This window comes from Rhinolophus sinicus, chromosome X (genome assembly GCF_036562045.2).
Source record: "Rhinolophus sinicus isolate RSC01 chromosome X, ASM3656204v1, whole genome shotgun sequence".
Classification (NCBI taxonomy): Eukaryota; Metazoa; Chordata; class Mammalia; order Chiroptera; family Rhinolophidae; genus Rhinolophus; species Rhinolophus sinicus.
The window spans coordinates 76,580,969-76,653,057 of NC_133768.1; the positions used below are offsets into that span (position 1 = coordinate 76,580,969).

Consider the following 72,089-nt stretch of genomic DNA (forward strand, 5'->3'; position numbering starts at 1 on the left):
CTTCTATGCGTTTTATTGTTTCAAGTCTTATGTTTAGGTCTTTGATCCATTTTGAGTTAGTTTTGGTACACGGTGACAGATAGCAGTCCAGTTTCATTCTTTTGCACGTGGCTTTCCAATTCTCCCAGCACCATTTATTGAAGAGGCTGTCTTTTCTCCATTGTATGTTTTTTTGCTTATTTATAAAAAATTATCTGTCCATATTTATGGGGGTTTATATCTGGGTTCTCAATTCTATTCCATTGGTCTGTGTGTCTGTTTTTCTGCCAATACCATGCTGCTTTGATGACTGTTTTTTTTTTTTTTAAAGATTTTATTGGGGAAGGGGAACAGGACTTTATTGGGGAACAGTGTGTACTTCCAGGACCCCCTTCCAAGTTAAGTTGTTGTCCCCCCAATCCCAGCCATGGAGGGTGCCATTCAGCCTCAAGTTGTTGTCCTTCAGTCTTAGTTGTGGAGGTCGCAGCTAAGTTCCATGTCCAGTTGCCTTTGCTAGTTGCAGGGGGCACAGCCCACCACCCTTGTGGGAGTCGAAACCGGCAACCTTGTGGTTGAAAGGACGCTCTCCAACCAACTGAGCCGTCCGGGAGCTCAGCGGCAGCCCAGCTCAAGGTGCCGTGTTCAATTTTAGTTGCAGGGGGCGCTGCCCACCATCCCTTGCAGGACTCGAGGAATTGAACTGGCAACCTTGTGGTTGAGAGCCCACTGGCCCATGTGGAAATCGAACCGGCAGCCTTCGGAGTTACCAGCATGGATCTCTAACCGCCTGAGCCATCGGGCCGGCCCCTGCTTTGATTATTGTTGCCCTGTAGTACCAGCTGAAGTCAGGCAGTATGATACCTCCAGCATTGTTCTTTTTTCTTAGGATTGTTTGAGCTATTCAGGGTCTTTTTTGGTTCCATACAAATATGACGATTTTTGGTTCTATTTTTTGCAAAAATGCCATTGGGATTTTGATAAGGATTGCATTAAATCTGTATATTGCTTTGGGTAATATCGCCATTTTAACTATGTTGATTCTTCCAATCCATGAGCACGGAATGTCTTTCCATTTCTTTGTGTCTTCTTCAATTTCTTTCAAAAATGTCTTATAGTTTTCAGTATATAAGTCTTTCATATCCTTGGTTAAGTTTATTCCTAGGTATTTTACCCTCCTTATCTTGATCAATTACTGTGAAAGCCTGCTGAACAGTTGCCCTGTTACCTAGCTCATGTCCTGCCATCTACTCTCCAAACTGCTGCTGGGGCAATCTTCTTAAAATGTATCATGCTACTACCCTGCTTAAAATTCTTCTGAAGCTCCCCTACAGTCTTCAGAATGAAATTGAGAGCTTTAGTCTTAATACCTTACCCCCTCCTTTGTTTCTTACTGCAGCCACTGCCATCTACCTATGATCCAGCTATTCTGAACTATTTTTGGCTATCTGATGACACCTTGCTTTCCTCTAACTTCATGCCTATGTGTATGTTCTGCCTGGTCTCCTGTGTCCCCTGCAACTCTTTCCCGTCTACCTTTAATGTCTCTCTTCTGTGCATTCCTAGCATTTATGCACTGATCACAATGTGCTGTAATTTCCTGCTGACTTGTCTGTTTCCCCTATTAAACTGGGAGCTGCTTGAGGGTGGGACTGTGACTTAGTCATCTCCATCTCTGTACTCCCCAGGGCGTAGTACCAGAGCCTGGTTAAATCCATGTTTGTCGAATGACTGACTGACTGACTGACTGACTGACTGACTGACTGACTGGAGTGAATGAAGGAAGAAAAAGTCCTCGCTTGGAAAGTTTAGTGACATGAGCTGTATGGTATCTGGTTCTTAGCTTAAGCCACTGCAGTTTTTCCCTATGACTCCAGTGCTGTAAAAATATGTCTGCACGTGAATAAAGACTGGAAGAGAACTTTCCACACAAAATTAAGAGTTGTATTAGAGTGGTGAATTGATGGATGCTTTTTTCCCCGTTTTCAAAATGTTCTTCAGTGCTGCTTTCCGAGTGTATTGGCAATATAGCAGCCATTGTAGAAATGGAGTCCAGTACTCCCATGGAGGAATCGACAACCCATGTATATTGATGCCCAGTGCACCATGATGGGTTCTGAATGCTGTGGGGCAGGTGGAAGGCAGAGGCTACTCCTACTGCCTCAGGTTCACATGGCCAAGAGTCTTACCAATTCAGTTGGATTTGCTGGGATAAAATGAAAACTTTCAAGAATTTTCCAAGCTCCTGGGTCAAAGTATTTTTTCTCCCAAAGCTGGGTAGCAAACAAAGATGGCTTTTGATCACAGTAAAATACTTATTGCTGTGACTTTGTCCTACAAAGTGACTTCTGCAGCTGAGTGGAAAAACTGATAACTGATGCTGGTATGGTTTAAAAATGACCAAAAATGTTTCCATCTTCAGGCTCTCAAATAAAATGTTTAGGAATTTCATTGGCAAAATGACGAAATTGATCTTCACTGCAGCAGGATTTCCAAAAGTACACATTGTGTGTGAACCTAGAAGAGGCAAAACGTGGGAAGTAGCACTCTCTAAGATTCAGATGATGAGTGCTGGGTGCTTACTCACCCTGCCGTGTCAGGCACTGCGCTCAGGACTTTGGAGCTATGTAGATATCTCATTTAAAAGTCTCAACAGCCTTCAGGGTAGTATCCCCACGTTAGAGATGGGAAAACTGAAATCATGAGACTCAGGGGCTCTGCAGGCAAGCACTAACCATTGGGATACCCTGTCTCTAGGCTAGTCTTGCTACAGGGGGAGAGAGGTATGCATTTATTTTATTTAACAAAAGGTCATGGCGTATTTACCAGGCACCAGGTACATGGTAAGTGCTTTACAAATATTGGGTCATTTAATTAACAGATTGGTACTCCTCAGAGTATTTTTCCCCAATAAGCCTTGTATTCTGCTCCCAGAGGTCTTGAGGGGGTGGGGGGGATAAGTACATACCTCTGTTCCTCTGTAGCAAGACTAATCTAGAGGCAGGGTGCTAAGTGGTTAGAACTTCCCTGTGGTGCCAGCTGAACTCTGCTTTGAAGCCCCATCTCTTGATTTCAGAGCTGAACCTTTCTGAACCTCAGTTTCACCATCTCTCCTAAAGGGAAAGGGAGCTTTCTCCTGATACCTTCATTTACTTCCATTTTTGGGTGTTTTGGGGAGAGGCGGGTTTCCTCTCCAGCTGGGCACTGGATGGGTGAGCGCCTTTGGTATGTCACTTCAGGTGTCAAACCCACCTCTTTTCATGCAGCAGAGACTTTAGGGTGGCATCCTTAAAAGGCAGTTTGCTAGGAGTCACCAGGAACAGACAGTGCTCTTCCCTACCCAGCTTGTCCTGCTTGTTCTTCCCAGCTTCCTACCCCTCCCCACCACCCTGCCTCAATCCCTATAGACCAGGAGACAATGGTAGCCTCTTAGCTTGGAGGGAGGTAGCATCAAAGGGACAGCAGGCCCAACCTACCAGATTGCAAGCTTCACTTGACAGGGGAGGAGGCACATCTGGCTTGGGTTTTCAATTCAATTCAACAATGATTTATTGTGGGCCCGCCAGCTGCAGAGGTTCTGGACTAGGCTAGACAGGCAAAGATGCAAAGATAAGTAAATACTGTCTGTGCCCTTAAAGGAGTTTTATAGGTTCTAGGGGAGCATTGTCCTGAATGAGCAATTTTTAGGTGACAAGCCCTGTGCTCAGTGGTTTACCTTGTGTACATTACCTTTGAACCTTCCCAACAGGTTCTGGTATGGGGGCAGGGAAACTATTATTACTTCATTTTACACATGAGGAAACTGGGCCTCAGAGAGGAAGTGACTGGCCCAAGGTCACACAGTTAGGTAGTGACAGAACCAGGCCTGGAACCCAGATGTGTCTGGTTCCCAAGCCCACACTCTTAACCATGACTTCACCCTGCTTCACAGAGACGATGACAACTAGTAACACTTACTGAGCCAAGTGTTGTACTGAATGGGCTTCAGATATTATTACTTCTTTTGCAACTTTCAGTATGTCATTGAGGCAGATTGTTATCCCCTTTTCCAGAAGAGAAAAATGAGGTTGCCTTGGGAAGTGATGGAGTCAAGATTTGAACCTAGGTTATTCTAGCTCACCAGCGTATAGCATGAAAGATGTAGACACAGAGTGCCTTGAGACTTCTGGGACAAAGTAATGAATTGTGCCTGGGAAGGTTCCATGGCAGAGACAGCATTTGGATTTAACCTTCAAAAGTGAGTTGGTGTTTTGATAGGTAGAGTTGGCAGAGAGGACCACCAGTCAGAAGGGATATTATGAGCAAAGGGATACATTGTGGGGCATTTTGATTGAGAAGACTGCAGGTTCATTCAGCTTGTAGGCAGGATACCCTGGATATAGGGGAGCAGTGGGAAGGAAACTGGATACCCCTGAGGGCTTTCACATTTTTGCCAAGTTGAAGTTCTTGTTTTTCAGTGAAGAGCAGGTACTCCACCCAAAAGGCTTTTCAAGTGATACTATCATCTAATCCATGAGCAAATGCACATGGAACTCTCACTGTGTACATACTACTGTGCTGTGAGCTGTGGGGAATAGAAGAGGTAGCAACTCAGTTCCTCCAATGTGTGCCGAGGGCCCCCGTGTGGTTGGGGAGACAAGATACACACACCGGAAAAAGCAGCTGCCAGCCCAGACAGTTTGTGAGTTGGGCCAGATGAGTTTTCCCAACTGTCAGCTTTCCAGGAACATGAAGATGGAGGGAGTTGGGAGGGGCTGCAAAAGGAGGCTTCACCAGGAGAGTGGGTTTGGACTTAGAGGACTATTCTAATAGGCATGGATGGAGAGGTATTGGCATGTCACTTCAGGAAGACAGGAAAGCTTAAGACCAGGTAGAAACCACTAGGGTGGCTGGTAGGAAGGGCTCTGCAGAGGACTCCCTTCCCCCAACTGCTGCTGCCACCATCCATGTCCTGACCTCTGGGAGTTTATTAGGGAAGATGGGACTGTGTGGGGTCAGAGACAGCCTGTGAGAGCTGGGAAATGGCCAGCTACCTGATATTTCTGCTCCTCCAATTTTCTACACTTAGTTTCAATTCCTGGCAGCAACTCCAGCTGTTGAATTGTATGTGTATGTGTGAGCAGTATTTTAAATTAAGTAGTGAGCGCTTTCAGCTCATCATAAACATGCTAAAAAGCTTCAGCCACGGCCTGAGCCCACCCCCACCCCTTACACTCAGGCGGCAGCTGGGGCCACTGGACCCCACACTCTAATGCGCCTTGCGTATGACTCACCAACAAAAAAGACTATATTTCAGTCTTCCTGGGTAGCTGATTCCTAGTTGTGTGGGATCACAGTTTGAATTTGGAAAGCAGAGGGCCTCATCCCCGCCCTACTGACTGAGAATTCTACAATATATGCAGCACCTACTATGTACAAGGCATTGTGGGTAAGTCCATTAAATTATCTGGGTCTTTTATTTTCTCATCTTCAAAATGCATATAATAATCCTGCCTGCTTTACCTCCCTACCAGGGCTGTATGTCTGAGCCACGCTGTTCTTTTGCTTTCTGGAACATTCTCAAAGTCTCCCCCTGCCCCAGGGCCTTTGTGCCTGCTGGGCCTTCTGCCTGGACTGTGGGTGGAGGCTTCTTAACCCTTCAGTCTCAGCTTAAATGCTACCTCCTGAGATGAGCCTTCTCTGACCACCTACAGTTAGTTCCCTCCTGCCCCTCCCTAATATTCTTTTATCAGCAATAGTTTCTTAATCACACTTACCTCTTCGGGTAATTAACTCTGCTTATATTTATCTGTTTATAATCTCTCCCACTGGAATGTAAACTTCAAGAGGACAGGGAGTTTTTATAGCTTAGCAATGTGTCTGTCTCACCCAGAGGGGTGCTTGGCACATAGTAGGCTGACAAACAAAACCATCTGGAAAACATTTTCTCCCCGAGGTTCTTGCCAGACATATGGTTGCTAAAGGAAAAGTCAGGACAGAACCGTGTCGTTCCAAACAAACAAAAAAAAAAATATCAGGCTAAAGTGAGGAGTTTGTTAAAAGCAGTTCTGTTTTAGAAACCAGTCCTTGGAGTCTCACCATCAGACACGGAGTCTTACAAAAATCAATCAAAAAGGATAGAAAGGATAAAAAGCTGACTTTTTACTGGGTGATTACTATGTGCCAAGAACTATTCTAAGTGTTCTACACAGATTATCTCATTTAATCCTCATAATGTCCCAATGACGTCAATTCAATTTAGCCCCATTTTATAGATGAGGGACTTGAGGCTGCAAGATGTTAAAGCAAAGTGCCTAAGGACACACAGCTAGTGAGAGGCAGAAGGACAAGTCGAACCCAAGACAGTTAGAGTCTGAGTCCGCAGATGAAATCATCTCTGTGCCTTGCAGTCTCTGCACATTCGTCTCCTACAGCACGGATCATGCGGCAGTGTGGGGGCTTGTGTACTTGTCTAACCTTCCCACCAGACTGGGAGCTTTTCAAGTGCAAGGGCTGGGTCTTTATTCTTGCTTCCCCTGTGCCTAGAATAGAGCTTGCTCCAGAATAGGCACCAGTTAATATTTGTTGAGTGAGTGAATGAGCGTGGGAGCGAGTGAATCCATGTTCCTTTATTTTTTCAGACTTTGGGCTCATAGGCTCATGTTTATTTCCCTAGTTTGTATTAAAACATATCACTGGGGACGAGGACGTTCTGGTGCAAGAGGTCCCTCTCACCATGGGCTACAAGGGGGACCAGCTCTGACTGGGAAAACCAAGGCAGTATCTGTAGAGCGAGGCACTTGATTCAAACGGTTTCATTTTGCCATCAATCTAAAAAGTAGCTGGACCTGTTTAGGACTTAAACAAACTTTAAATTCAAATGTTCAAATCCCATCTTAAATCCTTTGCAGAATGAGGCAGGGTGTGGGGGAGTAGGAGGAGGGAGTTATAAATAAACAAATACCTACATACCCGCTGGTTTTTTAAACAGAATTTGCTTCAATCAGTGCTGCGCCACATTTTCCCAACTGGCCTCCGTCATGAGAACAAGTGGGAACTTTCATACTGAATGGCTTTATTTTTTTTTCCAACTGGATGAATAGCAGGAGTTTTGGCTTGGGAGGCAGGTTTCAAATCCTCGGCACACAGTTTGCTGCCCTACTGTGCCCCGTCCATCACACACAGTATCCTGCACAGCATACCCAGTCATCACATCTGCTGCTTCAGCCCTCCAAAATAATTGGGTCATTGTTTTATTACTCCAGTGAGAGAGCTGCCAGCCTGTTAGGATTATGTCATTGACATTTGTGTGAAAAGGCAATCATGATATGCTGGTCATTTAACACAGCTGGGAATGCAACTGTGTTGTCATTGTTTGAGGTTGTCATCCAACCCCTCTGACTGCATTTCAGAGCCCAACCAGTGTAAATGGATCGCTCTGATGTATGTCAACTTTGAAATATTTTCTAGCCCTTCAAAGGACTAAGCAGGATCTAACTCTTTTCATGAACTTGGACTTTTCAGTTTGTAGGCACAGTGGTCTGAAGGTGAGAGATGCTTGCTTGTCATGCGTGTAGGAGTTGTACACTCTAGTGGCAGAATGCTGTAATGCACTGCCATTTGTTCACTTACGGCTGATCAGAGCCAAGGGCAGTTTGGCTCAAGAACAAATGAAAGCTAATGTTGTCTGTGGGGGAAGACTATTTCGACAATTTATGAATCAGAGTTCTCTTGCAACTTCTATTGTGTGTTAGTTTCAGTAGGACCCATGCTTTGATTGCACTTGTCAGTATGCTTACACACAGGTCTCAGCTAATGAGATTCAAGCGTATTTGCATTTTTCAACAGGTATTAATAATGGCAAAATATCTTAGTTCCAAACAGGGAAATGATTAGCATTGATTATAGAAGTACAAACAGAGTTCAAATTAATGTGTCAAATTTTCTATTGCAACTGATTTATCCTCTTTTCCTACTTAACATCCTAGCTGGAGTTTTATGGCATATGGCCATCAATGTACTCTTCAAAGGAATCTATTGCAGACACCTATCCATCTCTCTTCTGGTTCCAGTCCTTGCCAAACCATCCCTTACCAGCCACCTCCAGGTGTGACAGACCGAGCTGGCCCAGTAAGGGAATCAGTCAGCAGAATAGGCAGAGATGCAAATCCCCTAGTCCCAATCCCAATCCCATGACTATAAAGAACTCAGGTTCCTGAATTTTGCTTTGCATCTGATTCCAAGTCCTTTGTCTTCTGGGCACTTTGGAATTTGTGCTTTTCCTGGTTCCTGCTTTTGATCTGTCTTTTCCTTATGGTAGCAGTTCCCTTTCTATAAAGTCGGGGCTCTTGCTGGGATCAAATGAGAGAACATACCAAGACCTAGCATAGTGCCTGGCAGAGAGGACATGCCCAACAAATGTCACCTCCTTTTTCCTGTCCATGTTTTCTGGTTCTGTTCTTTGCACCTCCAATATTGGCCCTGGAGCAGGGCCTGTTCCCTCCCCTGACTGGCAAGCCAGGGTAACTGTCTCTCAGACAAGCTGGGCTCCCTTCGCTGGCAGCCTTCTGCTGTCCTTACCTGTTGCCATGTGGCAATTGTAACCATAGGCGAATCTCTGCCAGCTGCTGATATTACCCTATTGGGTTCTGGCAGGGAAGAGTAAGTTTACAGACAGAAATTTGCATGTCTGAGCCAGATACAAGACCAGGAGGAAAAGCCATATTTACCTGCCCTCCCCAATTGTGAGCAAATCACCCATTCTGGTTAAAACCAGATGTTTTACACCCGTGACTGCAATACCACACATCACTTGCTTAGAAGAAACAGAGTGGTTTTCATAACAGAAATGTAACCTGCGTGCCACTTCTCAAATTTCTTAAAAGCAGCTACCACACCTGGGTAATGTTCTCTTGAAAATGACCACCTTGTTGGGTATCTTGTAGAGATTTTAATTAGGAAGCCCTACGAGCACTTATATGCTCTTTCCAACGGGGTTTCTGCCTGCTTTAATTTGCAGGGAGTTAAAATATTGGAGAAGATAAGAGATCTTCCCCAAACTCACCTGCTCTTTGAAAATGCTCTTCAATTGCCTTGGTGAACAGCCAATCCAAACACTAAAAAAAGAGTCAGAGAATGCAGGAATCCTGAATAATGCTATTCTCAGGTGCATGCTCAAACAAGAATGGGGAAGGGGGTGGGCAACAGAAAAAGGAGAAAAGGCAGTTTTTACATCCTAGGCTGGGAGCTGATCTCACCCCATCATGACCAGTCTTCCCTCCACTCATACAGAGGAGAGAGGACATGTGGTGACATAGTGACAGCAGACTTCCCTGTCAGGATCAACTGCTCAGCCTGAGAGGTTCTCCAATCTGGTAGGCCACTCCAGAGCCAAGAGCAAAGGCTCAGTCCAGTGAGGTCACTACCATGATCAGTTCTCAACTGCTTTGACTTGGTTTTTTGGTTTGGGGTTCTTTGGTTATTAGTATATTTGTTTCTACGCATTTGGGAGGAGGTGACATGGTTGACTATTCCATATGATTTGTCCTTATGAATACTTAACCACATTCTGAGGCACTCTCTGAACTCTAGCAACTGTGTGGTTATGCTGTGAAACAGTGGCTTCTTTCTATGCATTCACTGAAAATGATTTGTTCTGATAACGTTAGTTTTCTAGTGTTTCTAACATTAGGTATTACATGGTGTGGGGACAGAGTCCCAGAGAGCAGTTTCCAGGCTCTCGGCCTAAAGGGGAAAGGTGCTGGCTCAGGTAGTAGATGGCCGTCAGCTGTGGCTAATTGGCCATCAGCTGTAGCCAGTTAGCCAATTAGCCACAGATATAACTGCCTCGGCTGTGCTGGTTGGTCAGTCGGTTGGGTGGCAGGCAGAGAAGCGGACAGCAGGCTGCAGGTCGTGTGGATCCAGCCTCCATTGAGACTATAGTGGTGTGACTCCCCTACCTATGGCTCTGTGGGTGTTCCGTTTTGGCCTAGCCATATCCTGCATTCTCATGTGGGGAGCCAGGCTAGAGACACCGCAGGCCACCTCACGCGACAAATGGTGCAGCGAGCAGGGTCTCCCGCACGACACATGGTAAAAGATAGGTGGTTTAACCGGCTCTTATTGTGAGTTATCTCTTCTTCCTTCAAATCTCATGCAAATGCTAAAGAGTGTCTGAAGCTTCTTTCATGCCATTTTATTGATAATACACATTCATTAATTCATAAAATAGTTTTTTTGAGTCCTTATTATATGCTATGGTGTGCTTTACATACTACATCTTATTTCATTCTCAACAAGAAGTTGTGAGGCCGGTACTGTCATTTTCTTAATTTTACGTTTGAAGAGACTGAGGTTCAGGGAGCTTAATGCAAGATTACACCATCAATATGTGGGGAGCTGGGATTCAAACCCAGGCTTATCTGATTCAACTACACTACTTCCTCCACATAGCTTGTTTTGGACCCCTCATAGCCCTCAAGTACAGAATTAATCCTTAGGGAAATTTTCCTACTCCATTTTTTGCTAACACAGTAGCCCCCCCCCCTCCATTCGTGGTTTTGCTTTTCACAGTTTCAGTTACCCGTGGTCAACCAAGGTCTGAAAATATTACACGGAAAATTCCAGAAATAAACAATTCATAAGTTTTAAATTACATGCCATTCTGAGTAGTGTGATGAAATCTTGTGACATCCTGCTTTGTCCAGGATGTGAATCATCCCTTGTCCCACTTATTTACACTGTATATGCTACCCACCCCTTAGTCACTTAATAGCCCCTGGGGTAATCAGATTGACTGTAGGAGTATCACAGTGCTTGTGTTCAGGTAACCCTTATTTTACTTAATAATGGCTACAAAGCTCAAGAGTAGTGATGCTGGCAGTTCAGATGAGCCAAAGAGAAACCATGAAGTGTATGTACATATAGGAAAAAACATAGTATGTGTATAGGGTTCGGTACTATCCTTGGATTCAGTCATCCATTGGGGATCTTGGAACGTATCCCCCATGGATAAGGAGGGACTACTGTAGTTACTATTACTACTGCTGTGGCTGCTGCTACTAGTACTATTACTAATACTATTACCATTTATCCAGCAATGCATTTTTTCAGCATTGGTAGGTGCTTTACACCCAGGTACCAGTTGTAGAGTTCAAATCCAGGCCTGTATTAGTCCAATGCACCCATTACACTTTTCTGTACTGCTTGTAGTTAAACATAGGAGATGTAAGACATACACAACTTGAGTAGATGGTTAACTGCTAGTTCAAATGCCGACATTCACTAAGGAGATATTAGATGATCAATCTATAGCTCCTGCCCTCAAGTTGCTCATAAGACGCAGTTAGACAGATATGGGAAGCATAAATTTAAATTTGTTAAGTTTGCCTGATGTAAAAAACAAGCATGACCTGTAATTAGTATAGCAGAGTATGTATAAACGGGAGACTATAAAGGGCTTGAAAGAGGCAGGCCTAGTTTTGTAGTGAGAATAAGAAGCATAAGGCTCTGTACTAAGTAGTTACATGGGTGTTGTCCCCTTAACTCTCTGGGCTTCTGTTTCCACATGAGGGATCCCAGAATAATAGTCACAGCCACCATTTATTTAGCACTTTACTGTGCAGTACTCTTGGTACTAGGTAGTTTCCTCTTAGTCTTGAAAACCATTATTCTCCCTTTCCCTTTTCTATAGCTGAGGCTCAGATACATTAGGCAATGTGCTCGAGGTCACACAGCTCTTCGATAACCAGAATCCTCTCATAGCCACTAACTTGTATGACCTCCCTTACCTCCTGACTGAACTTCAAGTGTTCTCCACTGTTTCCTTAAAATTAAAATCAAAATCAAAATCAAGGACAATCGTATTCAACTGAGCCGAGAGGATAAACATTAGAACTAGCAATTAATAGGTAGAATGCTGCCAGAAAGAGCTATACAAAAGCACAGAAAGACACCCAAGGGAATTAACAATGAGGGGGGTGCAGTGAGAGTTGCATGTTGATGGTTAACTGCATTCCTGTCAGCCCTTACTTTCCTCCTTTACCTTCCTGCTCTGCAATTTCTCAAGCTTCTCTAGAGAGCACCACCTACATGGAGACAGCCTGAGCTGCCACGGGAGGGCACCAGGCCAGAAATGGCAGGCCTAGGGCATGAGGGTTCTGGGCTGGGAACCATAAATAACCACTTTAATGAAAACCAGCTTTGGCCAAAAGACTTGTCGTGTCTTAAGAGAGTGCCTCTCATATGGACCTTGTTTCTTGAGAAAGGCCTAGCCATGTGTATATAGCAATGATAATAATTACAGTCGCCGTTTAGTGAGCACTTTGATGGGCCAGGCCATGTACCAAACACTTAACATACTCTAACTCATTTAGCCCTCACACAGTCCTATGAGAGCAAGTGCTATTGTTTCCCCATTTCACACAGGAGGCGTCAGGCTCAGAGAAGTTAAGTAACTTGCCCAAGTGCATACAGCTGGTTGGGGCTGCAATTGAAGTCTGGTGCATATGGTTCCTGGGCCAGAGCTCTTAATTCCTGTATTTAATGAATGTCTCTTGAAGGAATACATAGATGAACGAATGGACAAATGTATTAGTTGATTTTATTTTACTCTAACAAACATTTATTGAGGGCTCTGTATGTGTCAACCCCTGTGTTAGGTAGGCATTGAGGATTCAGACATTTAAACATAGGCACACACCCTACACGGCCCCTGCCCATGAGTTCACAGAAGCACTCTCTAATGTGACATGATTTCTTCTGGGGCAAAGTAATTTGAGTTTCTTTTTTCTTTTTCTTTTTTAAAAAATATTTTATTGGGGAAGGGGACCAGGACTTTATTGGGGAACAGTGTGTACTTCCAGGACTTTTTTCCAAGTCAAGTTGTTGTCCTTTCAATCTCAGTTGTGGAGGGTGCTGTTCAGCTTCAAGTTGTTGTTCTTTCAGTCTTAGTTGTGGAGGGCACAGCTCAGCTCCAGGTCCAGTTGCCGTTGCCGTTGCTAGTTGCCGTTGCTAGTTGCAGGGGCACAGCCCACCATCCCTCATGGAGTCGAACTGCAACCTTGTGGTTGAGAGGATGTGCTCCAACCAACTGAGCCATCTGGGAGCTCAGTGGCAGCTCAGCTCAAGGTGCCATGTTCAATTTTAGTTGCAGGGGCGCTGCCCACCATCCGTTGCGGAAGTCGAGGAATTGAACTGGCAACCTTGCGGTTGAGAGCCCACGCTCCAACCAACTGAGCCATCCAGGAGGCAGCTCAGCTCAAGGTGTTGTGTTCAACCTTAGTTGCAGGGGGTGGAGCCCACCATCCCTTGCGGGACTCAAGGAGTTGAACTGGCAACCTTGTGGTTGAGAGCCCACTGGCCCATGTGGGGATCGAACCGGCAGCCTTCGGAGTTAGGAGCATGGAGCTCTAACCGCCTGAGCCACTGGGCCGGCCCCAATTTGAGTTTCTTGAACAGCAGTTTTTAATGATGTTATTACATTTAACCCAAAACGGGGTTTGTGCACTGGTGAGCAAGGAGTTTCAAATGAGAATATGTCTTTGATTAATCATTGATTCAGTCAGAGAACGGTTACTACCAGAAATGGAGCTGCAACTCCTACCACATTAGCTAATTCTTCTTCCATCTATTATGTCTATATCCTGTCGAACCCTCCCATGGTACAAAAGTTATCTGTTCCCTAATGGACAATTATCCCACCCATCAACCTGTTGGTCCTGCTGATTGCTGGCAGTCTACTACCCACAGAGTAGTCTTACAAATAGTCACTATCAATGATGCACTGGCAAATTGCTTCTTTTTATACATTTTAAATCCATGCAGAATAAATGTCTTTGCAGGCTACCCTTTAAACTACATTTGTTTTCCTGGTTATTTAAGAGAAGGTTGTCATGCAGGGTGGCATGGGGGGTCTCAGCTCCCGCTCCCCATATAAGAACGCAGGACATGGTGAGGCCAAAAAGGAACACCCACGGAGCCATAGATAGGGGAGTCATACCACTATAGTCTCACTGGAGGCTGGGTTGAAGACACAGGGAGCAGGAGCCACACTATCCACAACCTGCCATCCTCTTCTGTGCCAACCAACCTCACTTGCTAACTGCAATCCGCTCTTGCTAGCTCAGCCACCATCTTCTTCCTAGCCCCCATTTACTGCTAGCGTAGCCACAGCAGTTATATTAGTGGCCAATGGCTCACTGGTTACAGCTGACGGCCAACTAGCCACAGCTGATGGCCATCCAATCACAGTTGATGGCCATTTACTACCCGAGCCAGCACCTTTCCACGTGAGGCCGAGAGCCTGGAAACTGCACTCCTGGCTCTGTCCCTACACTCCACCCCTACAGGGTCTGGCCTCACAATCTATGTGACAAGCGTCTTCCGTGAGGGGTGCTATGCGAGGAGCCTGGAGGTGAATGCAATATCCTGGACACAGCCAGTCTCTCTGGGAACAGCCAGGGTTTCTCAGGGCACCACCAGTCCTCCTGGGCACAGCCAGACTTCCTGGGCTCAGCCAGGGTTTTCAGGGCACTGCCACTCTCTCTGGGCATAGCCAGACTTCCTGGGCTTCTTAGGGTACCACCAGTCTCCCTGGGCCCAGCCAGGGCCTCTCAGGGCACTGCCACTCTCTCTGGGCACAGCCAGACTTCCTGGACACACCCAGGGCCTCTCAGGGCACTGCCACTCTCTCTAGGCACAGCCAGACTTCCTGGGCTCAGCCAGGGCTCTCAGGGCACTGCCACTCTCTCTGGGCCTCTCAGGGTACCCTGCTGGAACAATAGCAGCTCACAGTCAAGGTGCTTACATACTCTCGATGGCGGCCAGTCAAGACACAAAAGCAAACATTGGCCAGTTCCACTACATGGTGGTACGTTCCCAAGCAAACAGTCAAGCAGTCCATTAAATTAGGGATGGAGCCCATTCCCCATAGCCCACAGTCATTCGCCAGAGCTGTGCGTTAGCCTCACAATGTGTGCCCTCTCCACAGGGCGAGGGCTCCAAGTCCTCCCTGACCTGGGGGTGAGGGCCTCAGCAAGCACTTCCCAGCGCACAGGGCCGCAATGACCTTCACTATCTCTGGCCTACGCTCGGAGAACTGTCCACATCTTCCCACCCCTCCACGGGGGTTGAGCTCTCTGGCAGCTGCTCCTCCTAGTCTTCCTGTGACTGAGTGTTCATATGAACAAGCTCCACTGCCCTTTGGAGAGCTTTGGCTGGCACCGTATCCTGCTCGCTGCGCCATTTCCTAAGTTTTACCCCAGTCTGTGTACATTTTCTCTCTCCCTGCAATACATCTCCCCACTTCTTTCTCTGGTTAACTTCAAAACTCAGATGTCATTGCCTCTGGGATGTTCTGAGACTCCTCCAGTCTGGACTAAGTTCCCTTCTATTTATTCCTATGACATCTGTCATGCAGGGTGGCATGCAGGGTCTCTGGTCCCGCTCCCCACATAAGAATGCAGGATATGGTGAGGCCAAAAGGAAACACCCACGGAGCCATAGATAGGGGAGTCATACCACTATAGTCTCAGTGGCGGCTGGGTTGGAGATACAGGAAGCAGGAGCCACACTATCCACAACCTGCCATCCACTTCTCTCTGCCAACTCACCTCACTGGCTAGCTGCAATCCACTGAGCTAACTGCAATCTGCTCGTGCTAGCTCAGCCACCATCTTCTTGCTAGCCCCCATTTACTGCTAGCGTAGCCACAGCAGTTATATTAGTGGCCAATGGCTCACTGGTTACAGCCGATGGCCAACTAGCCACAGCTGATGGCCATCCAATCACAGTTGATGGCCATTTACTACCTGAGCCAGCACCTTTCCACGTGAGGCCGAGAGCCTGGAAACTGCACTCCTGGCTCTGTCCCCACACTCCACCCCTACAGGGTCTCGCCTCACAATCTATGTGACAAGCGCCTTCCGTGAGGGGTGCTATGCGAGGAGCCTGGAGGTGAATGCACTATCCTGGACACAGCCAGTCTCTCTGGGAACAGCCAGGGTTTCTCAGGGCACCACCAGTCCTCCTGGGCACAGCCAGACTTCCTGGGCTCAGCCAGGGTTTTCAGGGCACTGCCACTCTCTGGGCATAGCCAGACTTCCTGGGCTTCTTAGGGTACCACCAGTCTCCCTGGGCCCAGCCAGGGCCTCTCAGGGCACTGCCACTCTCTCTGGGCACAGCCAGACTTCCTGGACACACCCAGGGCCTCTCAGGGCACTGCCACTCTCTAGGCACAGCCAGACTTCCTGGGCTCAGCCAGGGCTCTCAGGGCACTGCCACTCTCTCTGGGCCTCTCAGGGTACCCTGCTGGAACAATAGCAGCTCACAGTCAAGGTGCTTACATACTCTCGATGGCGGCCAGTCAAGACACAAAAGCAAACATCCGCCAGTTCCACTACATGGCGGTACGTTCCCAAACAAACAGTCACGCAGGCCATTACATTAGGGATGGAGCCCGTTCCCCACGGTCCACAGTCATTCGCCAGGGCTGTGCGTTAGCCTCACAATGTGCCCTCTCCGCAGGGCGAGGCTCCAGTCCTCCCCGACCTGGGGATGAGGGCCTCAGCAAGCACTTCCCAGCGACAGGGCCGCAATGACCTTCACTATCTCTGGCCCACGCTGGAGAACTGTCCACATCTTCCCACCCCTCCACGGGGTTGAGCTCTCTGGCAGCTGCTCCTCCTAGTCTTCCTGTGACTGAGTGTTCATATGAACAAGCTCCACTGCCCTTTGGAGAGCTTTGGCTGGCACCAGATCCTGCTCGCTGCGCCATTTCCTAAGTTTTACCCCAGTCTGTGTACATTTTTCTCTCTCCCTGCAATACATCTCCCACTTCTTTCTCTGGTTAACTTCAAAACTCAGATGTCATTGCCTCTGGGATGTTCTGAGACTCCTCCAGTCTGGACTAAGTTCCCCTTCTATTTATTCCTATGACATCTGTCATGCAGGGTGGCATGCAGGGTCTCTGGTCCCGCTCCCCACATAAGAATGCAGGATATGGTGAGGCCAAAAAGAAACACCCCCGGAGCCATAGATAGGGGAGTCATACCACTATAGTCTCAGTGGCGGCTGGGTTGGAGATACAGGAAGCAGGAGCCACACTATCCACAACCTGCCGTCCACTTCTCTCTGCCAACTCACCTCACTGGCTAGCTGCAATCCGCGGTGCTAACTGCAATCTGCTCTTCCTAGCTTAGCCACCATCTTCTTGCTACCCCATTTGCTGCTAGCGCAGCCACAGCAGTTATATTAGTGGCCAATGGCTAACTGGTTATAGCCGATGGCCAACTAGCCACAGCTGATGGCCATCCAATCACAGTTGATGGCCATTTACTACCTGAGCCAGCCCCTTTCCACGTGAGGCCAAGAGCCTGGAAACCACTCCTGGCTCTGTCCCCACACACGTTATGAATTCTTTACCTGTATGTGAAACGTGGCCTTTGTGACTATTTCAAAAACCCTCTAGGCAGCAGCCCTATAGATATTAAAATGATGAATGAATGAAAAAATGACGAATGAATGAAATAAACACAGCTGGGGTAATAGCAGAGGGGCAGGCCCTGTACCTGGGGCTCTGGTCGTTGGCCATCACGTCAGGATGATCACCGTCTTTCTTTTCATTTCCAGATATTTTGAAGAGAATCCCAAGTTGATTAGGGTCGAGGTGAGGACTCCTGGTGCTAAAAATAGGGATTGCGTAGACAGTGAAAGATGCCTGTTGAATTCCCTGGGACTATTGCTGGGATATTTTTTGACATTTCATATTATTTTATATTAATTTCAGGTATACAACAAATGGTTAGACATTTATATATTTAAGAAGTGATCCATTTGATGAGTCTAGTATCCTCTTGGTACCAAACATAGTTATTATGATATTATTGACTATAATTGACTATAATGCAGTACTTTACATCCCCATGACTATTTTGTAACTACCGATTTGTACTCCTTAATCCCTCCATCTTTGTCACTCAGCCCCCCAACTTCCCTCCCATTGGGCAACCATGAGTTTGTTCTATGTATCTGTGAGTCTCTTTTTGTTTTGTTTATTCATTTATTTTGTTCTTTAGATTCCACATACAAGTGAAATCATATGGCACTTGTATTTCTCTGTCTGACCTATTTCACTTAGCATAACAGTCTCTAGGTCCACCCATGTGGTCACAAATGGTAAGATTTCATTCTTTTTTATGGCCGAGTAATATTCCATGGTATATATGTACCACATCTTCTTTATCCAATTGCCTATTGATGGTGTAGGGATGGAGTCCCAGAGAGCAGTTTCCAGGCTCTCGACCTCATGTGGAAAGGTGCTAGCTTAGGCAGTAGATGGCCATCAGCTGTGATCAGATGGCCATCAGCTGTAACCAGTTAGCCATTAGCCACTAATATAACTGCTGTGGCTACACTAGCAAGCGCAGATTGCAGCTAGCAAGTGCAGTTAGCAAGCGGATTGTAGATTGCCGATCATGTTGATCCTATTTCCTGCGTCTCACCTGGCCGCCAGCGAGACTGGGGTGCAGGAAGACCCCTCGTTGGGGTATTGGCAGATGTTTGCTTTTGTGTTTTCACCAGCCGCCATCAAGAATGTAGTGGTATGACTCCCCTATCTATGGCTCTGTTGTTGTTCCTTTTTGGCCTCACTATATCCTGCATTCTTGTGCGGGGCATGGGAGCTGAGTCCCTGTGTGGGGGCAGAGCCCCAGAAAGTAGTTTACAGGCTCTCGGCCTCACGTGGAGGAGTGCTGGCTCGGGTAGTAGATGGCCGTCAGCTGTGGCTGATTGGCCGTCAGCTGTAGCCAGTTAGCCAATTAGCCACTAATATAACTGCTGCAGCTACGGAGGAGAGGGGAGGAGAGTGAAAGAGAGTCGTTGGTGGGTTGCAGACAAAACGGACAGCAGGTCGCACGTCCAGTGAACCCAGCCTCCAGTGAGACCGTAGTGGTATGACTCCCCTACCTATGGCTCCGTGGGTGTTCCTTTTTGGCCTCACCATATCCTGCGTTATGTGGGGAGCGGGACCAGAGACCCTGCAGGCCTCCCCGCACGACACCCTGCATTACAGATGGGCACTTAGGTTGCTTCCATATCTTGGCTATTGTAAATAACACTGCAAAGAACATAGGTGTGTATATATGTTTTCTTTTTTTTTTTTTTTTTTTTTTTAATTTTATTAAATTTATTAGGGTGACAATTGTTAGTAAAATTACATAGATTTCAGGTGTACAATTCTGTATTACATCATCTATAAATCCCATTGTGTGTTCAACACCCAGAGTCAGTTCTCCTTCCATCACCATATATTCGATCCCCCTTACCTCATCTCCCACCCCCACCCCCGCCCCCGTTACCCTCTGGCAACCACTAAACTATTGTCTGTGTCTATGAGTTTCTGTTTTCGAATTAGTGTTTTGGATTTCTTTGGATGAAGACCCAGAAGTGGAATATCCAAAATTTATTAAAAAACTCATACAACTTTACACCAAATAAACCCCCAAAACAATCCAATTAAAAAAAATGGGCATAAGACCTGAAGAGACATTTCTCCAAAGAGGACATACAGATGGCCCATAGACATGAAAAGATGCTCGATGTCACTAATCATCAGAGGAATGCACATTAAAACCACAATGAGATATCACCTCACACCTTCCAGACAAACTGTCATCAATAAATCAACAAACAACAAGTTTTAGGGAGGATATACAGAAAAGGGAACCCTCATGCACTGTTGGTGAGATTGCAAATTGGTGTTGCCACTATGGAAAACAGTTTGGAGTTTCCTCAAAATATTGCTATGATATTTGATTGCAGAAATGCCCCCAGCCCCACCTCCCAACCCCGCCCCAAGTCTGGTAAGACATTAAACTTTTGATTACAGCAAACAACATGCCTAGTATCAACTGGAGTCACTGGTTGCCCAAGGCAAAAACCCAGAGTTGTCTTTCCAGCATCCTTATTTCTCACCTCTACATTCAGCCAGTCACTAAGCCTTGCCCAGTCTACTTCCTAAGCAGTCCTGCAATTTGACCCATTTTTCTCCATTCCTCCTACCATGGTTTTAGTTCAGGACTCCCTCTCAGTCTTCTCTTGCCTTGATTCCTTCAGTAGCTTCCTGCTTCCTCATCTCTTTTTCCTTTTCTAAGATGCAAATCAGATCATTTCACACCCCACCTTTCCTTAAGTGTAACTGACTTCACAATACCTGAGACCAGAGCCTCTCAAAGTGTGGTCCTGAGGCCAGCAGCAGTAGCAACTCTGAAAACTTGTTAAAGTAGGTACTTATTAGAGAGTACTGAATCAGAAACTCTAGGGGTGCTTCCCCAATTTGTGTTTAACAAGGCCTCCAGGTGATTCTCATTAGCACTCAAATTTAAGAACTCCCACCCTAAAGCCATGGTTCTCAATCCTGGTTGCACATTAGAATAAACTGCGGAAGCTTTTAAATATCCCAATGCTTCCCACACAGACTAATTCCTAATTCCTGGGAGTGGGATCTAGTAGTCATCAGTGTTTTTCAAAGCTCCCCAGGTAATTCCAATGTGCAATCAAGGCTGAGAACTATTGTTCTATAGGATGGAGTCCTAATCCTCAGCTTGGCATTTGAGGCCTATTTCTTTGATTCACATCTCCCCATGCTCCCTCTATGCTCATTCTGTAGGTGAATCATAGGTAATTGTTTACAGTTTCTGAGATCACAGACAGTTTCTTACCTCTGTGCATTTGCATACACCTCTCCCTCTACCTGCCTCATCCTTGCTTCCCTCTCTTCACCTAGCTACCACCTTCTTATCTACAACAGATAGCTCAAAAGACACCTCTACCAAAGGGACTTCCCTGACCTCCCCAACCTGGGTTAGATGCCTCTGTATACCCACACCATCTTTATCATAGTACTTTCCACATCATCTTATTATTCAGTGGTTGGTTGTCTGCTTCTCCTATCAGCCCAAGAACAAGGATTCTCTGCCTAAAGAACAGCTTGGCACACAGTAGATGTTCCATGATAGTATACATTCTGTTCCTTCTTCCTAGAGTGTCCTTCTGTGCCTTGACCATGGGGTAAATTTCTAATCGATTTTCTTTTTTTTTTTAATTTTATTTTATTAAATTTATTGGGGTGACAATTGTTAGTAAAATTACATAGATTTCAGGTGTACAATTCTGTATTACATCATCTATAAATCCCATTGTGTGTTCATCACCCAGAGTCAGTTCTCCTTCCATCACCATATATTCGATCCCCTTTACCCTCATCTCCCACCCCCCACCCCCCTTACCCTCTGGCAACCACTAAACTATTGTCTGTGTCTATGAGTTTCTGTTTCTCATTTGTTTGTCTTGTTCTTTTGTTGTTTTTGGTTTATATACCACATATCAGTGAAATCACATGGTTCTCTGCTTTTTCTGTCTGACTTATTTCGCTCAGCATTACACTCTCAAGATCCATCCATGTTGTCACAAATGTTCCTCTATCATCTTTTCTTACTGCCGAATAGTATTCCATTGTGTATATATACCACAACTTCTTTATCCATTCATCTATCGAAGGACATTTTGGTTGTTTCCATGTCTTGGCCACCGTAAACAAAGCTGCAATGAACATTGGAGCACACGTGTCTTTATCTCTAAATGTTTTCAGATTTTTTGGGTAGATACCCAGGAGAGGGATTGCTGGGTCATATGGCAATTCTATTCATAATTCTTTGAGGAACCTCCACACTGCCTTCCATAACGGCTGCACCAGTCTGCATTCCCACCAACAGTGTATGAGGGTTCCTTTTTCTCCACAGCCTCTCCAACATTTGTTACTATTTGTCTTGTTGATGATAGCCATTCTGACTGGGGTGAGGTGATATCTCATTGTGGTTTTGATTTGCATTTCTCTGATGATTAGTGATGTTGAGCATTTTTTCATATGTCTATTTGCCATTTGTATGTCCTCTTTGGAGAAATGTCTCTTCAAGTCCTCTGCCCATTTTTCAATTGGGTTGTTTGTTTTTTGTTGTTGAGTTGCATGAGTTCCTTGTATATTCTGGATACTAGCCCTTATCGGAGGCACTGTTTGCAAAAATCTTCTCCCATTCAGTTGGTGGCCTCTTTATTTTGTCAATGGTTTCTTTTGCTGTGCAGAAGCTTTTAAGTTTCATATAGTCCCATTCGTTTATTTTAGCTTTTACTTCCATTGCCTTTGGAGTCAAGTTCATAAAATGCTCTTTGAACCCAAGGTCCATAAGTTTAGTACCTATGTTTTCTTCTATGCAGTTTATTGTGTCAGGTCTTATGCTTAAGTCTTTGATCCATTTTGAATTAACTTTGGTACATGGTGACAAATAGCAGTCCAGTTTCATTCTTTTGCACGTGGCTATCCAATTCTCCCAGCACCATTTATTGAAGAGGCTGTCTTTGCTCCATTGTATGTTTTTAGCTTCTTTGTCAAAAATTATCTGTCCATATTTATGTGGTTTTATTTCTGGGTTCTCAATTCTATTCCATTGGTCTATGTGTCTGTTTTTCTGCCAATACCATGCTGTTTTGATTATTGTAGCCCTGTAGTACAAGCCAAAGTCAGGAAGTGTGATACCTCCATTATTGTTCTTTTTCTTAAGATTGCTTTGGCTATTCGGGTCTTTTGTGGTTCCAAACAAATCTGATGATTTTTGTTCTATTTCTTTAAAATATGCCATTGGGATTTTGATGGGGATTGCATTGAATCTGTATATTGCTTTGGGTAATATGGCCATTTTAACTATGTTGATTCTTCCAATCCATGAGCACGGAATGTCTTTCCATTTCTTTGTGTCTTCTTCAATTTCTTTCAAAAATGTCTTATAGTTTTCAGCATATAGGTCTTTCACATCCTTGGTTAAGTTTATTCCTAGGTATTTTATTCTTTTGGTGCAATTGCAAAAGGAATTGTTTTTTGTATTTCTTTTTCTGAGATTTCATTGTTAGTATATAGGAAGGCAATGGACTTTTGTGCGTTGATTTTGTAGCCAGCAACTTTACTGTATTCGTTGATTGTTTCTAATAGCTTTTTGGTGGAGTCTTTAGGGTTTTCTATATATAGCATCATGTCATCTGCAAAGAGTGATAATTTAACTTCTTCATTCCCAATTTGATGCCTTTTATTTCTTTCTCTTGCCTGATTGCTCTGGCAAGGACTTCCAACACTATGTTGAAAAGCAGAGGTGATAGGGGACATCCCTGTCGTGTTCCTGAACGTAGAGCAAAGGGCTTCAGTTTTTCTCCATTAATTATGAGATTAGCAGAGGGCTTGTCATATATGGCCTTTATTATGTTAAGGTATTTTCCTTCTATACCCATTTTATTAAGTGTTTTAATCATAAATGGATGTTGTATCTTGTCAAATGCTTTTTCTGCATCAATTGATATAATCATATGATTTTTGTCCTTTATTTTGTTTATGTGATGTATCACATTGATGGATTTGCGATGTTGAACCATCCTTGTGCCCCGGGATGAACCCCACTTGGTCGTGATGAATAATCTTTTAATGCATTGTTGTATTCGATTTGCTAGAATTTTATTTAGGATTTTTGCATCGGTATTCATTAGAGATATTGGTCTGTAGTTTTCTTTTTTGTGCTGTCCTTACCAGGTTTTGGTATCAGGGTAATGTTGGCCTCATAAAATGAGTTAGGGAGTACTGTCTCTTCTTCAATTTTTGGAAGAGTTTGTGCAGAATTGGTATTAGATCCTCTTTGAAGGTTTGGTAGAATTCACTAGTGAAGCCATCTGGTCCCGGACTTTTGCTTTTGGGAAGGTTTTGGATGACTGATTCAATTTCGTTACTGGTGATCGGTCTGTTTAGATTTTCCAGTTCTTCATGGTTTAGCCTTGGAAGGCTATATGTTTCTAAGAACTTGTCCATTTCTTCTAGGTTGTTGAATTTGGTGGCATATAGTCCTTCATAGTATTCTTGGATGATCCTTTGTATTTCTGTGGTGTCCGTGATAACTTCCCCTTTTACGTTTCTGATTTTGTTAATCAGTGTCTTCTCTCTTTTGATCTTAGTGAGTCTAGCCAAGGGTTTGTCAATTTTGTTAATCTTTTCAAAGAACCAGCTCTTTGTCACATTAATTTTTTCTATTGTCATTTTTTTCTCTATTTCATTTAGTTCTGCTCTAATTTTTGTTATTTCCTTTCTTCTGCTGACCATGGGTTTTACTTGTCCTTCTTTTTCTAGTTCTTTAAGGTGTAACATGAGGTTATTTATTTGGGAGTTTTCTTGTTTCTTGAGATAGGCCTGTGATGAGATAAATTTCCCTCTTAAAACTACTTTCGCTGCATCCCAAAAATTTTGGTAGGATGTATTTTCATTGTCATTTGTTTCTATGTATCTTTTGATCTCTCCTCTAATTTCTTCTTTGACCCAGTCCTTCTTTAAAAGTATGTTATTTAATCTCCATGTATTTGTGTTTTTTCCGCTTTCTTTTTACAGTTGATATCCAATTTCAAAGCCTTGTGATCAGAGAATATGCATGGTATGATTTCAATCTTCTTAAATTTGTTGAGACTGATTTTATGTCCCAATATATGGTCTATCCTTGAGAATGTTCCATGTACACTAGAAAAGAATGTATAGTCTGATGTTTTAGGATGAAGTGCTCTATAAATGTCAATTATGTCCATTTCATCTAATGTGTCATTTAGGGCTACTATTTCGTTATTTATTTTCTGTTTGGATGATCTATCCATAGCTGTCAATGATGTATTTAAGTCCCCTAGTATAATTGTGTTTTGGTCAATTTCTCCCTTTAGTTCTGTTAGTAGTTGCTTGGTGTATTTCGGTGCTCCCTGATTGGGGGCATAAATATTGATGACTGTTATGTCTTCTTGTTGTACAGTCCCTTCACCATTATGAAATGTCCATCTTTGTCTCTTGTTATCTTTTTCACCTTGAAGTCTGTTTCATCTGATATCATTATGGCTACACCTGATTTTCTCTGGGTACCATTTGCTTGGAGTGTCAATTTCCACCCTTTCACTTTGAGTCTATGCTTGTCCTTGTAGCTGAGATGTGTCTCTTGGAGACAGCATATGGTTGGGTTAGGTTTTTGATCCAATCTGCTACTCTGCGCCTTTTTATTGGTGAGGTCCGTCCAGTTACATTTAGGGTGATTATTGATATGTGAGGATTTCCTGTCATTCTATCTTTAGTTTTCTGGTAAGGCTGTGTCTCCATTGTTTCTTTGCCTTTTTGTTGTTGTCTATTATTTCTGTGTGGTGGTATTCTATGATGTTTCCCTCTGTTTCTTCTTTTATTTCAGTATATATTTCAATTCTGGATTTATTTTGAGTGGTTACCCTTAAGTTTATGTAAAAGAAAGTTTGATATTTAGAGTATTCCATTTTCTTCAGCACGCTTACTTTCTCCATTCCCATATTCCGGTTCAGGCCTTTACTCTCCCCCTTTTTGAGTTTTGGTTCCCACAAATTGTCCCTGTTGATGGTGGTCGAATAGCCTCCTTTAGTATTTAGTGGGCTTCTTCGTCTTGCCTGTCTGCTGTGCAGGGAGTCCTTTGTGGAGTTTTTGTTGTTCGATTCGTTGTAAATTCCAGGGAAGCTTACAGAGGCTCACCTCACGCCGCCATTTTTCTGGAAGTCTTCTACTCGATTTTCAAGATGCAGCTCAGGTATCACATCTTTTTGGAAATCTCTGAATCCCCTGTCTGGGTTAGGTACCCTTCCTCTAGACACCCACAATACCCTAAACTTAATTCAATCCTACCCCTTAGCATATGGGACTGTGTCATGGTCTATTTACTTATCTGCTTCTGTTACTGTCATGCAGGGTGTCATGCAGCGTCTCTGGTCCCGCTCCCCACATAAGAACGCATGATATGGTGAGGCCAAAAAGGAACACCCACAGAGCCATAGATAGGGGATTCATACCACTATAGTCTTACTGGAAGCTGGGTTGGAGACGCAGGAAGCAGGAGCCACACTATCCACAACCTGCCGTCCACTTCTCTCTGCCAACCCACCTTACTTGCTGGCTGCAATCCACCGTGCTAACTGCAACCCGCTCTTGCTAGCTCAGCCACCATCTTCTTGCTAGCCCCCATTTTTCTGCTAGCGTATTCATGGCAGTTGTATTAGTGGCCAATGGCTCACTGGTTATAGCTGATGGCCAACTAGCCACAGCTGATGGGCATCCAGTCACAGCTGATGGCCATTTACTACCCGAGTGAGCACCTTTCCACGTGAGGCCGAGAGCCTGGAAACTGCCCTCCTGGCTCTGTCCCCACAGTTACTGTGAGTAGGTTGAGGTCAGTAGTGGAGTCTAGTGCATCCCTGAATCTTAGCCCCTAGCACATGTCAGGTGCTCAGCAAATATCTGTGGAATTGATAACTGAATAAAGTGAAGACCCTTGTCTTCTTCTCCATGTCTTCTGCTGGTATTCCTGCCCAGACGTCCATTGCTTTATTGCAATAGTCTCTTGACTACTCCCCATCTCTCTTTTCTCCAATCCATCTGTACCCTCGTGTGGCTTTCTAAAACCACAGTCACCATGTAGCTCTCATACTCAAACACTTTTACTAATTCCTCATTGTCTGCAGAGCAAATGTCAAAGTGGCATTCAAGGTCCTTCCCAAAGAGTGCCCCTGCCTTTCCAGCCATACCTCCCACCAGTCCCCTATATAGGATTGTCTACATCATTTTGTGGGCCCTGGGGAAAAATGAAAATGTGGGACCCTGTGTTAAAAAATTATTAGGACTTTCAAGACGGTGACAACAGCACACTAAAACAAGCATGGAGCCCTTGTGAGTACAATTGCACAGGCCTCCCCCTCCCTGCATCCAGTGTGCTAGCCAAATGAACTCACTGTTCCTGGAACTGTTCTCTATAGGATCATTTTCTCCATGACCTTGGTCAGGCTGCTCCCAGGCTCCTCTACCACTCTCACCAATCCGAACTCCTTTCCCCACAGATCCACCTCTTTCCTGTCCTTTAAGAACCCACTCAAGTTATACTTCCTACCATTCCAGACCACAGTATTTTCTACCACACAGCCTGATATCAAGGGTTAGTTTTCAATGTGAGTAGTCATGTCTCTCTACTGAATTTTAAGCTACTTGAGGACAGAGACTCTACCATGCTCATCTCTGTAGTTTCCACAGACCGAGCACAGTGCTTTGTACTCATCTCACTCACTGACTGACTCTGGGGAAAAATACTACAGCCCTGGTAACCTAGTCTGCTAAAACAACACTAGACGCAGAGGACCTGACTTGAGTCCCTTGTTTTGAGCTGTGTAATACTGAAGGAGTCACTTCCTTCTTTGATCCCTAGTTTTGCCTTCTATAAAACGATGATACCTTTTCTAATGATTTTATGCTTGTATGTTGTTCTTGGCTAATGTTTTCAAAATCTTCTTTTGTTTTTAAATACACCTAAAACTTTAACAAATATATATTTTATATCACATAATTGCAGTATCCGAGTCTTTGAGGATCTAATTCTGTTTTTGTTGTTTCTGGCTTTATTGTGTGCTTTGTAGTTTTGGATTACGAGTTCATGTTCAGCCAGACGTTAGCTGTGGTAATCCAATGAAGACTGGATGGAGGGTGTGTGTCTCCAGGGAGGATTTGTGTTTGCTTCATCCAGGTGCTTTAGGGCACTGTTAACCCAGGAATACTTTGAGTGAATTGTTTAGTCCCAAAGGCAGGAGCCATGTCTTATTTGTCTATATGACACGGGCTTAGCTCAGGGACTTACAGATGCTCAATGTGGATTGAATGGATGAATCAATAAAGGTGAAGGAATGGACAAGCTTCTTTTGGAAGCCCAATAACAATTGTAACCTCTGGTGGTAACAAAAGAACATTGGGTGCATCAGGACAATAAAATTACTACTTATTTATTGAGCATGAATTATGTGCCAGGTATTCTAAGTGCACCCTGTATATTAACTCATTTAATTCTCACTATAACTCTTTGATGTAGGTACTATTATTGTCCTCATTTTACAGAGGAGGCACCAGGCTCAGACAGGCTGAGTAACTTGGCCAAGGACACACAGCTAGTGAATGGCAGAACTCAGAGGTGAACTCAAATACCCTAAAGATACATCAAACCACCATCCTATATTGGAGAAGAGAAAAACTGTAGTAACAACAACAGTTAGCAATAGAGTGAAATTTTTCAGTACTGCCAAAGGAACTGCAAGAGCCACACAGGCCACACCAGGCATAGGAAGGGACTTGGTGCAGTCTTATATTGTCAGTTAACACATGTATGTAGGGTTCCCCCAAAAAAAAAATAATAGAAAAAGAGCAATTTGAAGGAAGGAACCATGGATTACCACTCTTTGAAATGCTTAATATACACAGAGGGTTCCAAAAAATATATATACATTTTAAGATAGGAAAAAAAATGTATTAAAAGCAAAAGAATACAAAACCATGGGCAGTATTGTGAACAGACAGACAGAAGCAGAAAATGGAAAACCCTACACCAAATAGGACACTACACACTTCAACATAACATACAGGGTAAAGAAGGAAAAAAAAAACACCTTAAAAAAGAGGAAAAAACCCAACTTGCTACTGCAGTGCAGAAAACAATTCCCAGCATAAATAAGGATAATTTGTGGCAACAAAAACATAAAAGGGGAGAGAGTAAATGTCTGAAGCAGCACAAGGGAATGGAGAAAGTAAGCATACTGAAGAAAATGGAATACTTATAATATGAAACTTTCTTTTACATAAACTTAATGGTAAGCATTCAAAAAAAAAATCGAGAACTGAAATATATAACATGAGAAAAGAAGAAACAGAGGGAAAAATCATAGAATACCACCACACTGAAATAACAGACAGCAACAAAAAGGCAAAGAAACAAAGGAGACACAGTCTTACCAGAAAACCAGAGACAGAATGATAGGAAATCCTCACATATCAATAATCACCCTAAATGTAAATGGACTGAACTCACCAATAAAAAGACACAGAGCAGCAGATTGAATAAAAAAACTAAACCCAACCATATGCTGCCTCGAAAAGAAAAATATCAGCTACAAGGACGAATATAGACTCAAAGTGAAAGGGTGGAAATTGACATTCAAAACAAAAGGTATTCAAAGAAAATCAGGCGTATCTACACTGATATCAGATGAAACAGACTTCAGGATAAAAAAGGTGACAAGAGACAAAGATGGACATTTCATAATGGTAAAGGGGACTATACAATAAGAAGACATAACAGTCATCAATATTTATGCCCCCAATCAGGGAGCACCGAAATACACCAAGCAACTACTAACAGAACTAAAGGGAGAAATTGACCAAAGCACAATTATACTAGGGGACTTAAATACATCATTGACAGCTATGGATAGATCATCCAAACAGAAAATAAGTAACGAAATAGTAGCCCTAAATGACACATTAGATGAAATGGACATAATTGACATTTATAGAGCACTTCATCCTAGAACATCAGACTATACATTCTTTTCTAGTGTACACGGAACATTCTCAAAGATAGACCATGTATTGGGACATAAAGCTAGCCTCACCAAATTGAAGAAGATTGAAATCATACCAAGCGTATTCTCTGATCACAAGGCTTTGATTTAGGATATCAACGGCAAAAAGAAAGGAGGAAAACCCACAAATATGTGGAGATTAGACAGCATACTTTTAAAGAATGAGTGGTTGGGGGCCGGCACTGTGGCTCAGGCAGTTGGAGCTCCATGCTCCTAATGCCGAAGGGTGCCAGTTCAATTCCCACATGGGTCAGTGGGCGCTCCACCACAAGGTTGCTGGTTCGACTCCTGCAAGGGATGGTGGGCTGTGCCCCCTGCAACTAACAAGGGCAACTGGACCTGGAGCTGAACTGCGCCCTACACAACTACGATTGAAAGGACAACAACTTGGAAAAAATCCTGGAAGTAAACACTGTTCCTCAATAAAGTCCTGTTCCCCTTCCCCAATAAAAAAATGATAAAAATAAAGAATGACAGTGTCAAAGAAGAAATAAGAGATCAAAAGACAGATGGAAACAAATGAGAATGAAAATATATCCTACCAAAATTTTTGGAATGCGGTGAAAGCAGTTTTAAGAGGGAAATTTATATCATTGCAGGCCTGTCTCAAGAAAGAAGAAAGAAGAAAAATCCCAGATAAATAACCTCACGTTACACCTTAATGAACTAGAAAAAGAACAAATGAAACCCAAAGTCAGCAGAAGAAAGGAAACCACAAAAATCTGAGCAGAACTCAATTAAATAGAGAATAAAAACACAATAGAAAAAATAAATGCACCAAAGAGCTGGTTCTTTGAAAAGATTAATAAAATTGACAAACCCTTGGCTAGACTCACTAAGATAAAAAGAGAAAAGACACAAATAAAATCAGAAATGAAAGAGGGGGAAGTTACCACGGATGCCACAGAAATACAAAGGATCATCCAATAATACTATGAAGGACTATATGCCACCAAATTCAATAACCTAGAAGAAATGGACAAGTTCTTAGAAACATATAGCCTTCCAAGGCTGAACCATGAAGAACTGGAAAATCTAAACAGACCGATCACCAGTAACGAAATTGAATCAGTCATCCAAAACCTTCCCAAAAGCAAAAGTCCAGGACCAGATGGCTTCACTAGTGAATTCTACCAAACCTTCAAAGAGGATCTAATACCTGTCCTACTCAAACTCTTCCAAAAAATTGAAGAAGAGACAGTACTCCCTAACTCATTTTATGAGGCCAACATTACCCTGATACCAAAACCTGGTAAGGACAGCACAAAAAAAGAAAACTACAGACCAATATCTCTGATGAATACCGATGCAAAAATCCTAAATAAAATTCTAGCAAATCGAATACAACAATGCATTAAAAAGATTATTCATCACGACCAAGTGGGGTTCATCCCCGGGGCACAAGGATGGTTCAACATATGCAAATCCATCAATGTGATACATCACATAAACAAAATAAAGGACAAAAATCATATGATTATATCAATTGATGCAGAAAAACCATTTGACAAGATACAACATCCATTTATGATTAAAACACTTAATAAAATGGGTATAGAAGGAAAATACCTTAACATAATAAACGCCATATATGACAAGCCCTCTGCTAATCTCATAATTAATGGAGAAAAACTGAAGCCCTTTGCTCTACGTTCAGGAACACGACAGGGATGTCCCCTATCACCTCTGCTTTTCAACATCGTGTTGGAATTCCTTGCCAGAGCAATCAGGCAAGAGAAATAAATAAAAGGCATCCAAATTGTGAACGAAGAAGTTAAATTATCACTCTTTGCAGATGACATGATGCTATATATAGAAAACCCTAAAGATTCCACAAAAAGCTATTAGAAACAATCAACGAATACAGTAAAGTTGTTGGCTACAAAATCGACGCACAAAAGTCCATTGCCTTCCTATATACCAACAATGAAATCTCAGAAAAATAAATACAAAAACAATTCCTTTTGCAATTGCAGCAAAAATAATAAAATACCTAGGAATAAACTTAACCAATAATGTGAAAGACCTATATGCTGAAAACTATAAGACGTTTTTTAAAGAAATTGAAGAAGACACAAAGAAATGGAAAGACATTCCGTGCTCATGGATTGGAAGAATCAACTTAGTTAAAATGGCCATATTACCCAAAGCAATATACAGATTCAATGCAATCCCCATCAAAATCCCAATGGCATATTTTAAAGAAATAGAACAAAAAATCATCAGATTTGTTTGGAACCACAAAAGACCCTCAATAGCCAAAGCAATCTTAAGAAAAAGAACAATAATGGAGGTATCACACTTCCTGACTTTGGCTTGTACTACAGGGCTACAATAATCAAAACAGCATGGTATTGGCAGAAAAACAGACACATAGACCAATGGAATAGAATTGAGAACCCAGAAATAAAACCACATAAATATGGACAGATAATTTTTGACAAAGAAGCTAAAACATACAATGGAGCAAAGACAGCCTCTTCAATAAATGGTGCTGGGAGAATTGGATAGCCACGTGCAAAAGAATGAAACTGGACTGCTATTTGTCACCATGTACCAAAGTTAATTCAAAATGGATCAAAGACTTAAGCATAAGACCTGACACAATAAACTGCATAGAAGAAAACATAGGTACTAAACTTATGGACCTTGGGTTCAAAGAGCATTTTATGAACTTGACTCCAAAGGCAATGGAAGTAAAAGCTAAAATAAACGAATGGGACTATATGAAACTTAAAAGCTTCTGCACAGCAAAAGAAACCATTGACAAAATAAAGAGGCCACCAACTGAATGGGAGAAGATTTTTGCAAACAGTGCCTCCGATAAGGGCTAGTATCCAGAATATACAAGGAACTCATGCAACTCAACAACAAAAAACAAACAACCCAATTGAAAAATGGGCAGAGGACTTGAAGAGACATTTCTCCAAAGAGGACATACAAATGGCAAATAGACATATGAAAAATGCTCAACATCACTAATCATCAGAGAAATGCAAATCAAAACCACAATGAGATATCACCTCACCCCAGTCAGAATGGCTATCATCAACAAGACAAATAGTAACAAATGTTGGAGAGGCTGTGGAGAAAAAGGAACCCTCATACACTGTTGGTGGGAATGCAGACTGGTGCAGCCGTTATGGAAGGCAGTGTGGAGGTTCCTCAAAGAATTACGAATAGAATTGCCATATGACCCAGCAATCCCTCTCCTGGGTATCTACCCAAAAATCTGAAAACATTTAGAGATAAAGACACGTGTGCTCCAATGTTCATTGCAGCTTTGTTTACGGTGGCCAAGACATGGAAACAACCAAAATGTCCTTCGATAGATGAATGGATAAAGAAGTTGTGGTATATATACACAATGGAATACTATTCGCAGTAAGAAAAGATGATATAGGAACATTTGTGACAACATGGATGGATCTTGAGAGAGTAATGCTGAGCGAAACAAGTCAGACAGAAAAGCAGAGAACCATGTGATTTCACTGATATGTGGTATATAAACCAAAAACAACAAAAGAACAAGACAAACAAATGAGAAACAGAAACTCATAGACACAGACAATAGTTTAGTGGTTGCCAGAGGGTAAGGAGGGCGGGGGGTGGGGGGTGGGAGATGAGGGTAAGGGGGATCGAATATACGGTGATGGAAGGAGAACTGACTCTGGGTGATGAACACACAATGGGATTTATAGATGATGTAATACAGAATTGTACACCTGAAATCTATGTAATTTTACTAACAATTGTCACCCCAATAAATTTAATAAAATAAAATTAAAAAAAGAAAGAAATCGAAAGGCATTTCATGTTCGTGGATTGAAATAATCGACATAGTTAAAATGGCCTTATTACCCAAAGCAATATACCGATTTAATGCAATCCCCGTCAAAATCCCAATGACGTTTTTTCAAGGAATAGAACAAAAAAATCATCAGATTTGTATTGCACCACAAAGGACCCCAAATAGCCAAAGCAATCCTAAGAAAAAATAACAATACTGGAGGTTCACACTCCCTGACTTCAGCTTGTACTACAGAGCAACAATAATCAAAACAGTATATAAACCAAAAACAACAAAAGAACAAGACAAACAAATGAGAAACAGAAACTCATAGACACAGACAATAGTTTAGTGGTTGCCAGAGGGTAAGGGGGGCGGGGGGTGGGGGGTGGGAGATGAGGGTAAGGGGGATCGAATATATGGTGATGGAAGGAGAACTGACTGTGGGTAATGAACACACAATGGGATTTATAGATGATGTAATACAGAATTGTACACCTGAAATCTATGTAATTTTACTAACAATTGTCACCCCAATAAATTTAATGAAATAAAATTAAAAACAAAACAAAACAAAACAAAAAGAAAAACAGTATTGTAGTGGCAGAAAAACAGACACGCAGACCAATGCAATAGAATTGAGAACCCAGAAAAAAAACCACTTAAATATGGACAGAAAATTTTCGACAAAGAAGCCAAAAACATACAATGGAGAAAAGACAGCCTCTTCAATAAATGGTTCTGGGAGAACTGGAAAGCTACATGCAAAAGAATGAAACTGGACTGCTGTCTGTCACCATGTACCAAAATTAATTCAAAATGGATCAAAGACTTAAGCATAAGACCTGACACAATAAACTGCACAGAAGGAAACTTAGGTACTAAACTTATGGACCTTGGGTTCAAATTGCGTTTTATGAATTTGACTTCAAAGGCAAGGAAAGTAAAAGCTATAATAAATGAATGGGACTATATCAAACTAAAAACCTGAACAGCAAAAGAAACCATCCACAAATTCAAGAGGCAACCAACTGAATAGGAGATGAATTTTTGCAAACAACGCCTCCGGTAAGGGGCTAATAGCCAAAATATATAAATAACTCATACAACTCAACAACAGAAAAACAATCAATCCAATGAAAAAATGGGCAGAGGACCTGAAGAGACATTTCTCCAAAGAGGACATACAAATGGCAAATAGACATATGAAAAAATGCTCAACATCACTAATCATCAGATCAATGCAAATCAAAACCACAATGAGATATCACCTCACCCCACTCAGAATGGCTATCATCAACAACACAAATAGTAACATGTGCTGGAGAGGCTGTGGAGAAAAAGGAACCCTCATGCACTGTTGGTGGGAATGCAGACTGGTGCAGCCATTATGGAAGGCAGTGTGGAGGTTCCTCAAAAAATTACGAATAGAATTGCCATATGATCTAGCAATCCCTTTCCTGGGTATCTACCCAAAAAATCTGAAAACATTTATCCGTAAAGATATATGTGCTCCAATGTTCATTGCAGCTTTATTTATGGTGGCCAAGACATGGAAACAACCAAAGTGTCCTTAGATAGATGATCGGATAAAGAAGATGTGGTATGTATACACAATGGAATACTATTCTGCCATAAGAAAAGACGAAATAGTGCCTTTTGCGACAACATGGACTGATTTTAAGATTATTATGCTAAGCGAAATAAGTCAGACAGAAAAAGTCTAAAACCGTACAATTTCACTGATATGTGGTACATAAAACTGAAAACAACAATGGAACAAGACAAACAAATGAAGAAAAGAAACCCATAGACACAGACAATAGTTATGTGGTTACCAGAGGGTCAGGGTTGGGGGTGGTAGCTGAGAGTAAAAGGGATCAAATATATTGTGATGGAAGGAGAACTGACTCTGGGTTGTGAACACACAATGTGATATAGATGATGTAATACAGAATTGTAGACCTGAAACCTATGTAACTTTACTAACAATTGTCACCCCAATAAACTTAATAAAAGTGTAATAACATATATTGACAACAAAAGATTAGTACATGTCATGTGTATACATTTTTTTGGCATCCCCGATATTTGCAGAAGTATCAAATGAATTTTTAAAAAAATTACACAGAGGTGCTTTAAATAAATAACTTCACATTTTGTGTGTGAGACTGAAATTGGTGATAAAGTTTTCACTTTGTTTTAAAACCTGAAAATGCCTAGCTGTGGCTATAATACTGTTGGGTATAATCACATCTTGCATTTGTCCTGGTGTATGGTACGCAGGACCTTGTCGGAATAGGAAGGAAGAAACTTGGATTCTTCCTTCATAAGCCCTGAGGCTGTCAGGAACCAAAGGCCACTGTGTTTGTCACCTGCTCCTTTGGCTGCTGCCCAGATCTAGGAGGACCTGGAGGAAGGGGGTGCTTTATTCGCATTTATTCTTGCCAAGGCCAGGAAAGAATTTGAATGAGGCCTCTCAGTAAACAATCTGGGTCTTCTCCCTGGCATTGGTGTGATGGAATGAAATTCCCAGTTTCCACCAATGTTTGTGAATATTTACCTGGAGGTTTGCAGTTAGCCTGTGGACAGGGCTCCAGAATGCAGAGGAACGGAATTGGGAATGAGGGGAGCGCTCTGTGTTGTGTGTGTGTGTGTGTGTGTGTGTGTGTGTGTGTGTGTGTGTGTGTACTGGGTGAGAAACGGCGGGGGTACCAGCATTGCAAAGCAATGAGTGTCTGAAGGGAGAATGTCGGAGAAAAAAAAATAGCTAACTCCTCAGCACACATTTGTTCCTTTTCAAGACTTCCGTTTGCTGAAACAACTTGACTGGTTCCAATCTTAGAAGCCCACTTTGGGCAGTTAGTGGCCAGGGTTCCCAATTTGGCTTTCCTGTGGGTGGGGGTTGATGATTAAGTGCACGAGGAGAAGGACTTTGGTATCCTGGCATAAAGAGAGGCCCTGGGCTCAGTGCTAATAAGTTCATGCCCCATCCTACTAGGGGGCATACAACAAATCCTTCCCTCCCTACCCCCTGGAAAGACCAGGATTCACTGTTAGAAAACCCCTGGGGACGTCACTGGTGAAGAATTGAATGTGGGGCATGTTGGGTTTAAGGACCAGAAGGACCATTCAGGCTGAGGAGGTCTGGGCTGGAAAGAGACATGGGAGTGAGGAGCATGGAGGTGAGAGTTGAAACTGCCCAAAGGGAGCATATAGAAAGCAAAACAGAAGAAAGGGTTTCCATAGTTATCGTGGTCTGTGAGGTGGGAACAGGGCTTGGGAGTAGTATGAGTTTGAGAAGGGTTCATGTATTCATCCACACATCCATACACGTTTGTTGAGCTTTATGCCAGATACTGAGTATGATGAGGAAGTTGGGGATTTAAGAGGGAGAAGGGTTAAGAGGGGATCCCCGCTGAGCGCCTGGGCGCTCTCTTGCCAGGAGAGCACATCTGTTAACACAAAGCTGCATCTGTATCCCAGCCAGCTCTCCCCCTTTCATTCCCCCCTCTCCACCCACCCCCTCAGGAGTGAAGCGACAAGGAGGCTTCTTACACCCTGCCCTCCTCCCCCATGTTCTTTCTAGGCACTTAACTGTGGCGCCAGCAACACCCCTTCTAAGAGCTCAGGCAATCCCCAGGGGCGTTGGGGGTAGGAGTGGGGGAAGGTTGACAGTTTCAAGAAAAAGAGCCAGAGAAGGAGCTGTCTGTCCGTCTGTAATTAGCTGCAGCTGCTGTTGTGCGGCAGCATGGGAGTGTGAATGCACGCGTATGCAACTGTGTGCATGGGGCCTCATTGCTATGACTCTATTTTTCACTGTATTCTGCACTGGCTTTGGCCTTGCTGCTCTCCAACCTCTCCTGTCCCTGAGGATCCCAAAGGACAGAGTGTTCCACGGGCAGCACCAGCCTGAATCACTAATGCTGCTAAGCAAGAGGATAACAAATAAAGGCCTCCATATACCCTAGATGCACAAGCCCCTGCTCTCACCCTCCACCCCCATTTCCTGACTGTTTCCTACTAAGTGAAGCTTTAGCACTTGACATTAGCAACACTTCACTTTTGCACAGCTGTTTTGGCAAAGAGCTTTCACAGCTGTCATGCCACACATCTTCAGATAGTCCTGAGGGGCAGCATTGTACAGGTGAGGACCCTGAGGTCCAGGCAAACAGAGAGATCTGCACAGGGTCACCCAGCTGCTTCGTTGGCAGAGCTGCATCCAGGATGCAGGTACTTGGCCTCTTGGCCTGGTGCCTTGTCCCCAGTGGAGCACTGACAAATAACCATGGTCTCATGAGTGTTGTAGTTGAGGAATGTAGCAGCATTATGGGTACTGATAGTGAATGGCCTGGTATCTAGGAATTAGGAAAGTGTCACAAATGATGGTTATTGAAGTTGGATCCTGAGAGATGGAGGGTTTTCCCAGGAGGAGCAGTGGAGGGAGGGGAAGGACATACCAGGCAGATGCTACAGTATTTGTGTGAAAGTGCGAGTTCTGGAGGGTGGGACAATGGTGGATGGGGTGCATTATTAGCAGCCAACAGAAGGGGAGTGGAAAAGGTGGTTGGGTCGGCTTATTCATGGCTTTGTTGGCCAATCTGAGAAAGTTGCACTTTGTTTTGTGAGCAATAGGGAGTCCTCAAAGGTTTTCATTAAGGCAGAGGAATGATGGATATGGAAGGCAACTCTTAGGGCACCAGGTGGGAAGGATTGGAGGGGAGAGAGACTAAAAGCAGGTAGACCCATTGGGAGGCCATCTCAAGGGTCCTGGTAAGAAGTGGCAAGTGCTCTGAACCAGGACCATGGCAGTGAGACTGGAGAGGAGAGGACCATTCCGAAGACATGTCAACAGATAGAAACCACAGGTCAAGGAGGGTCAAGAAAAGGGAAAAGGTGAAAGTGACCCTAATGCTCTAGCTTGGGTCTATGGTGAGACTGTTAACTGAGACGGGGAACACAAGACAATTATTTGGCACAGGGATGAGTGGAGACAGGTGACAAGTTCAGCCTGGACACGATTGGTCGGGGCTGCAAGAGGGAATTCCAAGTGGACATGTCCAACAGGACGTGGGGTGAGAGATGGGAGCAGATCCCAAGTGAGAGATGGGGGCTGAGAAGATACCAGGTTTCAAGTGATATTAGTTGACCCCATGGGACTGATGGAGTGTGTTCTTCCACTTACTCCTCCAGGGCAAGGCCTGGGGACAGAGCCAGGAGAGCCTCAGCACGAAAAGGATGAGGTGGTGGGGGACACTGGCCCAGGTGAATAGACGCCCTTCTTCCGGTCCTTCCCAGAAACCTTTTCCCGTTCCCTCAGGATTAGTGCCCCCTTTCCAGGATTGTGCTCTGGGCAGTGAAGGCAGGTGCTCCATGGGCAGGACTCATGTCCACCCAGGGGCCACAAGCCAAGGAAAGGACAATCACTTCAGCTTTTGAGTTCTTTACTGGGGAAGAGTCTTCCAATGAAACCCAAAAATATTAATTGCTGGGGACTTGGGACAGAAAGGACAAATAAAAAGACTCTACAATGGCTGCTGGAGCAGTTGGTACAAACAACTGAGTCTCCAGTGCTACGAAGCCGGGAGCACATTCACGACGGCATTTTTAAGGATCCAGTCTGTGCGAACTATAGCCCATCTCCAAGGAGTCCGAAAACTTTAATTAGACCTAGCAGGTCCCGTCACCAAATCCCATAATCCCATATATCTATAGCAACAAGTTAGGCACGAGAATTTTAGTTATACTCTGAATGTAAGAGGCTCCAAACTGCCATTTTCTTGACCAACTCCTCCCCCAGAACTATTTACTCAGGATGGCCTTGGTCTCCCCTGAATCCCTGAGGACATCTATTGATTTCTCTGTTAAATCCCTGGAACCACAGCAATAATGGTCCTGAACCCTTTCCACATTAAGAACTCATTTTTTCCTCCTGAATATTACAGACCCAGTTTATGTGTATGACAATATTTATAGTAATAACAATAACAGATAATATTTGCTGAGGGCTTAGTGTAGGCCAGGCATGATTCTAAACACATTCTGTGAAATAACTCATAATTCTCCATGAATAACACTACAAATTAGGTGTTATTACTATTCCCATTTTACAGATGAGGAAACAAATCACAGAGAGATTAAGTTGCTCAAGATTACTCAGCTTATAAGAGGCCTAGACCGAGTCAAAGCCTGCTGGTGTAGCTTCAGAGTGCTGTTAAACTGAGGTCTTCTATGTCACCAACTAGCTCCAAATTCCTCTAGATAAGAACTCTCTGTCCATTTGCATCTCAGACTGGTAGCATTGCTGATTTAGGTCTGCAGTCCAGATATTTAAAATTGCTAAGGGTCTTTGTGAAGCAGCCTAGGATCTGTTGACTAAACTCAGAAGGCATTTACTCATGCTCCTGGAGAGAGTCAGTATGTAGGCTAGGGCTAGTTGTAGGATTCAGAGCCATGTAATTTTCCTCTGCACCCCCTGCCCCTTTTCCACAAGATGAAGTGCACTCTTTCTTAAGTTGTGGCTCGAGATGAGCTTTTTAAACATACAGATTCCAGAGATGAACCTCAAACACAGAGACTCTATCTCTATGGGGAAAGTAGCTGGAATATGCATTTTAGCCAACTCCCTGACTGAAAGGGTTCAAGAACTGCTCTCATTCAGTCTTTGAGAGGATCTAGGTCAGTCTTCTGATTCTAGAGGTACCATAAGCATGCCTAGCAGGGCTTCCTCCCCATCCCCCCTGCCAAGCAGAGAATCAGGGAGGGCTAGATTGCAGAGAGCACGCTGAGGGCATGCCTGCACAGAAAGCAGAGATCCTTACTGCCACCACACCCCTTGAAAAAGTGAATTTTGTATCCTAAGGTGAGGGTGGGGAGGAGGAAGAGAGAGGAAGCAAAGGAAAGGCTCTTGAAGCCACAGCACCCTGGGGCTCAGACAAGGGAGTGTCCTGAGGGAGAGGGGGAGCAGTGGGGGTATTGGAGGAGGAGAGCAGCAGTGGGCCAGTAGTCACAGGGTCAGGGAGCCACAGTGGGAGTCACCGAGGCTAGGTATTGATTCCACAGCTGCATGAGATTTACAGGAACCAGAGACACATTTTAGGTGGGACTCCGTTTCTTTTGTTAGTGCTTCATAAGCTGCACCCTTCTGGACCCCGCCCTATCAGAAATGATCCCATCTCACCGCTATGGAATGGGTAGCAGTAGTGAAGCTCAGTCTGCTGTTGGGGAAAGCTAAGGAAAAATTTCGTGAATCCTTAGAAGTGAATCTGTGTATTTAGGTAAGTGGGGGATGGAGTAGATGTGGAACTAGTGAGAGGAAAAGCTTAGGAACACTCTCATGTAGTGAGACTGGGAAGAAAAGGAGAAAAGGACTCCTTTGAGGAAACGGTGAGTCCACGAAACCCTGGGGTTAGACCTGCAGTGAGCAGGACCATCTGCTGTTTTAACTCATTCTCAGATGGTGATGCATACAGTAGAAAGTTTGGAATCTTAATCATTGATGATTTTTGTTAAGCACTTACTTTATATTAAGCACTGTACTGGGCTTTACAGGCGTCATCTCATTTATTCTTCACAACACTATATGATAGATTTTACCATTATTGTGCCCATTTTACAGATGAGGTTCGGATAGGTTACATGACTTGCCCAAAGCCACACAGCTAATGAATATCTGAGCCAGTATTTAAAGCCAGGTGGTCTGACTTCAAAACCCTGTCCACTAGGCCCTAGGACATAGAGATGTGGGGAGCTTCATCCTTGTCTTGTGGTTCTGGAAGGACAACCCCTCTTTGTACCTTACAGATCTTGGTGAACAAGGTAAGTCACTATCTATCATGAATCCCCTCAGGTATGAGTTCAATGTTGATCCCAGAGGAAGGAAAGGGTGGAAGTAGAGTCTCAGAGTCTAAGTCCCTGTGTGCTTCTCTTCTTTGACCTGCCCTCCTGGGCTGGAGAAATGCCAGGTTTGAGGGGTGACAGAGTATTCGATCTGCTTGATTCTTTGCACTGAGGCCTCTTAACAGATTTTGAGAACCCTAGTTCAGTGGTTCACGTAACAGCCTGAGGGTGCCCTTGCAGCGAACTCTCCTATCTCCTTTCCCCCTCTAGTAAATAGGATTCTTCCCCCTCCATGTTCTCCAGTTTCATTAAGTGGGTCTTCACCTTATTCCTGAAATTCCAAGTCTTCGCCACAGCAAATTGCCTTGTACTCCATTTTAGCAAGACTAGAACCCCTTTCTGCCAGTGGAGCTTCTTGGTACTTTTGGCCTTACCCCAGGTCCTGCTTCTAGACTCCTGCTCTGAGGTTCATCTTTCTATCTACAATGATCTCATGTTCCTCTTCTCTCTTCTCCCCTCTGTCAAAAGCTGCTGTCAGGATGGGATGCATCCAGATGAGGTTTAGCAGGTTGACCCTCCTAGAGTTTGGCATTATAGCTAATGCCAAAGCCCTTAGTCAAAGGAATTATGTACTTAAGAATTTTCAAGCCCTTAGGAGTGGATAGGGAGAGATTTGGAAAGGCCAGGGGACATTCTTAATACTCCTGGGATGTCGTAGGTAGACAAAAAATTCAGGCTACTGCCAAGCCAGAACCTGGATCATTTTGGTTATAATCAGAGTCCATCACACCGGGTGATCTCCCTTCTCCTACCCAACACCCAAGGCTTTGACAAAAAAGTCTTCCAGACAATGAGCTTCTATTATCTGAGCATCATTTTCTCAGAGCTCTTCAGAAGGAGAAGGGCTGAGAAACTTCATGAGTTACCAAAGGCTATACAAACAAGCAGTAGTCAAATCAAAGCCAAATTCCTCCTGAGACTAGTTTCTTACTAGAGTGTGAGATCAAATCCAGTCTCCACCAAACGCAAGGTGTTTTTCCCAGCACTGATATTAACATTGTTCTCTTCAAATCCTCCCCAGACCTGGTATTCTTCATAGAATACAAATAAGAATCTGCATATTTCTCCAATCTGAGAAATTGAAGGTAGCCAGCTTTGGTCTAACGAACAGCTTATGCTTTTTCTCTGCCGAAGACAGTGTTCTTTCTGTGGTGCTGTGTGGAAATAAAAGGGCAAGACCTACTGGCCTGTGTGGAAATAAAATGGCAAGACCTATTTATGGCTGAGGAAGTCATTATGAAAGCCCAGAAGGACATTGTTTTTAGTCTGGGTCATGGCAGGTTTTCCAAATGACTTTCTATCAATGACATTCCTCATCCTCACCTCCAAACACATTCTGGACCCTACGAATGACTTTTGTCTTGGTGTTGGGAGAGGAAGGTAAGTCACAAGGCCTGGCTCTGTCATCCTGGGTTATTTTGAGGAAACTTCAGCAGTCCTGAAAAGAAGGGCTGAATGTCCTCTTCAGGGACTGACAGGCCAGCCAGAGACAATGTCTAGTCTCTCTGGAAAGTGGTAAATAAAAGCATCAGAAATGTTCCTTTCCTGGAGAGAGCCTATAGATAGCTGCTTTGGCCTCTTCTCCCATTAAAATAGGAAGGCATTGAAAAGGGCCTTCTCATCTCATAGTATGGAGCCATTGTGGCAGCATCTCGAACTGCCTTGAGAATCAACCCAAACCACACTGCTCTTCCTTTTTACCGTGAAGGAATTTCTAGATTCTCATTTATACCCTTCTGCTTATGACATCTTTCATTGTTTCAGCAAATTGCTGCATAAAAGATGGAGAACCCAGCAGGGGCTGTGCCCACAATAGTAGCAATGGTTGCTTAATATAAGGAATTCAAATGTCAAGGATGCACTTCTCCAATTAAGTCCAACATAAGAAATCAGGTGTGCATAGCACTGACGGGCAGAAGACCCTGAAGGACAGGTGGAGTTTCTGGTATGCTGGGGGCTTGGGCAAGAACAAAGAGGCATTTTCATTTTCCCAACTAAGAAGCAGTTCTGGTGGGGGGTGGGGGGATGTCAGGAATTCTTCTGACTCCATGGGCCTGCCCACACCTGAGTCAGATATTTATGACCTTCCGCAGGCTCTGCCCTCCTCTCCCCCTCCCCAAAAGACAGCATGAGATGCAGTGAGCCCTGATACTTACAGGTGCAGAAGATTTTAGGACACGAAAATGGATACTGCAGGCTCCTGAATGCCTGCCGAGTCAGTTGCATCAGATTAGGAAGTGATGACTGTAAGAATAAGATGTTTGGAAAATCTTGTCCAGCTCACCCCTCCTTTGTCTTTTCAGTCACATCCAAACGCAGATCACCCCTTAGGACATCTGTCCTTCCAGGCTGCCTGGTGCTTCCATGCCCATTACTGTGGGGGTGCTGGCAGCCACACTGCCTCTAGGAAACTGTGGACCCGCAAGGTAGTCAGGCTCCTGGAATTAGGTTGGCAAGAATGACTGTCTTCCAAATGATCAGCCCAGAGAAACAAAGACAGTGGGCAAACCTGAAAACAGGTCCAGGACAGAGGGCTCCAGGTCCTTAGCATGTTCCTGGCATATTCCGAACGTAGCATCCACAGCAGAGGAAATGTCCCAAAATAGCTCAGGCTGCCAATGCCTTGCTGAAACCTGAGAAAGAATTGCTGAATTCAAAGATCTGGGTCCCTGTGGGTTTGTGATCAAAGTGCAGATTTGTTGGTAGTAGGAACTCAAGCCATGAGCTTAGGAGAGACATGAGGTCACCTGGGTCACTGCCTTCTCTTTTTCAACTTGCTTAAGCTGGTGGCGATGTCAGAAAGCTCCCCTGTGCTGAGATGGGGCTGGCAAGAGGTCCTAGGTTTGCTGTTTGCATTCCCGGGACTCTGATATGTGCTAACAGTATGAAGTAGCAATGCTCTATTTTCTGCATTTCGAACAAGGGAACTGATACTGTGCAAAGGTTTGGTGTGTGTGTGTGTGTGTGTGTGTGTGTGTGTGTGTGTGCTTTAAAGATATTTCCTCATAAGTGATGAAATTCCCTTTCCAGTAGATTTTTCATTTCTTTTGGTCTTTGGCATAAGTAAATGTCAGCTTCTTAAAAATCAACAGAGAAAAGCAAACAGTAGGGTCTCTGTGATTTTCTTGGGATTTGAGAAATCTCCCCTCCCTGGCTTCTGACTGGATGGTGTCTATACACTTCTGCCTATGGTACTGGCATAAGGATGAGGTCCACTCAGGCACACTGTCTCATTTTTGTATTTGCTGAGATCTTAGGACACTCTCCTTCCATCAGGTATGTTGAAAATTTTAGGATTATATGCATAGAATGGGGGTCAGTGTGTGGAATGCTCAGCATATGTCTTTCTTGGACCGGCTTTGGGGTTTAAGAAGAAAAAGCACAGAATTTGGTTTCTAGTTCCAGCTCTGCCTATCTTTTGCTGTGTGATTTTGGGCAAGTCATATCTCTTCTCTGGACCTCAGTTTCCTCCTCTGTAAAATGAAGACAATAATCCCTATCCTAATCCTAACCCAAGGGTATATACTGAAGATTAATGCAAATAATCACCAGAATGTTACTAAGGGAAGGGCTGGTCACTCTCAGTAAATGGTGGCATCATTCAGGGAACCCTGATTGGTAGCCACTAGGGTCCTGCATCAACATGCCTATAGCAAACCCGATGCATACCACAGTACTAGGCATTGTGGACTTCATGCCTAAGAGTCGAAATTACTTCTGCTTCAAAGCTGTGAGATTTTGGCCAGTTGCTTAGTGTTCCAGAGCTCAGTTTTCCCATCTGTCAAGTGGGTATACCTACTACTAATAATACAGATCTACAATCTTTTATCTGAAACCACTGGAGTTAGATATATTTTGGAGTTCAGAACTTTTGGATTTTAGAAAATCAGTATAGTACGTATAACACATATAACACTCCTTATGGGATCTGGGGCAGTATCCTGTGATCAAACACATTAATACTTCTAGATGGGATAGATGAATAGCCTCATGCCAGTTGAGGCCCAATTTTGCCACCAAGAGTGAGCTTGCCACAAAATTTCAGTTTTCAGAAATTTTTGGAGGTCAGAAAGGCAGATAGGGAATTGTGGACAATGAAAGAAGCTAATATAGCTGATCCTTGAACAATGCAGGAGTTAGGGGTGCCGACCCCCTACACAGTTGAAAATCTGTGTATAACTTGAATCCCCCAAAACTTAACTAATAATAGCCTACTGTTGGCTGGAAGCCTTACCAATAACGTAGTTGATTAACACATATTTTATGTTATATGTATTATATATTGTATTCGTAAAATAAAGTAAGCTAGAGAAAAGAATGTTATTAAGAAAAGCATAAAGACGAGAAAATACATTTACATTATTTATGAAAAAAATCCTCATTATAAATGGACCTGCACAGTTCAAACCCGAGTCGTTCAAAGGTCAACTGTACTTATTTAATGCTTGCCAAGTGCCAAGTATTGTTCTGAGTAGTTTCTATGCATTATCTTATTTAGTTGGACCAATAACCTTATGCGGTAGGCATTATTATTATCATCCTTATTTTACAGATGAGAAAAACTGAAGCGCAGAGAGGTTAAGTCACTTGCCCAAGGTCCCAAAACCAGTAAGAGGCAGAGCTGGCATTCTAACCCAGACAGTTCGGCTTCAGAATCTATGTTCTTAACCACCTTCTCATAGGGTTAAAATGAGCCTTCAAATGCCTCCAGAGGTGATGGAAGTCATTGTGAAAAAGTAACTGGTGAGCCAATGCCCCATCTACAGGGAGTAGCTTACTCAGCTCCAGCTGACTGTTGCCATATCATAATGACTATCCAAGTCTTTCTGGTTTTTTTTTTTCCCCAGAGAAGCCAGAAATTCAGCTTTTTATGTGAAATCTCATAAATATTGGCAACTAATTTAAAAATGTTGCAAACACTGTGTGGGTCAACTAGAATTCATCTGCAGTCTGGATCCAGCCTGTGACTGTCAGTTTGCAAGTCCTGCAGTGAGGAAATTGATGCAAAAGTGTTTGAAAACTTCAAAGCATGTTCCAGAAACAGGCAGTTTCATTTTAGGGTTAAGATTTTTTTCTTGACTTTAGTCTAGTTTTTTGAAAACTGGTGTTCCTGGAGATGAAAAGTCGGAATTTAAATAGAGACGTCAGTGAACTTGAATGCTTCATTCCTTTGGCTGGCTGGATAAATGAGAAGCCTAGGTGTACTGGACGGGCTAAGCCTCAGAATTCTTGCCACACCCACGGGCCCCTTCTAAGGAGTTTCCATCCACAGACCCTAGCTGAGGGAAGTAGCAGTTTCTTATGAATAGGTGGCTATGTCTAGTACCACGTGACCCCACTTCCCCCTGGCAATAGCAGATTCAGCCAGGAGAGGGCATCTGATCTAAGACAGTCATTCTGTAGGCTGGCAAACAGCATATGAGGGAACCCAGGATGAGAACTTTGCCCAAGAAGCACAGCCGTGACTAAATTTGGACCAGTGAGAGCACTTGGGGAGTTTGAACACTAGACCTAGAAAGATAGAGCAGTTGGCAACAGGGGCAGCAGCTGAACACAGGGGAGGCAGGCAGCAGGGTCCACGAATAAGAAGGACCCGGAGAGATTACTGAGCTTACTAGGTGCCAGACACTTTACACATGTTTTTGTTTAAAATACATTCACAGAGCCTGTGAGGTAGGTACTGTTTGTTATCCCTGTTTTCGAGACAAGGAAACTGAAGTGAAGGAAGTTGAAGTGCTGGGTGGGGTTGGAGCCCAGGCTTGTTAGATGTTTAAATCAGGACATACAAACTCATAAGCTAGTGGTTTCTTAAACTCTACAGTGTTTCAGAATTAGTTGTGCCAAAATTTGGATTCCTTGGCCTCACCCCAGACCTACTGACTCAGACCCTTCGAAATGAAGCCCCCATCCCCAAGTCTGCATCACATTTTAATAGTCCTCTCAGGGAATGGCTGAAGCAGAGGTACCCCAACCATACTTAGAGAAATGCGGTTTGAGAAAGTTATGGTAGGTACTGTGTACTGTATTGCCTTCACCTTCAGAAACTAGGTCAATGTCAACAGATGAGGTCAAACTCTAATATAAACTCTTTTGGAAATGGGGCTAATTCTGCAAATAAGAGGACATTAATTTTTCCTCTTTTCTGATGCAGGAAGTATACACTGACACCAGCTGTCTGAGGGAAGTTGACAGGATTGAGATGAACACTCAGCAGTTTGTATAGAAGACCCTGTCTGCTCTCCAGGGTACAGAGCTCAGAGCTAGCATATGTTCACTAAGCATTTTCCATGAGGAGCACAAATTGCAGGAACTTACTGCATTGGCAACAAAGAACGAGAAAGAAAATTACCAAATGCAGAGAGATAGATTGTAAACCATGGCATTTTCAAATGTAAACCCACTTCCTAGGCTGATGGTAGAGGTTCTTCTTGGCCCTAGAATAATTGTGTAAGACTTCCACCTGTGCCCTTATGTATGCCATTGATAAAAGTGTTGAATAGGACAGGATCAAAGCTAGCAGTGCCTTCTAGGTCGTTGTAGAACCCTGCGCTGGCAACGGTATTGAGCCAGTTGCAAATTCATCTGCCTTTAGGAACTCTCTTTGGGAAGATAAGTAATAGTCTGGAGATTGCTTGGAGAGCCTCACGTCAAAATCTGGTTAGTGGTCCAAATGCTCAATGACATCAGACACGTATTCCTACAAGAGGGCTGTATGGTCCAAGGGGTGGCATAGGTAAAATACATTGGCCAAGTCTGGCCTCAGCAGGGCTTGAATCCACACTTGGCAAGTTTTATTCCTCTCACACTTCCCCCCTGGATACCTCCTTTATCTATGTTAACGTCCTCACTTAGCATAAGGTCAAATTTTGTTCTTCCCTCTTCTGGCCAGAAATATTTCTTGTCTTATAGGTATCTGAACTTATTTGTGTTGATATTTTGACTGGGAGTGATTCCCTAAAGCGGGTCTTTGGACAAGTGTCCATTCTCCAGGAAAACTGCGGCAATCCACGGTGCAATGAGAAAGCCTAAACTACATAGTCAGTGTTTTGTAAAGTGAAATCTATTTCATTTAAAGGATTGTCTATTATTCTGAGATTATTTCCTACTCTTTTGGTGTTTAAAGAAAGCCCTTTTTATGAAAGGATAAATTGGCATTGTTTTGTCATGTTTCTTAGTGCATTTACTTGGAAAACTAAAAATGTAGCAATCCACTGTCAGTCCTCCCATTTTTCGGTTTGCAATAACTGCCAGTCTGGGCACCTGGTCTAATTTGTACAGTTCTGCTAGTACTTCTAGGTACCTCCTATCACCACTTATGTCCTAAGTGCTTATAAATTACCCGCTTCATAGTCTGCGGCAGAATCTCTCGGAGGATTGACATCAAGCTCACAGCTCTGAAGTTTACAGTATACTGGTCTGTAGTTTCCTTATTTAAGAAAATTGGGACGCTGCCCATTTGCAGTCCTTCTGTATCCCTTCTGTTCTCTCCGATTCCACAGATCCTTCAGGACGGCACCTAATGCAAGGCAGTTCCGTTTGCTCTTCTTATAGTGATCTTTTCCCTATAGAGTTGGACATGCATATACATGTTGTTTGGGGAATTTGCAGCACATCCAATGAAAGCGCAATTCCCAACTAACAGTCAAATCCTTCTCTTTGGAGCTACCCAGAACACACCTACCCTCTCTTCCATATGACAGCCCTTCAGAGACTTGAAGACAGTGTGTGACTCTCCCCTGAGTTAAGAGCACCAGCTGAGTCAGACAGACCCGAGTGACAAGCCCAGCTTCATTCTCTCTCAGCTGTGAGTGCCAAGGTAAGTTATTTGATTTGATTTTCTCCCAACTTCAGTTCTTTAGCTGATTTATAAAATGGAGGTAAAAAAACCCCACTTCATTAGTTTATTGTGTAATAAATAATGTAACTTATGTAAAGTGCTTAATACAGTGCGTGGCAGAGTGAGCGCCCAGTAAATGCTTCTTCTTTTCTCCTCTATTATAAGAGCCGGGTGGGTATTTTAAGTGTCCATGCTGCTGGGGAGCAAAGGGATGAGGAGAGTTTCTCCTTTCCTGATTGATCAGGACCTTAAAGTAGTCCAGGTATTTTATCCTGAGGTTGTCTATGTCCAGTTATCTGGGTATCTGTTTGCTAGGGCTGTGGGAGAGGATATTGTTGAGAATCTAGGGAAAGGTTTATTTTCAAGAGCTCGAGAGCTATTTGTTGACATATTGGACTGTCTCTTGTTTATTCTTATTTCCCTGAGCAGCTAGCCAAGCAATCCCCCAAACTCAATTACCTTTTGTGAGGTGGCAGGAAGCATGACACCTCCTAGCCATATCGATCAGTGCAGACAGAGCAGGATGTGAGGGACCTGAGAGATGCTAAGCAGTGACTTCTGGCCTTTTCCTTCCTTAGAAGGTCTCTCCTCTCTGTGTTTGTAGAGACACTGGCATTAATAAAACGGACGTCTGTGACCCAAATGGACTGAGCATTCAATTCTCTCAATAGCTTCCTTAGAATCAGGCTGATGATGAATAGTCACAATGGACCAGAACTTGGAATCCTGGAATGACCAGTGCCAGAATGGTTTTCTAACTGTAGCTCTTTGCACATACTGGGTTTTGCAAGCAATTGCATGATATGAACTCTGAATACCAGTAAAGCTAGAAAAAGTTTGAAAGGAGACACACCCAACTGTGAACAGACAGAGGAATGGGACTTGAGGGGATGGGGGGCAGGGTAGGCTCAGGACTAGCTTTATCTGTATGTAGGATTTCAAGTTTTTATTCTGAGAATATATTCCTAGATGACTTGTGTAACTATTAAACATAAATAAAAGTTAGAAAAAAAAGAAGTAATTTTTTTCAAAACAAAAAGCAACAACAAAATAAAAGCAAGCCATTGCAGAAGTCACTACAGACCAATGATCTGAGTAGTGCAAGCATTAAGTTTGTGGGGAAGAAAGATTGCTTGGATGGGGAGATGTTGGAGATCCTTAGAGAGAACATGCAAGAAGAGGAGGGGAGTGGGCTAGACACAGAACCTGAGGGAAACACACCTTTTCAAAACAGAAAAATAACGTTCTTTTTCCTTTGAATGCAACTGATATGGGTCCATTATAGACAAATGAGAAAATACAGATAAGAAAACAAAAGCAAAAATCTTCTTTAATCTTACCACTTGGGTATGGTCACTGCTAACATTTTGATACATATCTTTCCAGACTGCATTTTTTTTCTATGCAAAAATATACATATTTATTTTATAGAAAGCAGGTCATCACACTCAATGGATGCTACAAATGCTCCATGATTCATTCATCATTAAATGAATTGTGTTCTAACATCGGCATTTAGGTTCATTTCCAATTTTTTTATTATTATACACAACAGTGCTTTCTAGCTGTGTGACCTTGGGAAAGCTAATTGACCTCTCTGTGCCTTTCCTCATCTGGAAATGAAGGTGATAATAGTACCTACCTCATAGGATTGTTGTGAGTAACAAATGAGATTATGTATGTAAAGTGCTTAGCACAGTGCCTGACACAGTAAATGTTAGCTTTTATTGTTAGGTATAATAATAATAATTGTTGGGTTTCCTGTGACTAGTTTTTGGTTTACGGGAGAAGGGAGAGCAATTGGAATTATTCTTTTTGAGTAGTATACTATATATAATGAGCTCTGGAGTCAAACAGAGCTGTGCTTTGGAGATGCCAATTCACCTCACTGAGGCTCAGTATTCTTATCTGTAAAATGAGAGATAAAAGGACCTAGCTCACAGGATAGCTATTAGGATCAAATGAGAGAATGCTTGTAATGCCCTCAGCATATTCCCGTATGCCAAAGTTAGAGTTCAATCAAAGTTAGTTTCTATTACTATTACTATTACTATTACTATTACTATTACTATTACTATTACTATATTACCATTACTACTATTACTACAATGACTCAGCCATTAGTGGGGGTGAGAGGAGGAACGTGGCAGTGAATAGAGCACTTGAGATGTTTATAACCACTTGTCTGATTACAAAGAGAGGAAATGGAATCAAATGGACCCAGGCTCAAATATGGGCTTTGCCATTTCCTAGCTCTGTGACCTTGGTCACAACTTCTCCAAGACTGTTTCCCCATTTGTAAAGTGAAAATGGCACCAGTGCCTACCTTGCAGGTGTTGCATTGAGGCCCAAAGGATATAATGCAAGCATAGTGCTTATCCTGCTTATCAAGCATTATTGGTTGCTAATTATGAATGTGGGAAGGTTTATAAGGACCTGAATGCCTCCCTGCAACCTCCAGACTCTGAGTCCCTATACCTCAGCTACTTGAACTTCTCCTGAAGGTTTTGCCCTATGCAGGGCTCAGGAACCAATTCTGCCCCTAGGATGGGGCTTTCAGGGGTACTGATTCAGAAGGTTAGAGGGCTCTGGTAAATCTTTTTGCTAGTTCTACTCTGATCTTGTGCCCTAGTTCTAGAAAGCAGGCTGTAGCCCTGTGTTTCTGAGCAAGCCCTCACCTCGTATGTTCAAGACTGGTGTGCTTTTCTTGTCAGCTGTCTGAACATCCTGGAGCCTTGCTGTCAAATCCTAGCTCTGGGACACTGGTTCCCAGATTTCCCTCCAGGTCTCTGACACTGGGGCAAATCAGCTTTTTCAGTATCACTATCACAGGTCTCTATGAAGCCCCCATGGCCTATCTTCCCAAACCCTGGTTTCCCTGCACTTGAACTCTTTGAACTCTCTAACACTATTCCACTCTCCTCCAGCCCTGGTTCTCTTATCTCTGACCCCTGCCTGCACTTCCATGTCACACCAGTTGCAGTGCCTGGCGCCCAGGACTCTCTTGTCTGCTCAGCCGCAGAGGGTGTGTCTCATTTTCTGAGCCAGGACCCTTTCAGTCTCAACTCTTTAATTGTGGGAATATCCTCTTTTTCTTTGGGGGGGGGACAGCCAGAGGTGGATATAATGGGCTGCTCCACCTATTGGGGTAAGGAGAAATGGGGTGGAGTTGCATAGGTCAAGTGCTAAAGCGGAGCTTCTGGAGGGCTGTCAAGTGAAAGGCGGCCAGAGGCAAATGTCAGAGCCTATATAGAGGCAGGAATCTGGGACCAGAGAGACAGAGCAAGCACTAGCAAGTTAAGAGCAGTGGGGAGGGTGGGCGGGCAGGCTGGCTGGCTGTCGGGCAGGAGGGGGGCGTGGCAGGGGATAGCTAAGGGAGATTGCAGAGAACAGCTGCTGGTATTGGGTCTTACTTTAATGAACTGGCTAGGCATGGGGCATAAGTAAATTGGACAGACTAAAAGAGCTAGGGGTGCAAAGGACACACATCCTCTTCTCCCTAACTGCCAAGGTAAGATCTTCCCGGGTTTTGCCTGATGGGAAACTGTTGTATGTTCAGGGATTTTTCTGAAGATGGGAGGTAGACGTCTATGACTGCTCTTTTGACTCATCTTTCCCATTGCACCAATTAGTAGAGTAACTAAGGTGCCAGCAGGAGGCCAGTATTTATTTTACTCCACTCCATCTTGGGGTTGTACAGGCTGGCTGGGGTTGGCTGGGAGGGAGGAGTCTTGGTAATGTGACTGAGTAGGGAGAGAAAGCAGATCAGGTGGGTCTTTATAGACCAGTGGAGAAGAGTAAGGAGCTCTGGAGTTGGGTGGACCTAGGAATTTATGTGACTGCAGGCAAATGAGTAAGCTTCTCTTGGCCTTAGTTTTCTCATTTGTAAGAGGAAGATAAAGTACTATCCAATCTCTTAGTGTTGCTGTGGGAACCAAATGAAATGATGCATGTCAAGTGCCTAGCAGAGTGCTTGCCAGTCAGTGCATGCTCAAGAAATGCTTGCTGTTAGAATTTCTGCTGCTAGTATTCATTCTCATTACTTTTATGAAGACACAATGCCACTAGAGTGAGGACTTTTGTGACATTGTCCCAAATGAGTAAGTGTTCCATTTTTGTCATGGGCAGGCTGTGGGGATGTGTCAACATTGTGTAATGTGTGTGTTGGTTCCCAAGCTATGTGCCAAGGAGCCCCTTCTGGGGCTGCTTACAGGGAAGAGCCAGAGGGGTGAGGCTCTGGGATTGTCCACCACATGTCATCAGAGAAACTTGAAATTTGTACATGCTATAGACTAGGCTTCAAGTGAGCTATTGTCTACGATGTCAGAGAGATAATTGAATGCAGACTTAGGGATACCAAAAGCTAGGCAAACTCAAGGAGTGGTGATAGTCAAAGACATACAATTTTTACTGTTTTGGTGACCCTATTTTAGCCCCCACCCTGGCTAATCTGAGAAAGCTGGTAAAATGGGAATACTAATAGTATATATTGCACAGCGTATTGTACAATTCAAATGGGATAATGCTTGCAAATCCTTGTACATTATAGACAGTTTAAAGTTGCCTTCAGTTTAGTGTCTGGAACACACTAAGTGAGTAATAAGTAGTAGTAGCAGTGGTTGTTATTTTTATTACTTTTATTATTGAGAATAATGATGATGATAAGCAGGCTTTTCAGTTCACGGAATGTTGCTCCCATTGACCTTTTTCTGAGGAAGACATTCAGGGCCATCAGAGTAGTAAAATGGGGACTAAATCACTGGCAGGACTCAATGAGCCCCAGGAACTAATGATGTTTTTTTTAGACTTATATTGGTCACAGATGATGTAATACAGAATTGTACACCTGAAATCTATGTAATTTTACTAACAATTGTCACCCCAATAAATTTAATAAAAAAAAAAAAGAAATTTATGTAACTTGACTAACAATTGTCACCCCAATAAACTTTAATTAAAAAAATATTTAAAAGACAAATCACTCAAGAACGCCAAATGTCTATTTGCAGCGACATTGAATATTTGAGATACACATCATGGCATTTTCTATTAAAAGGAACGAATGATTTTTCTGGAGCAAAGGGCTTTCTCATCTGGGCCCACCAGTATCTTGGCTGGCTTGTGAGTACTCTTGGAGGCTAGAACATAGCCCAGGAACCTGCACTTCTCACAGTTTTCCAGAAGGTGGTGGTGGTGCTTCATTTGATCCAGGACTGCCCAGGCTCCTGGCAGCTGAGGTTGCCAGCATTTTTTATATTTACAAACTGATAGGCTGTGCTGTATGACTGAGTGTGTTGGTTTGGAAAGAATAGGAGCAGAAGGGATATTTGCTTTACATTTGTTCATTGTTGCACAGCTTATTTAACCTGATAGGCCCATCTCCGATGCCACATAGCTGGCAAGACAAGTCAGACAAAAGGTCTCCATCATGAATTATTTGTCTGTTTCCCAATCTTTTTGATATTGACCTTTGACTGATAAACTTGTTTCTTATTTATAGATTTTCTTGCCACTTTGGCTTCAGCAGGACCCCTGATATCATCACTCTAGGTGCTCCCTCCACACTATCCTGTGGCCATGGCAGATACGTCAATACCCTTACATTCATTGCGATTCAACGATATGCTGAGGGAGGAAAATGACAACCCAAACAGGGGGATGACCTTCTCTGGAACCATGATAGAGACCACAGAAGAGGTACAAATTCTGCATTCCCATGTACAGCCTGTAGTCTCAACTTCAGCATCAGACCCTAGAGAGGTGTCCACACAGCTGATGACATCCTCAGACTTTGACACCATCTCCACACCTCTAATGGGACTACCAGACTCTGGAGAATTGTCCCCACCACTTATGCCAGACTCAGACTCTGAGGAACTGTCTCCATTGTTAACGCCAGTTTCAGATTCGGAGGCATTGTCCCCATTGCTAATGCCAGCCTCAGACTCTGGAACATTGTCCCCATTGCTGTCCCCTTCAGAATATGGACTAATGTCCCCAGGTATGATGACAATTCCTGACTTCGGGACAACGTCCACAGTACTAATGGCAGCACCAGACTCTGCAGAGATATCACCATTGGCAATGCCAATTCCACCCTCTGGAGTGATGTCTACACCATTGATGCTTCCTCCAGATCCTGGAGAGATGTCCCCTCTCCTAATGCCAGATATAAACCCTGGAGTGATATCCACACAGCAAGTGCCAGCTCCAGGCTCTGAAGCAATGTCACCATTGCAAATTACAGATGAAGACACTGAAGCAATGTCCAAAGTGCTAATGACTGCTTTGGCCTCTGGAGAGATATCTTCACTGCTAATGTCAGGCACAGATGTTGAATCTATATCCTCACTAATAATGTCAGCCCTAGCTTCTGGAGCAATGTCAACTCATCCAACAAGCACCCAAGACTCTGGGGAAATGTCAACCCAACTGATGTTAGGCCCAGACTCTGAAGTAGTGTCTTCAGTGCTAATGTCAACTCCAGGCTCTGGAGGTATGTCCACACTGCTCCTGTCAAGTCCAGATGCTGGAGAACTGTCCACATTGCCAAAGCCAGCCCAAGATGCTGGAGCACTGTCCCCACTGCTAATGACAGCCCTAACATCTGGAGTGATGCCCACCCAGCTGATGCCATCCCAAAGCAGCTCTGGAGTGATGTACCCACAGTTAACACAAAATCTAGACTCTGAAATCATGTCTACTTCACAAATGAGAGCAACAGCCTCTGGGGAGGTGTCCACACTGCCAGTGAAAGCCTCAGACCCTGGAGCAATGTCCACACTGCGAACAAGAGCCCCAGCCTCTGGAAATATGTCTACATTGCTAAAGACAGTCCCAGACTCTGGAGCATTGTCCACTCAACTGATGACGATCACAACCTCTGGAACAACGTCTGTGGAGCAAATGTCAACTGCAGCCTCTACGTTGATGTCCACACAGGTAACAATATCCAGAACTTCTGAAGCAAGATCCACAGGCTTTTTGAAAGCCACAACCAACGGGGCAATGTCTACTCTGCAAAGGAGAGCTCCAGATTCTGGAGCAATATCCACACAGCCAATCACTGCCCCAGCCTCTGAAGCAATGCCCATGCTACAACTGACAGTCCCAACCTCTGGGTCAATGTCCACACTGCAAATGAGAGCTCCTGTCCCTGGAGCAATGTCCACGTCACAAAGGAGAGCAATAGCTTCATCAGTGACAGCTGTACCACAAATGAGAACCCCAGCCTCTGGAGCAATGTCTGCACTGTTAATGAGAGACACAGTCTCAGGAGTGATGTCCATGCCACAAATGAGAGCTATGGCCTCGGGAGCATTATCCAAGCCACTAACAACATCCAAATCCTCAGAAGCAATGTGTATGCAGCAAGTGACAACTGAAGCTTCTGGAGAGATATCCACAATGCTAATCAGAGACACAGCTTCTGGAGCCATATCCATGCCACAGATGACAGACAACCCCTCTGCAGGGATGTCCACACCACACAAGACAGCCTCAGCCTTTGGAACTATGCCCATGCCTCGAATGAGAGCCCCAGGCACTGGAGCAATGTCCGCAGCACTAACAAAAGCCACAGCCTCTGGAAAGATGGCCAGGCAGCCAATGAGCACCCAAGATTCTGGAGGAATGTCCATGTCACTCATGAGATCTATGACCTCTGGAGGGATGGCCCCACTGCAGATGCAAGCCCCAGACTCTGAAATGATGTCCACACCAAAAATGAGAGCCCCAGCCTCGGGGGTATTGTCTACACCACTGGTGAGAGCCTCAGACCTTGGAGAGATGTCCTCACTGCTCATAAGAGCTTCACCCTCTGGAGAAATGTCCCCACCACTAATGAGATCCTCAGCTTCCGGAGAGATAGTTACATCTCTGAAAACCCCAGCTTATGGAGTGACATCAACTCCACAAATGACAGGCACAGCTTCTGGAGGGGTTTCCATGCCACAAATAAGAGCTCCAGTCACTAGAGCCGTGTCCACACCGCTCATGAGATCTACGGCCTCTAGAGTGATGTCCATGCCTCAAATGACAGCCACGGACTCTGGAGGGGTGTCCAGGCCCCTGGTAAGAACCCCAAGCTCTGGAGAAGCATCCACACTACAAATGATGCCCACGGCTTCTGGAGAGATGTGCACACTATCAATGCAAGCTCCAACTTCTGGAGTGATGTCCCAACCATTAAGGGTTCCAGACTCTGGAATTACGTCCACACCACTAAGGAGACCCTCAGCCTCTGAAGATGTGTTCACAAAGTTAATGAGAGCTCCAGCCTCTGGAAAGATGTCTACTGGACAAATGACAGCCGTGGCCTCTGGAGGGATGTCCAAACCATTCATGAGAGTCACAGACTCTGGAACAATCCCCATGCCATTGATGTCAGCCGTGGCTTCTGGAGAGATGTCTATGCCACTAATGAAAAGCATGGCCTCTGGAGCAATGTCAGCACTGCAAACAAGAGTCTCAAGTTCTGGATCTATGTCCTTGCCACAAACAACATACTCAACTTCCAGAGGGATACTTGCATCGCCAATGACAGCCTCAGCTTCTGGAGCAATGTCCACACCACTTACGAGAGCCACAGCCTCTGGAGCAATGTCCATGCCACAAATGACAGCCACAGCTTCTAGAGGGATGTCCACACCACTCATGAGGACCCCAGACCTGGGAGCCATGTCCACCCCACAAATGGCAGCCACAGGCTCTAGAATGATGTCCAGTCTTGACATCAAAGCAACAGACTCTGGAGAAACATCTGCCTCTCACATCAACATCACGGCTTCTGGATCAAAGTCCATGCCACACATGACTGCTACAACCCCTGAAACAATGAACCCACCACTAAAGGAAGTTCCATCCTTTGGCATGCTGACTCCAGCACTCTGTTACCTCTTAGAAGAACAAGCAGCCCGGGGTACATGCTCTGGGGAGGAAGAGATGGAGATTGATGAGGAGAAGCAAATGAAGGGATTTTTGGACGATTCAGAGAAAATGGCGTTTCTGGTATCTCTTCATCTGGGGGCAGCAGAAAGGTGGTCCATCTTGCAGATGGAGGTAGGAAAACCCCTCTCAGATGAAAACAAGTCTTTCCTGAGAAGATCACAGGGCTTATATGACTCTCTCTCTGATATAGACATCCTCAGTGCTGTTCTTTGCCATCCCAAGCAGGGCCAGAAGTCAGTCAGGCAGTATGCCACTGACTTCCTGCTGCTGGCCCGACATTTGTCTTGGTCTGATGCCATTCTACGGACCAGGTTTCTGGAAGGACTCTCGGAAGCTGTTACCACCAAAATGGGCCGGATCTTCCTGAAGGTGGCCGGTAGCCTAAAGGAGCTGATAGACAGGTCTCTCTACACCGAGTGCCAGCTGGCTGAAGAGAAGGATTCCCTGGGCAGCTCAAGCCAGGTTCTACCATCAGCCTGTAAGCGGAATAATGAGGAGGCAATGGAGAATGAACTGAACTCTCATCAGCAGACTGAGGAGGTAATAATAGAGAAATACACTCAAGGTTTTTGAGCAGAAAAATGATAAGGAGTACATTCTGCTCCTTTGAGTAGGATAAGGAAGAGGCAAGGGGGAGGCATTGAGCTGCTAGACCATTACTCCCAACATGGAGTTTCATCAGCAGGCCTGGCTATTGCAGTTATTTGGGGAGTATTAACCACTTTGAGGAACAATGCTCTGCCCAAGTTATTGAAGACCTAGGGTGGTTAAAGGACTAAGTCCTCTGATTAGGGGAAGCTGGCTGGGCTCAGTCCCAATTCTCCACTTATTCCAAGCCCAGTTCTAAGGGAGGGGTCATCTTTTGGGGGCTGGGTCTCACCTACAGCCACATGTGTTATGGATCCAGGTCACTAAGGAATTTGGCTACCCTAGTCCTCGGTCACACTTTATATAAGTAAGGTACATTAGCCAAGTTCCTTGGTCTGCTAAGTTACTGAAATTATCTATGCGGAACATCCTTTGTCACAGTAAGTGTGGCTCTTACCTCTGCTGGTTTTTTTTCCCTCACTCCCAGCACCAGCATGTTCCCAAACGCTGTTACTACCTGAAAGAGCATGGAGACCCCCAAGAAGGTCTGCACGACCACCTTCGACAAAGCACAGGCCATTGGAAGGCCCCCACCAACAAGTAATGTTCCCTGGACTCTTCTGTGATACCTGACTCGGCTGAAAACTTGAGGACTGGTTCCTGGACCCATTCCATTCAATTACATCACAAAACTTGTGGCCTTCCCCCTTCAGACTCCCCCTCCAGGCACACCCCACCCTATTTTCCACTTGGCTGACTTGGCCTTTTCTTTCACCCCATATGCCTGTGACCTGCCCAGATAATCAGAGTGTGGACTTCAAGAGTGTTTGGTGTATGAGGTTCAGAATTTCCATCACCATTGAAGTCGGTTTTAGTTCTTGGTTCAGGAAGATGTCTAGGCAGGAGAAACCATATCCTACCTCAAAACACCTTAGAGTGTCTTGCCACGTGTCATCAGGCAAACTTGAGGATGTTCTGGTACCCAATTCACCAGGAGAGCCTATAAGAGCCTATGAGAGTGATGCCCACCTCTATACACCCTTTTCACCCAGTAGACTTGCCCTTATATGCCCCAACTCATAACATCTATAGTGGGTCTCCAGGGTCCTTGCCCTGTTTATAGTCTCCATTGTGAACCATTTGTTTTGACCCATAATAATAATCATAGTAATGGCTAACACTTATTGATTATGTACTCTGTGACAGGTACTGCACTAAACCCTCGACAAGCACCATCTCACTACATTCTTACCATAACCCAACTTGTTCTTGTGTTGTCAAATTCTGACCTCTTGATGTGTTATGTGTGGCCCTTGTGTTGTCCTTCAGTGTCAAATCTCTAGCTCTGATCTCTGGGTGACCCCCTCAGATGTCAGTTGCTTTCACTGCCCTTGGCTATTGTGCTTCATGGCCAGCACTCTTAATAAGCGTCTTGGTCTTTTAACAGGCATAGATAGTTAGAACATAATATGAGCAGTGTTTGCCTTCAGGTGGTGGGATTATGAGTGTTTTTATTTCCTTCTTTCTACTTCTCTGTTCTTTCCAGATTCTCTACAGTAAGCCTGTAATACATTTGTAATTGTAAAAATAAATAAACTTCATTTATGAAAAAAGAATTAACGGTGGCCAACAGAATTTGATTTATTGAGTCCTTCATTCAATCAATATTTATTATCTAACATGTGCCAGCCACTGTTTCGGGGACAGACAGACAAGAACCCTCATTGAATGAAAACTTCATTCCAATGGAGGTAGGAAACAGGCAATAAGCAAGAAAGCAATAAGTAAGATAAGTTGAAATTCTGAAGGTTACAAAGACATAAAATCAGGGTAATGGGGAATTTGATACTAACAGGACCAATTTATTTATTCAATAATAGTCCATGTAATTGGGTTATTCAAAGATCTTTAACAAACAATAGGAGCTACATGACTGGAAATGTATTTTAGAACATTAACTTGGCAACACTTTAGAGGCAGGATAGGAGAAGGGTTCAGGGGGCCATGACGAGCTCCTTACTACAATAGTACAGGTGACTGACATACCAGATGACTGAATCTAGGGTTATACCAGCAGGGATGAAAAGAGAAGGAAGGAGACCAATCTCCCTCTGCAGATTCAAGTCTGCTTCTTCATTACCCTAAGCACTGGGTCTGATTCTAGGAAGAGGAAAATGATTCTCAGAAAACAAAACAAAACAAAACAAAACAAAACACAAAGATTGGCAGACAAATTGGTAGCCCCATGGTAATATAGATAAGAATCTGGCTCTGTGGACTGCCAGCAGATGCATCAATCATCAGTGCTATTGCGTCGGGAAAAAGAAGGTGTAATAAGTTGGGAAACTCAAATTCCAGGTGGAGAGGCAGTGCGCCTCTGGAGATCCAGCTTTCCCCTCATCTCCGACCCTGTTGGCTCACACCTGGACCAGTCCAGGTCCTAGTGAACTTTCGATCTCTGTGTTCAGCAAAGGTTACTTTTAGTTTGGGAAAGCACTGTTGACCTTACTCTCTACTGAAAAAGAAATTGATGATACAAAATCACAATTTGTGTCTGGAAAATGCGTATGGGAAGAAAAATGTCTTTAAAAATAAAATTGATTTTTTTATAGCCACGATAATGGAGAACAATAACATTCTTGCCTTTATTTTTCTCCTTAGGCATTCTTCTTGCCTTTGCTTTTGCCTCTCCACTCTTTAAAGCTAACATCACTGGAGATAAATGGAACAAACAAAGCCCACTTATACCCTTCCAGAGCTCAGTCCCTGTTCCTATACCCACCCCAAAGGTTATATTTAGAAATGTTTCAAGAGCCACTCAGCATCTACATGGAGCTGAGCCATCATATGTTCAAGTACTCGAGACTATTTTGTCTGCTGTAAAATGGTGTTTCAAGTTTCTCCAGTCCTCCCTGGCCCATGGGTGAAAATAAGACCGCATAGGCAGTAAAAACTCAGATGTCACTGACCCCTGCCCCTACCAATCTGTTATAGGATCTCAAGTCCTTGAAAGTTTCCTCCAGTTACTTGTGGAAAACCTCAACAGTTTCCCATAGGCTGAAACAGTCCTCTCCCATTGCTCTTTTCATCCTACACTGCCTCCTGGAGGTCAGCTGTCCACATTGCCACATGAGGGCAGCCCCTTTGCCTTGCCCCACTGCTGGTGGGTACCTCTGGCTGGGGGAACACAGAGGCTCCAGCTGGGGTGGGGAGTGCATTCTGCAAATTCTAAAAGGGCCTAAGTGGTGCTGCCCTCCCCTTAGGCAGCTTTGACTAAAGCCACTGATGGGTTATTGGGGTGAGGTGGAGGGTTGGCAGGGTGGGGATTTAGGGTATGGAATGGGGGGTAGGGGTTGAGGTGCAGTAATTCCCCTCTGCATTCTGTGCCACACTTTTGTCACTTTGTCACCTGGACATTGAAACATTGCTTCTGCCCTGTACCTCAGTAAGGGCCATGTGAGAAGAGCGGCTTCAGCTTCTTCCTGCAGCAACCTCTCCCCTGCCACCCTCGCCACCCCCATTGCCCCAACTCAGACTTTTAGACTTGGTTCCAATACTTGGAGAACAAAAGCCATCAAGTCCCCCATTCAGACCCAGCCTTCAGCTCCAATTTCCAAATTCTTCTATCTGGTCTCAATCCTTGCTCCTAAGGCACTGTAAGTCCACAGATGTCTTCAAAACCACTATCCCCTTGTGAATAGATGCCAAGAACTTTCCTTAGGGCCCAGGTGGAAAGCAAATATCACCCTGTCCTGTTCCTCTACTCTTGTGCCATCCTTTCGTCCACCATTTAGTCTCTGTCTCTGCCCCTCAGGGACCAATAGCATATGAAACCTTTCTTTTTGCCCTTTATTTTATTTTCTTAAAATCAATTCACAGAGGTATCTAGTAAAGACCATTTTAGTAATCTGAGAGTAATTTTAAAATTGCGTATGTATCACTGTTTCATGAGAATATGTCAAACACTGTAATACTCAGATTTGAAAAGGAGACAAATAAAAAAGTATACATGTATATTAAACAATCATTGATAAGATAGTCTCTTTTAGCCTCTTGAAGACCACTTTCACAATGCAAGCACAGGCTTGGGCTGCCACTGAATGACCAATGCTGCAAACAGTTTCTGGACATTTCTGAGTCTCACTTTGGGCTCAGGAAAGATCCCACTACACTGGTCAGATCAAATACAGGATTCATGTCTTCCAATAGGTTTGAGACCTTAAGGCACTATCAACTTCATTCTCCAACCAGAATATTACAGATAAAATAAATTGCCCTACCTCAGAGTATAGAGAATTTTTTTTTCATATGGATCACATATTTCCTTTCTTCTCACCTAGTCTGAAAACTATGCATCTTGAACAGTTGTGGGGCAGGGAAGCAGGATACTTGATTTGTGATCTAATGGAAGAATTATAGGAAAATAGATGTTGTAGGGGGTTGAAATGGTCACTGGAGGAGGAGAACAGACTGAGTGCCTTTGTCTTTCCTTCTAACGAGCTGTGTGGTTCTAAACAGGCCACTTTACCTTTCAGGGCTTTGGTTTCCTCATCTCCAAAATAGAAATAATCATCACCATTCTGATAACCTCACAGTTTCATGAGATAAAGGTTGTAAAAGTGTTTGGAAAAATCAAGTGGAAGACGTACAATTGTAATATCTTGTTATTATACGTAAAACTAAGCTCAGCTCTGAGGAGGTTGGGAAGTGGGTGGGATAGGACTAGTTGGGACATATTCAGCTTCCACTCTCTGCAGGGATTCTATTTAAACTGTGGGGGAGGACCTAAAAGTAAATTACTAGCTGAAGACTGGCAAAAGACACTGTAGAACACTTACCAGGGTCCCAAGTTCTGGACTAACTGCTTTATCTGGATTATCCCATGTAATCTTCAAAACAACAGTGAGAGGTGGGTGATCTTATTAATCCTATTTTATAGACTGAAAATCTGTCATACAGAGAGGTTAAGTAACTGGTCCATGGCTACAGAGCTAAAAAGTAGCAGAGCTGGGATTTGACACGAGAAGTTTGACCCCAGAGTGACCCCCTCCCCACATGCAACCACTCAAGTATATATATAGCTTCATTATTCAGAATCAGATGGCCACTCTGAAGATTTATCCTCCCGTAACAAATTTGCCACCCAACAGCAGCCGACGTTTGAAGCTCATGAAGTCTGAGGTCTGAGCAAAAATGGCCGGGCTTACCCCCTTCCCCATCTTAGATCCAAATGTGAATCCTCCTAGGGGTATTTGGGGAAAGTCTTTAATATTCAAAGAACAAAATCAATTATTGTGGAATGCTACTGAGCTCAGGAGGTTCTTTCCAGGTGTTAGCTGCAGACCCAGAGTGGAGCAGCCTCTCTTCTGAGCTCTGGCCTGAGAAGGAAGCTAGGATTCTCCCCGGGCATCTTTCCATTAAGAAAAAAAAAATGCATCTTGGGCCCAGGCATAGGTGGAAGGATATAGACTCTGAAAGTGGAAGGGATTTTTGTGGCTGCACCAAGAGCTGGTTCTTTGTTCTCAGCACTTGTTTTTCCCTCTTTGTCACTTCTCTCTCAGGAAGTGGAGGGAGTGCGTAAGGAAGGAAGACGATCAATCATTTAGATACTCCATGCCCCTGACTTCCAGTGCCCCTCTATACCCCCCAAAAGTGATGCTACTTCTAACATTGGGGTGAGTGTTGCATTAAAAAGGCACCACCCATTTTCAGTTTAAACAACTTGATAGAATTTGGAGAGGCTTCTCCCATTATAAACTTGCTGGATAAAGTGTGGGGGAAAAAACTCACAGCTGAGCCTGAAATAAAGAAAGGGAAATCCCCAGGGGCTAAAAAGGAAGGAGATCTTAATGGCAGATATGGTGAAGCAAGAAGAGATGCAGACAAGCTGACAATGGAATATATACACAACGCTTGATGAGCAAAACTGTGAACATCTGATTCTACACACTGCTCAACTATCATTTAAAAGTCAGTCATACAGAGGGATAGTGGATGGGGGGAGGGGGGTTCACACAGTGTGAGGGATATAAATGATAAACGTCTAAGTTTTGCTTTGTCTTGTGCACCTGAAACTAATTAAAAAAATAAATAAATAAATAAAAGTCAGTATGGCGCCTAGACGTTTTCCAACAAAGACTGAATCAATTCACGATTCATAGGAAAAGTGCTGCCCTTTGAGCTGGTTTGGGCTTGGGGAAGCTGGCAAGATTTTAAAAGAAACATATGCTCTCACCCCTTGACAACCTTTGCTGAGAATTTCATGGGCTTAAGTTCTGATGTATAAATGGGCAATGAACAGACTGACCCTTCCTTCCCCACAATATCCTCTAATATCTTTTTAAAGAATTTATTGGTATTTTTTTGGTCAGAGTTTTATTGAGATATAACTTACATACCATATAATACACCCATTTAAAGTGTATAATTCAATCCTTTTAGTATATTCACATAGTTGTGCAACCATTACCACAATCTAATTTTAGAACATTCTCATCTCCTCAAAAAGAAACCCATACCCATTAAGCAGTCACTCCGCATTCCCTTCTCCCACCAGTCCCCAGAAACTACTCATCTACTTTTTGTCTCTATAGATTTACCTATTCTGCACTCTTCATACAAATGGAATCACATGTTATATGTGGCCTTTTGTGTTTGACTTCTTTCACTTAGCACAATGTTTTCAAGGTTCATTCACATAACATGTAGGAGTATTTCATTCCTTTTAGCTGAATAACATTCAATTGTATGGATATACCATGTTTTGCTTATACATTCATCATTTGATAGACAATTTGGTTGTTTCCAGCTTTTGGCTATTATGAGTACTGCTGCTATGAACATTCTTGTACAGTTTTTATGTCAGCATACATATTCATTTCCTTTGGGTGCATACCTAGGAGTAAAATTGCTGGAGCATATGATAAATCTGTGTTTAACCATTTGAAGAACTGCTAAACTGTTTTCCAAAGTGGCTGCACCATATAGATACCCATCAGCAATGTATGAGGGATCCAAGTTCTCCACATCCTCACCAACACTTGTTATTATCTGTCTTTGATTATAGCCATCCTAGTGGGAATCTCATTGCGGTTTTGTATTGCATTTCCCTGATGGCTGATGTTGAGTTTCCCTGTAATATATTTTTATCACAAATTCAATCATCATGCAACATATCACCATAAATATTGTTGGAGGCTTCACTTTTGGAGAGTATTCTGGGAAAAGCTACTGCTTCTTTTGTCTCCAGCCCAGCCCCAACTATGCTATTGCCACGAACCTTTTCAGAATTGGGGTAGGTGTTTAGTAAGGCAAATTCTCATGGCCCCACCCAGACCCATAACAGCTTTCTTTCAACTGCTGCCTTCTGCAACAAAGATTGACTCAGAATAAAGGTGAGCGTGGGCTTGTATTTTGGGGGATGCTGAAGATCCAGAAGCCTTAGCTCAAAAACAAAAATCCCAGAGAAATGTGGAGTTGTCCTTCTTCAACCAAAAACTAAAGTAATCCAAACAGATGATTCATTGTTGTGGTCATTCATTAGGCTAAGACCCTCCTATTCTGACACCACTCAGAGTTTCTCCATAATCCAATGACCAAAATTTAACATCATTTACCCTGAGAAGGAAGGACGGGAAAGAGGAAGATGGGGAGGGGTGGGGAGAGAGAGAGAGAGAGAGAGAGAGAGAGAGAGAGAGAGAGAGAGAGAGAGAGGATGAAAATCTGCATTCTAATTCTCACTATGCTAGTGACAACCTGTGTGACCTTGGACAAGTCACTTGTCACTTCATTATTCTGGGCTTCATCTTTATCATGTTTGATTCTCATTAGGGAACCAGATGAGGTGATAACTCCCTTCTTATTTGGAAATGCTCTGGAAGTGGGAAGGTGTCTAAGTGGACCAAGGAGAGGACTGCTGGAGTAGAAGCCCAGTCTGAGCCATTGCTAGAGGGCAGCATTGTATCAGCAATTATTTTAATGACACTAACTGAGGTGTGGTTGTCTTAGAGTGCTTTAATTTAAAAAAACACAGTTTTTTTTATCTCATAAATGATGAAAGGAAGGTAATTTCAAAAAATCTACAGGAAACCAGAGAAGAGTATATCTGCTCCCCTGCGAGTTTCACTGTACATTAACAAATTTAAAATTGCAGAAGATTGTGAATTGTAATTTCTAATTAAATCTGTTAGCTTTTGGTCTCATTTGGATATAGTTACACAACTATCTTTTCCTCTTTAAAAAGCCCACCAGCACCACAAGGGAGCTGTTCAGAGTCATTAGAAACCTCTTCCAGAGGTTTGATTCACAAAATTTATTGGGGCATTATTATTTTCATTTTCTCCCTTCATTGGCTTTGATTTATTATAATGAAAAAAATGAAATACTTAGGAAATGGATCTGTTATAAAGAATTATCTAGAAGTTTCCCACTAAATCTTTTGATTTCTCACCACATTTCACAGTGGCTGACTAAGTTTCTGCATGTGAAGGTGGCATCCCAAGCCAGTCCAGTCATCTGGGGCAAAAAATCTATATGGCTGCAATAACTCTTCAAACCATGTATTTCTAGCTATGTCTCTTTCAGCTGTTGCAGATTGTTCAGTCTTCCATGAGGTTATGCTCTTCCCCCAACCTCAGTACGCACACACTATTTCTAAAAGCATCAAGGGGCTGCCTCATGTGTGATACGTTCATAAAGATATTATCATTCATCAAGGGAAATAATAAAATAGATACATTGCAACTATCTACCTAGCAGGGGTGGCAGAAATATTTTTACTTACATGTTTCTCCAATTACTTGGTAGTGGCTGCTTATGGCATTGTTGAGAAGGACTCTTAGGTCACATTTGGAATCCATAAAAAAGATGGCATTAGTAACATCTGCTAAGAACAGGGATGTGGGTACACAAGTAGAGAAAATGGTCATCTTTAAGGTAAAGTCATGCAAATGGTTTTAATTTAATAATAATAATGAAAATAATATTTTTAATAGAAAAGTAAGATATTATTGAAAGGGAACTGGGATATCTCAAAAAGCATCCAGGCTATGACTGGTTCTAGGTGGGAGGGTGCAGGTGATCCTCAAGAACTCCTAGAGTCAGGGACTTGAATGCCATGCCTATTCCTGGTTTTTCTCTCTGCTTCTCATCTCTGCATCTCTCTGTATACTGACTTCTTTTTTTTCCATAGGCTGGCTTTCTTCATATTTTGGTAGATCTGTCATTTTAGAGCTACCCCACCCAATATAGCAGCCACTCGTCACATGTAGCTATTGAGCACTTGAAATGTGGCTAGTCCAAATTGAGATGTGCCAGCTGTTAAGCGTAAAACACACACTGGATTTTATTATTTATTTTTTTTTTGTAAGTGCTCAATAAATGTTCACTTTTATTTTTTTGTTTCTTTTTTGTTTTTGTTATTTTTAATTTATTTTTTTATTAGTTTCAGGTGTACAAAACAATATAATAGACATTTATAATTTATATCCCTCACACAGTGATAACGCCCCTTTCCCCATCTACTACCCCTCTGACATCACATACAGTCATTACATTTCCACTGTCTCTATTCCTAATGCTGTAGTCTGCTTCTTGTAACTATATGTATAAAATTATAGTTGACATTCATTATTGTTCAGCTTCAGCTTCAAGTGTACAGTGCAATGATCTGTCATCTACATCATCCCTGAGGTGGTCTCCCTAATGGGACAAGTATCCATTGGCTACCCTACAAACTCTTTACCACATTATTGATTACATTCCCCAAATTGACTTTTGTATCCCTGTGACAATCAGATTCACACACTGGATTTTAAAGACTGAGTATAAGGGGGGGGGGGGAAGAATGTAAAATATCTTATTAATTAAAAAAAGTTGATTGCATATTGAAATGATAACATATTGGATGTGTTGTGTTAAATAAAATATATTATTAAAATTAATTCCACTTGTTTCCTTTCATAAAATGGCAATTAGAACATTTAAGATTACATACTTGCCTCACATTATGTTTCCGTTGGACAGTGTTGCTCTACAGGATTACAACTTATAGCTATAGACGGTGTGATTAACTGAGTTCTCCTGGAGCAAGGCACAAAAAATGAGAGAGAGGCCTTATTGGTGAAGTTGAGGCAAATGCCCACTCCTAAAGCATTCTTAAGTGGCCCAAGGGGATGGGTCACATGACAACACAGCAGCTCCAGCTGGGACACAGGATAACCAGAGATACAATTTCCAGAAGCATAGAGGGAGACACTGGATCAATAAAATAGTAGATATACTCCAATCTGGGATTATCCTAAATGCCTCTTTTTAAAAACCTAAATTCCCACAGCCAATTATGTAGCAAGTTCTACTGATTCTGTCTCCATCCACTTTTCTCCATCCTTAATGTTCAGTCACTGTCATTTCAGCTGGGGCTAGGCAGTCACTGGCAAATGACTTTCAAATAAGCATAATCTACAACCAAAGGACTGTTTCTTCCCTCAAGATAGTCATTTGGGAAGGTATACACTATTTCCAAGTGAAATGGTTTTTAAATTACATCCAGGTTCTGCCACTCATCATCATACATGTGACCAGGCCTACTCACTTAGCTTCTATGGGACTCAGTGTGCACATCTCTATGTTGGAACTAGTATGAACTCTACTTACCAGGGTCATTGGGTGGTGCTGGGGGGAAAATAGTTATGAGTCTGTCATGCAGGGTGTCATGCGGGGTCTCAGCTTCCGCTTCCCAAATAAGAACGCAGGACATGGTGAGGCCAAAAATGAACACCCACAGAGCCATAGATAGGGGAGTCATACCACTATATTCTCGTTGGCGGCTCAGTTGGAGATACTGGAAGCAGGCTCCACACGATCCACAACCCGCCGTCCACTTTTCTGCCTGCCAACAAGCCAACCAACCAACACAGTCATGGCAATTACATCATTGGCCAATTGGCCAACCTGTTACAGCCGACAGCCAACCAGTCACAGCCAACGACCATCTAATCACAGTTGATGGTCATTTACTACTGAGCCAACACCTTTCCACGTGAGGACGAAAGGAAATTGCACTCCTGGCTTTGTTCCCACACTCCACTTTTACAGGGTCTCGCCTCACATTCTACGCGACAAGCATCTTCCACGAGGGGCCCTGTGCCATATTAGCCTATAGGCACCTATGGGAGGAAAGAAATAGCAGTCTTAGGAACCAACAATGGCAAATCCCTTCCATCTGGAAGGATACATGCTAGCTTTTTGTCCTGGGAAAGGAGGGTCGCTGCCATTGGCACCTTTCCTGGTTTGTGGTACCAGACATTTATGGCAGTGCTTGCGGTCCCTTGCATAGTTTCCGCATGTAACAGAACAGGAGACCCCTTAATAGGCCATAGTGAGAGCACATAGGCTCCCCGCAAAATCATCCTGGCATTGGGACCTCCGTATACCACAATCACTTGCCGTGGCCACTCAGCCACCACCCCTGGCATCACTTGCAAATCATGAGTCCCCCATGGGGCTATCAGGCCCAACCACCGACAGTGGGGGCTTTTGACCTGCCAGGGCCAAGTCCATTGCAGCCATTCCCCTGCTTTCAAGCATGTGGGTACTGGCAGCAAAATGCTTCCATTTCTGCCATAGCCTGGTGTCATGCAGTGTGTCACACGGGGTTTCAGCTCCCGCTCCCTACATAAGAATGCAGGATGTGGCTAGGCCAAAAAGGAACACCCACGGAACCATAGATACAGGAGTCGTACTACTATATTCTCGCTGGCAGCTGGGTTGGAGACACAGGAAACAGGATCCACACGATCTGCAACCCCCCGTGCTAACTGCAATCCACGCTTGCTAGCTCAGCCACCGTCTTCCTGTTAGTCCCCATATGCTGCTAGCGTAGCCACAGCAGTTATACTAGTGGCCACTGGTTACAGCTGACGGCCCACTAGCCACAATGATGGCCATCCAATCACAATTGATGGCCATTTACTACCCGAGTGAGCACCTTTCCATGTGAGGCCGAAAGCCTTGAAACTGCACTCCTGGCTCTGTCCCCACACCTGGCTCTGTCCCCACACCTGGCTCTGTCCCCACACCTGGCTTTAACAGAGTCTCACTTGTGGTAACCTGTAACTGAATGGGAGCAGCTGTTCGATGTAGCAGAGCTTCTACTGGTGTGGCCCTCCCTTCCATGGTCTCTCCTTTAGGATTCTCAAGACGTTCCACAGACTTGAGGCCCAGTTGCGCATCATGGGAGGGTGTTTTGACACCCGGAGGCCTTGCTTCAAAAGGCTGTTGTAGCGTTCAATCATGCCAGCTGCTTGTTGATTGTATGAGGTATGAAACAACCATTGTACGTCCATCCTGGCAGCCCAGTGCTGCACTTCTTGCCCCATAAAATGGGTACCCTTGTCACTTTCAATGACTTGGGGGCAGCCATAGAGGGCGCACAGCCATGTAAGAGCCACCACTATATGCCACTGATCTGTAGCCGGAAACGGCCAAGCAAACATCCACCCTGCAGCTTTGTCTACTGCTGTAAACGCATACATCACATTGGGGGCCTTAGGCAGGGGTCCAATGTAATCCACTTGCCAGCGAGTGAGGGGCACCCTTTCTCGTGTAATCTTCTGTGTCTCCCAGGGCAGCCTCTGCCATTGGGGGCTGTTCTGGGCACAGTCATAGCAGGCATCTGCCATCTCCTGCCATTTCAAAGGCAGACCCCAGCGTCTGCTCACCTGCCACATGGTTCGGCTTCCAGCGTGCTGCAATTTCCTATGCAGCCAATGGGCCACATCAGTGGCAGGAGCCCATTCTAACCATCGGAACTGTGCTAGGGCATCTGCTTCATCATTACCTGGGGATACTAAGGGGTAGTGATCTGTGACATGCATTAGGGTCACCTCCTTTCTCTGCCCTAGGTCCCAGAGGTCCTGCCACATGGCTTGACCCCACAGTGGATGGTGTCCCACCAACCAGTTTTGGTGGTTCCGCATAGGGAGCCACAACGTTAGGCCCCGGAACACCACCCAGCTGTCAGTACAAATAACTAGGGGCCCGGGTTTGTGGCTGATTACCATCCACACAGCCCATAATTCAGCCCACTGACTACTTTGGCTCATCCCAGTATCAAAGCAAATGGTGTCTGTTTTGGGCTGCACACCAATAGCCGTCCAAACGGCTGCAGTTCCTCAGCTAGAACCATCGGTAAACCACGCGTCCTCAGGTACTGGGGGCTGTCCTTCTTTGTAGGGTGAAGGCTCCAAGTCCTCCCCATTAGGCAGAGTGCTTGGCTCAGCCTGGGCTATAAGCTCCACAGGCCCCAGGACCTGTTGTAGCTCTGTGCTCAAAGGGCTTGAACTAAGGGTGCTACGTTGCTCCAAGTAGGCACTCCACTTGGCGAGGGTGGTGGTCTGTGCCACCCCCGTTTTGGGTCCCTGAGTCCATGTACGGACCCACCCCTGGACGGGATAAGTTGTTCGAACCAACACCCGTGCCGTTCCTGTGATGGCTTCTGTGGCCACTAGGGCTGCGTACACAGCAGCCTACTGTTTCTCTATTAGAGAG

General features: G+C 43.9%; 1 protein-coding gene and 1 long non-coding RNA gene across 2 annotated transcripts; one reads left to right on the forward strand and one right to left on the reverse strand.

Annotated features, from left to right (window-relative positions):
* Positions 1-292: 292 nt before the first annotated feature.
* Positions 293-44,051, reverse strand: LOC141569672 (uncharacterized). The gene is made up of 3 exons (XR_012493407.1): positions 43,324-44,051; positions 17,523-17,636; positions 293-2,493 (listed from the first exon to the last, which is right to left on the reverse strand). It is a non-coding gene; the product is annotated as an uncharacterized LOC141569672 (long non-coding RNA).
* Positions 44,052-48,872: 4,821 nt separating this feature from the next.
* Positions 48,873-60,226, forward strand: RTL9 (retrotransposon Gag like 9). Its single transcript, XM_019718626.2, has 3 exons — positions 48,873-48,983; positions 54,505-58,493; positions 59,029-60,226. Exons 2-3 carry the CDS (start codon positions 54,582-54,584, stop codon positions 59,143-59,145), a joined length of 4,029 nt encoding a protein of 1,342 aa, XP_019574185.2. The 5' UTR covers positions 48,873-48,983; positions 54,505-54,581; the 3' UTR covers positions 59,146-60,226.
* Positions 60,227-72,089: the final 11,863 nt, after the last annotated feature.

Coding starts and splice junctions, on each gene's coding strand:
- RTL9 (XM_019718626.2), top strand. CDS start 54,582: ATGGCAGATACGTCAATACCCTTACATTCATTGCGATTCAACGATATG. Junction 58,494..59,028: donor CTCATCAGCAGACTGAGGAG/GTAATAATAGAG, acceptor CCTCACTCCCAG/CACCAGCATGTTCCCAAACG.